This window comes from Manihot esculenta, chromosome 10 (genome assembly GCF_001659605.2).
Source record: "Manihot esculenta cultivar AM560-2 chromosome 10, M.esculenta_v8, whole genome shotgun sequence".
NCBI classification, from domain to species: domain Eukaryota; kingdom Viridiplantae; phylum Streptophyta; class Magnoliopsida; order Malpighiales; family Euphorbiaceae; genus Manihot; species Manihot esculenta.
This window is the reverse complement of record NC_035170.2, coordinates 25,608,836-25,664,075: the sequence shown is the minus strand read 5'-3', so window position 1 is coordinate 25,664,075 and position 55,240 is coordinate 25,608,836. Positions and strand designations below refer to the sequence as shown.

At 31.7% G+C, this 55,240-nt stretch overlaps 4 protein-coding genes across 7 annotated transcripts; 1 reads left to right on the top strand and 3 right to left on the bottom strand.

Annotated features, from left to right (window-relative positions):
* Nucleotides 1-19,706: 19,706 nt before the first annotated feature.
* LOC110624445 (protein NRT1/ PTR FAMILY 4.3) lies at nt 19,707-22,822 on the top strand. Its single transcript, XM_021769588.2, has 5 exons — nt 19,707-20,031; nt 20,417-20,634; nt 20,793-21,230; nt 21,526-21,659; nt 21,806-22,822. The coding sequence occupies exons 1-5, from the start codon at nt 19,881-19,883 to the stop codon at nt 22,698-22,700; spliced, it is 1,836 nt and encodes a 611-aa protein (XP_021625280.1). The 5' UTR covers nt 19,707-19,880; the 3' UTR covers nt 22,701-22,822.
* A 1,864-nt stretch (nt 22,823-24,686) lies between these two features.
* Nucleotides 24,687-30,075, bottom strand: LOC110624999 (survival of motor neuron-related-splicing factor 30). Of its 3 annotated transcripts, XM_043961277.1 has the most exons (9): nt 29,864-30,056; nt 29,106-29,174; nt 28,778-28,863; nt 28,342-28,605; nt 28,075-28,157; nt 27,895-27,970; nt 26,857-27,033; nt 26,333-26,461; nt 24,687-25,940 (listed from the first exon to the last, which is right to left on the bottom strand). In XM_043961277.1, exons 4-9 carry the CDS (start codon nt 28,453-28,455, stop codon nt 25,779-25,781), a joined length of 741 nt encoding a protein of 246 aa, XP_043817212.1. In that variant the 5' UTR covers nt 28,456-28,605; nt 28,778-28,863; nt 29,106-29,174; nt 29,864-30,056; the 3' UTR covers nt 24,687-25,778. The 3 variants fall into 3 exon arrangements, with proteins under 3 accessions (XP_043817212.1, XP_021626168.1, XP_021626169.1); XM_021770476.2 differs by lacking the exon at nt 28,778-28,863 and having other exon boundaries at nt 28,330-28,449; nt 29,864-30,075; XM_021770477.2 differs by lacking the exon at nt 28,778-28,863 and having other exon boundaries at nt 28,342-28,449; nt 29,864-30,075.
* A 1,044-nt stretch (nt 30,076-31,119) lies between these two features.
* LOC110625171 lies at nt 31,120-35,123 on the bottom strand. The gene is made up of 5 exons (XM_021770722.2): nt 34,676-35,123; nt 33,537-33,970; nt 32,420-32,515; nt 31,659-31,718; nt 31,120-31,563 (listed from the first exon to the last, which is right to left on the bottom strand). Exons 1-5 carry the CDS (start codon nt 34,779-34,781, stop codon nt 31,360-31,362), a joined length of 900 nt encoding a protein of 299 aa, XP_021626414.1. The 5' UTR covers nt 34,782-35,123; the 3' UTR covers nt 31,120-31,359.
* A 2,282-nt stretch (nt 35,124-37,405) lies between these two features.
* On the bottom strand, nt 37,406-49,466 carry LOC110624921 (CLP protease regulatory subunit CLPX2, mitochondrial). Of its 2 annotated transcripts, XM_021770381.2 has the most exons (15): nt 48,770-49,465; nt 48,299-48,360; nt 47,977-48,077; nt 47,757-47,836; nt 47,273-47,323; nt 46,701-46,775; nt 46,540-46,617; nt 40,654-40,716; nt 39,731-39,801; nt 39,552-39,651; nt 39,317-39,421; nt 38,946-39,008; nt 38,695-38,817; nt 38,166-38,324; nt 37,406-37,568 (listed from the first exon to the last, which is right to left on the bottom strand). In XM_021770381.2, exons 1-15 carry the CDS (start codon nt 49,355-49,357, stop codon nt 37,494-37,496), a joined length of 1,794 nt encoding a protein of 597 aa, XP_021626073.1. In that variant the 5' UTR covers nt 49,358-49,465; the 3' UTR covers nt 37,406-37,493. The 2 variants fall into 2 exon arrangements, with proteins under 2 accessions (XP_021626073.1, XP_021626074.1); XM_021770382.2 differs by lacking the exon at nt 37,406-37,568 and having other exon boundaries at nt 38,315-38,455; nt 48,770-49,466.
* Between the last annotated feature and the right edge of the window lie 5,774 nt (nt 49,467-55,240).

Sequence of the window (55,240 nt, the reverse complement as noted above, 5' to 3'; positions counted from 1 at the left end):
TTAATTTAATTAATTCTGATTGACAAATTATATGAGAATTGATCACAATTTAGAATTCAACCTTCCTTCTGCGTGTCCGCTAACCAATAAAAAATTAAACACCTTATCTAATCATATCAAATCAATATGTTAATCCTCTTTCTATCTTTCATAAATCAACAAGATCTTAGAGATTGCCAAGTGGATAATATGAGTGAAATGATTAAAATATTTTTATTTTTAATTAGTATCTATATTTTTGAAATATAATTATTTAATAACTATAATTTTAAATTAATATTTTTTAATCGATATAATTAATGAATAGGACTAATAATCAACAGTAAAAATTAATTTAAGTAAAAATTATAAATTGCTATTATTTATATTTAAATTATAATCTATATAAATCAATCGCAACTCTATATTTATTTTTGTTATCGATTTACTTTATAATAAATAAAAAATACTATTAAAATTATAATCTTATTAAATATAAAATAATTGATTTAGTATAATATTTTATTATATATAATTAAAAAAGTTAAATTTTTGAATAATAATTTTAAATTATTATCAAATTATTACTTAAATAGAACTTAAGGTAATAATTTCACTCCCATTGTTAAAATATTATCGTCTGAATTTTAAAATATAATAGTATTTTATTTAAATAATTAATTTTATTAAATTATATAGAAATAAATAGTGACTTTTTGTTAATAATTATAAAAAGCCAAAAGGGGAAGGAAAAAGGAAAAATGGGAAGGTGGGTTGGAAATAAAACCACCCAAAGGATGAAATGTTATTATAATAGTGATAGTATATAACCCTAAAGATGGAGATGGATTGGCCAACCACCCACCTCCCTTTTTGGCCTTTTGACCACCTCAATCCACAGTATAGAGTAAAGGGTTTCTGAATCTATTATCTAAGGTGCCTTGAATCAGACCAGTTAATATGGGTCCAAAAAATATTGGCTTAATATTTTTTGTCTTTTTTTTTAAAGAAAAGAAAAAAAGAAATTGGTAGTGGGTTAAAATTTATGTCCAAGTTCAAGCTACTTTTGACTTATAGGAAGTGTTGGCTTGGAATTGGTGTATTTTAAATCTTCAGTACATGAATGTACAGGATTAGCCACTAACCAAAGAGTAGTCGGCACAACACATGTCCATTGCCAGAAATTCTTTGGTTTTGGTCTTCTTTAAAAAAAATAATAAAATAAATTTTGGAAGTAATTAATTAATGAGACACCAATTTATGTGGGGTAAACTGTAATTTAGTCCCTCTGATTTAGTGAAATGCAACCTTTTGTCCCTCTGTTTTAAAAAATCTTCAATTTAGTCACTGTGATTTTTAAAAACTATGCCATTAGTCCCTCCCGTTAGATTTTCAGTTAAATCACCGTTAATTTTAGTTAAAAAGACTAAAATACCCATTATCTCTCCTTCCTCTTCTTCTTCTTCTCCTTCCCGATCTCCTTCTTCTTCTTCTTCTTCTTCTCCTTCCCGATCTTCTTCTTCTCTTTTTCGATCTCCTTCTTCTTCTTCTCTTTTCCGATCTTCTTCTTCTTCTTCTTCCCGATCTTCTTCTTCTTCTTCTTCTTCCCGATCTCCTTCTTCTTCTTCTTCTTCTTCTTCTTCTTCTTCTTCTTCTTCTTCTTCTTCTTCTTCTTCTTCTTCTTCTTCTTCCCGATCTTCTTCTTTTTCTTCCTCTTCTTCCCGATCTTCTTCTTCTTCTTCCTCTTCTTCTTCTTCTTCTTCTCCTTCCCGATCTCCTTCTTCTACTTCCCATCAGAAGAAAGAAAAGAAAAGAAAATGAAGAAATTATTGGGTTTGAAGCTTCAATTTCTGCCTAATTTGTTAGGAACTGATAATTTTGAATAAAGGATAAAAGAGAAAAAGGTTTAACATGTAATTAAAAAGGGCATGATATTTCACCATTTTGTCCTCTTGATTGTCCATTGGGATGCATTATCCAACTAACTGAAGGATTAGTGTTAAAGAAATCATACTCATGATCATCAATGCCCTTTTTACCTTTAGTTGTCTTAGCCGCCACCACAGGAGTCACTCGCAAGCTTTTCCCATTTCTACTTGAGATTTCTTGTTGGTTTTGTTTCTGCTATGAAATTCCTGATTAAGAAATGTAAATAATTTTGGACCTTTTCTTAATTTTTTTGAGTTCTAAAGGGGAAAAGCTTCCTTTTGCATCAACTTTTTTTAATGGGTTGTTCATCATTTTACCAATCCTCCATCATATCTCTTTAGCATTTGGAGTTTTAAATGCTCCTGCATGTGGCTTCAGAAGACTTCCTCCATAGTTTATGAGCATTAGGTGTTTAAATAAATACTACCTCCATTACAACTGCAAATGAGATGCAACAAAAAAATTCTTATGCAGGCACCCAATAGCTGGAAGCATAGATTATTCGACCCTTCCATCCCTGCAGCATCCAGTTGCTGTCTTGATCAATCACAAAATCCTTGTGGTACCATGCCTTCATCTTATCCCTACACTTTTCCATGACCTCCTAGTCCAACGGGAGTTGCTTAAACCCTGCCCTTGTAGTCTGAAACTGCCACTGCTTGAAGAAGAAGAGAAAGAGGAAGGAGAGAGAATGGGTATTTTAGTCTTTTTAACTAAAATTAACAGTGATTTAACTGAAAATCTAATGGGAGGGACTAATGACATAGTTTTTAAAAATTACAGTGACTAAATTGAAGGTTTTTTAAAACAGAGGGACGAAAGGTTGCATTTCACTAAATTAGAGGGACTAAATTACAGTTTACCCTTTATGTGGCGATGACGCCAAAGTAATTTTCAAGATTGACCTAGCCGGTAATAAATGGGCTAAATAATGTCAAATGGGAAAAGCATTTTTTAAAAAAAATAATTAATACCACTAAATTTTTTTTACATAAATTTATTGATACAATTTTTTTTAATATTTCAATCAAGCAATGAAATTAGATTTAAAAAAAAAAAATTTTTGGCATCCAAATTTTGTTTTGCAAGTGATTGGTTAGATAGAGATTATTGACAAGCATATGTCTTAGAATTGAACAATGGGATGTCAAATCTTAATGAACTTTCACAAATTAGACAAAAATAGCAATGTAATGTTTGAACATGCTCCTAATTTGCAAGGCCAAACATAACATGTATTTATCCTTTTTCAGCTTTTTTGCTGCTTCTAGTCATTGTCCATTTTCTTTCTCTTTAATTTCCTTCTGCGTCAAAAAAATAGGATAAAAAGATTTAGCCTCAATTGTCCACCACTTACAATTACACTTGTACTAAATTCTCAAATTAATTATATTTTTACTAAAATTATTCACGCGATACATCATTGTTATTCAAATTGTTTAGCCCTATTTAACTCGTTAATTAAGTCGTAAAATCGATAATTATAAAAACAAATTTGAGTTTACTACGAAATTTAGACAATTTGCCATTTTGTTTGAGAGTGTGGGATGCAATGTGCAATCCTTCTTTATTAAGTGCTTTATCACAGAAACTCAAATTGATTGGAAATTTTAATTTGCCACCATCAAGGAATCAAGTTTCATTTGAAAGTACATTGATTAAAATTAATTAATTTATATTTATATATAAGTCCTGAAATCTAGGGAAATGTGCATAAAAAATAATAGTGGATTATGTCATACCCAAAATTTAAGGGTTTGTATTAGGGATGAGGTCCATTAAAATTCATAATCAATCCCTATCATGCTTATTCACATTCTTCTAACCCACTAATGAGAAGGGGAAAAAAAACCCTCTTTCCTAATATTGGATGAAAGTTGGAATTTAGCCCTAATGAGTATGTGGTAGTCTTGGATTAGATAATGAAAATTAAAATTAAAATTAAAATTAATTTAATTAATTGTTTCTCCAAATTTTAAGATAAATAGGATTAATAATGGACCAACCTTTTTCTATAACGTTTATGGGATCCACTTAGGATTCAAATGAATTGTCTCCACTTTGTCCCCCGCTTTCACCTCAATTCCTCTTTCCTTGTACTTTTAAATCAAACCATAACTTAACAAACATTACCCCCCCTCTCTCTCTCTCTGTTTAGGTTGTCCTGCACTGCCACATTTGACTTTTCTTGCCGACCAACCTATCGCTTTCTGCCACGTGTTCAACAAGATTGACAGTGCCTTAATTGGTTTTTTTTTTCTCTCAAAAAATTTAAAAAAAAATGCTTAGCTTTTACAACGCTTAGCTTTTACAATCCAATGAGATGTTTTTTCTGGTCTGGTTACATTTTTATGTTCCTTTTTTGCTTCATACTCCACTTTCATTTTTTATTTATTTATTGAACGTTTAATATTACCATATTTCAAATTTAAAAAAAAAATAAAATGTTTTTTTTTTTTAATTTTAGGCTAAATCCTTGATTTAACCCAACAATTTAAATAAATATTCTTACTTTTGAGTGTAAATCAATAAATTTAATTTTAAAATTTAGATATTTTTTTATTCAAAATTTCAAGTAAAAAACATTAAATAGTTTGCAAAATCATTGCATCATCATTTTTTTTTTCATAACTTTTAAAACATGTTGGTGTGGGCTATAACATAATATCAAAACAAATATAATAACATTTCTCAAGAAATAAATAATTTTACAAAAATATATTAAAGAAACAAATCATGAACATATGTAAGATCTTTATAAATCAGGAGGGGAGAATCTTATATAACATTTGGATGAACTAAGTTTAATAGAAAAAAAAATTAGATAATATTATATAATTAAAAATTATTATTTAGTTTTTATAATATTAAAAAATTTACTAATTTGTTCATCGTTTTTTAAAAAATATATTAAAATATCTCTAACGTTTTAAAAATTTTACTAGTTAGTCTATCTGTGAATTTTAACCGTTAAGTACTGCAAAAAAATTTAAAATATCTCTGATACGGAGAGAGTAATTAATAAATTTTTTAAAATTATGAGAGATCAACTAATAATTTTTTTAAAATCATAAGAATAGTAAAATATTTAAAGAGAAAATTAACGAAAAGACTAATCAATAGACTAACTAATGAGTTTCTCCATATTATAAAAACTAAATAATAATTTTTTCTATATTAATTTAAATTATTTACGATCAACTTTATCATATTTATAAAGATATATAGATTATTTGAACTAATTTTTTATTGTCAAACTCTTAACACAATTTTGGCTAATAAAATTTAACTCATTAGTATATATCGAATTGGAATTCCAGTCATAATCAATTGTAGAAAAAAAAAATCTAATTGCTATTTTCAGTTAGGATTAGATAAATCTCAGTTGGAGTTATAATGTGCATGAATTTTTCTTTTTTATTTTGGCTGCTTCTTCTTTAGGCCAAATGGGCACATGCAATGTTGGCTATAAGATAAAAATTGAACTCCCTGCTTTTACAAATTTCATTATAATAGTAAAAACAATAATGATGGATGGAAAGATTCCAACTCCATAATTGTAAAAAGTATAAGGAAATCAATAATACCATCTACAAATGATGTAAAATGTTCTAATAACTTTTCATGTTATAGGGACAAATAGCAAAAACTAGACATCAGAAATGTCACTGTTTCCAAACTTTAATAAAAAGCCATCAAGTATGGAAGATTGGAGAAATGACATTGCTTCATTAGAGGTCTTAGACATTATTCTTCTCTTGTATCACATATTTGGATGTGGTCCATACTCTAAAGCAGCAAATGCTCCCTTGTTAGAGCTTTGTGCTCCTTGAAACTTTCTTCCAATATTAAGAAAATAATGTTGTTCTAATCAATTAACTAGATAATGAAATAAGATTATCTTTTCTCCAATATCTTTTGATGATCTGAGATCCAGAAAATAGGGTTTTACAATAGATTCAGTAAAACTGGAAAAAACTTAGACCTAGAGGAGAGTATTTCTTCTTTTATATGTTTTCTTTTGTTCGCTAATGACGTGTAACAGAATGTATGTCATTGGGCCACCTGTCCCTGTTACGTTGATATGGACGTACGAGGAAATCAGATCGCTGCCCCATGCGTAACGGCCCCTGATTCTCCCGGACGCGCGTACGGGTGGTCCCAAGTGAAGGATGAGTAGGTCTTCTTCCTGATTCTGGGCCGGACCGGATGATATGATATGGGCTGAACCCAGAGAGGATTTTATTCATCTGGCCCAAAGGGCTAAGCCGGCCTGATTGAGAAGATTGATGGGAGTCCGATCTCCAGACTGAGTGGACCGGACTTGATGCATGTGATGAGGCTTGAGGGCCTCTAGATGATGGGCTGGTGTCGTGGGCCTGGCCCCAAACCGGGGTGAGAAAATCCAGCGGTCATCATTTTTAAAAAAATTTTAAAAATTAACGAGACTGTTAACAGTATCAATAAATATTTGAATGAACGGTATAAAATTATTGATTTATTGGGGAGGGGGGACTAATGAAGGGATAAAATCATCTACCATAAAGAGATTGATGAAGAAGCCAATTGAAGCTTAAATTTGAGCATCATATTGAAACCAAATGTGTCTACTTTTGCCTAAGACCGACAAGCTTTTGAGATGGTTCCCTTGTCCCAATTTTCACCTACATTAAACTGCTCATAGATTAGGTCCTTAATAGTAATGTGCACTACTTAACATTTCTAATTTCATCATTCTTAATTCACTAAGTGCATTGCCACCCTCACCTACTCCCTCCTTTTCTCATTTTTGGCTACTTTCTTTTACATTGTGGTCGGTATGCCCTTCATCAGTGTAAAATATTAAAGATATTTTAAAATTTACCCATAATATATAATAGATAAAATTAATAAAAGGACTAATTAATAAATTTTTTAAAAAAATTAAATAATTAATTTTTTTATAATGTAAAGAGAATATATAATAATTTTATAATAAAAAATTATGTTGGAGGATATAAAAATTATTAAATCTCATATTTTTATATATACTTTGATTTGGGATTTGATAAGAATATATATCCATATAGATTTAAAGAAATAAAAAAAGAGAGAGAGAAAGAAGATGCATGCATATATAGGCAGAGTTACACATCAAAGAAATGGAGGCAGTTTCTTTGCAATGTCGTTTTGGTTATTCCACTACTGTATGTTTCCACATGCAAAGTCAACACACCGTGACGTATAAAGTCTCCGAATCCTTTTAGCTATGTATATACATTTCGAGTTAGTTGTAAAAAAAATTTATATTTTTAATTTTGTTGTAATTATATTATGTATTTTTTATTGATTAAAATTTAATTTTTTAAAATTACTTTAATTATAATATATTATTATTATTTATACTATTAAAAAAATAATGAATTAACGCTATATCATTAACATTATATCAATAAAATTTAGAATTAAACATAAAAAAAATTATGTATTATAATTTTATTCTGTATTTTTATTTTTTTGTCAATTAAATATTATTTTTTAAATATTTTATTAAATACATCTTATCATTACTTATACCATTATTTGTATAGTTAGAAATATGTAAAATTATCAAAATATTCTTTTTCATTCTTAAATATATTTAAAAATTAATATTATTATTATTCCATTTTTTTAATTTTTATTAATAATTTTATAATAATAAAACTAATTTATATTTAATTTTATTTTGACTAAAATTATTACCAATGAATTTTTAAATTTATCTAATATATTTACTATTTAACATTAAATTATTGTGAAGAAAATAATCTTATTAAATATATTAGTTATTAAGTATTAAAAAATAATTTAAAATAATATTTAATGTGATTTAATTTAAAAATATTTAAAATAATTTTTTAAGATATTCTTTTTAAAATTATTCTTTTTAACTATCAAGATAATACTAATTCATTATATTTTTTAAATTATATTAATATTTAGGGTGAATTTAAAAAATTAATAAAATAAATAATTATAAAAAAATTTCATACCTTTAAAATTTTAAATTATTATCAATTTTATCTAAAATTTGCTGATAAGAATATGACAATTTTATTAGTTTTTAATGATACAAATAAGAATATAATTTAAATAATTTTAAAAATTTATATTTTAATTAATAAAAAAAATATAAGGTGTAATTATAATAAAATTAAAAATACAGCCATTTTTTTCATTAACTCTACATTTAAAGCAAAATAGATAAACTTTAAAATATATTTTATTTTTAAATTAAATATAACTACTTCATTCTAAATTATTATTCCTTATTTGATTGAAGGTAATTCAGTTAGAAAATTTAAAATTTTTAAAAAGTGTAAAAATTATTTATGTTTAGTTGGTTTTTTTTTTTTTTGACTTTTTAAAAAATTAAGAATTTTTCTTGAGAAATAACTTATTTATTTTAATCTAGTTAAATTATTTTTTAAAAAGTAATTTTATATAAAATAACACATTTAAATTAAATAAGTATATATATAACTAAATGTAATTAATAAATTATTAAAAAAATAAATATAAAAAATAATGATGAAATTTATAAATTAAATTATAAAAAAAAATTTAACACTAAAATTAATTAGACCATTTAGAGACAAATTTTCATAATTATATTTCTATTTTCTTTTAATTTTTTAATATTAAAGTGAATATCTCGATATAAATAATGAATTTTAAACTTTCTTATATTAAATTATTTTTGTATTTTATATATATATATCTTTCCTATTAGTAGAAGCTCTTTTATTTTTCTAAAAAAAGTAACAAAAAATATATATATTTTTTTAAAAAAGCACAGACAAAAGGCAGTACCAAAAAAGATAACAGAAAGGCAAATTCTAAAAGTTAAAAACTTTATGGCATATCTTCAAAATTGTAATAAAAAAAAAGTTTGCTTTTTTTATAAAAGGAAAATAATAATTCTTAATTTGATTTTTAGATTTCCTTGTAAGAATAAACAATTTTCATTAAATAGAGGTAAATATTAATTTAATTTATAAAATAAGTAATAATTTAAATTATAAAACTATATATTGTTGCAATTTCACACAGAAAAAAAATCAATTGCTCATATAAATATATAATAATTATTTTGGTTTGAAAGATTTAATTATGTTAGAAAGAATATTTGAATTAGGTATTGAGAAGAAGGATGCTTAACTTGATACAAATCTACTATATTCAATTTTAATATTTTTCTATAAACACCAGTCATTAATTCGCTAATTATCATACTGCGTGCTCCCACTAAAGGAAAACTTACGACTTTATTCGGTAATGATGCGAGGGAAATTTATTATTTAATTTATATATATTATTATTAATAATAAATCATTGTCTTGATTTTAAAAGTTTATTAAAAATTTTTATTCTTTTAATATATTAATAAAATATTTCTTTCATATTTTTATGTTAAGAGTATATAAAAAATAAAAGAGAAAATTTTTAAACGCTTGATAACTCAATTTCTTCTTTCTAAATAATTCAACTTTTAAAAATATAATTTTTTTATTTCTCTCTTTCCTTTTTTTTTCTTGATAATCTAATTTTTAATTTTTTTCAATTTTTAATTTTTTAATATATTTTTAATCGTAAAAATAGAAAAAATAATTATTTTCTTTATATAGAAAAAAAATAATGATATTTTAATAAATTTTTAAAAATATAAAATTAAATTATTAATAATGATAATATTCAGAAATTAAATAGTAAATCTTTTATGATTTTAAATATAATATTAAGAGTTTTATTTTATTTAAAATATTAATATTTAAAAATTAAAATAGTGAATTATAAAAAATTAATTATTATAATATTTAACTAACCACCACTAAAACAACTAATAAATGCTAAAATAGTTAATATTGCTGAATATGATTTATAGCTTATGCTGAATTGCACTTAAAAATAAAAATATAATTAAGAATTTTTGTCGATAAATGATTGGTGATTTTATTATTGGTATTTAAAATGGTGGTCGCTAATTTATTTTAGTAATTAATTTTTTAATAATTTAATCGATAAATTTTATCTATAGTGAATAACAAAATAACATATATTTATTAATGTTATTAATGAAAACATTTATAAGTAAAATTATTGATATATTTCAAAAAATCGATATATTTCAAAAAAATCATAGCAAAAAGGCAGAATGTATTTCTTTTCTGTGTTTTACCCTTTGATCTTTTTTATGAAAAAATATTTTTTCCACTCAACATTATATTTATCTTAAATTTAGCCAATATCAACTTTTAAATTTGTGAATAATATAATCATTGTAAAGTAGAAGCAGTGGCATATCACCTGTCAACTTCCAATTATAGAATAATATAATTAATGTGACATGAAAGAGAATAAACATTACATTTCAATTATAAAGAATTTATAAAAATAATATTGAGAGATAAAATAACATTTTGTAATAAATTGAGGGCTTAATGGCTAAATGTACATAAAAATTATTGAAAAAATGTAAAATATTACAAAGGGCAAAAAGAAAAATTGAAATAATGCTTGAAAATTGATTATCATTAATTTTTCTAAAAAAGTAAATTTTCTGAAATCACATAAATTCTGCAAATTAAGAACACATATGGTAGTCGATTTATAAAGAATAATAATTTTACAGAATGAGTTGGATTAGTTAAAATTTATAAATAATATGTCTTAAATATAAGGGTAAAATAGTTATTTGATACAAATTGTATTCTTTTTTTTTTTTTAATGAGAGTTAAAGACTCGTTAAGTGTAATCACTAGATTTAAATCAAAACCATAACAATCTTGATAAGATTTTCCTTTGGTATATAAATCCATACATGCATCAATCCACAACGATAATATAAATTACATTCTTTTTCTTATTAGATAGACGCTAATTATAACGGTTAGATTCAAGTTAAAATCATAACGATTTTAATAAAATTTTGTAATGGTATTTAGATTAAAATCAAAATCATAATGATTTTAACAAAATTTTATAATAGTATTGTAACATCCTTTGAGTCCACTCCAGTGAATATTATCTGCTTTGGGTCAAGAGATTGTTACCATTTCTTCTCTCACGGTTTTGTTTCTGGGTCAAGGAATTGGTTACCCTTTCTTCTCAAAATGCGTCCACTAGGGTGTCTAGGGCATGCCCTTATAAGACCATGCCCATTCTAACCTCTTTTCGATGTGTGATACCTTTAATCCACCTACATAGGGTTCCTTCCCCCATACAGACCTGAGCGTCCTCGCTCAGCACACCATACTCATGAGGCTCTTATGGACCCTGATGCCTCTCATTCTTTTGTTTCTCCGAAAGCCGTAGAGAGTTTAGGTTTGATAGCTTCCAGGCTAGAGTGTCCTCTTTGGGTCAGTGGGCCCAAGTGTGATCCATCTGTAGCAGAGTCAGTCTGCCAGTTCAGTCCAGTCTTTGTTGAGGATAATTGCCTTCCAGCTGACTTTGTAGTTCTAGATTTGACCGATTTTGACGTCATTCTAGGGATGGATTGGCTCTCTACTCATGGTGCTACTTTGGACTGCAGAGACAAGGTAGTCAGGTTCAGAGAACAAGATGGATCAGGGGTCGTCTTTAGAGGAGACATGATAGGTATGCCTAGAGGTTTGATATCTGCCCTGCAGGCTCATAGGTTGCTTAGGAGGGGTTGTCAGGAGTTTCTTGTACATGTCATAGAGTTAAATGGTCAGGTTAGGAAACCAACTTCAGTTCCCGTAGTCAGGGAGTTTCTTGACGTTTTCTCAGACGAGCTACCAGGTTTACCACCTGCTAGGGAGATAGAGTTCGAAATTGAAGTAATGCCCAGAACCAGACCCATCTCTATCCCTCCCTATAGGATGGCACCTGCCGAGTTGAAGGAATTGAAAGAACAGTTGCAAGAATTGATAGATAAGGGTTTCATCCGACCTAGTACCTCACCCTGGGGTGCTCCAGTTTTGTTCGTAAGAAAGAAGGATGGATCTCTAAGACTTTGTATTGACTATAGGCAGTTGAACAAAGTCACTACCAAGAACAAGTATCCGTTATCCAGGATTGATGATCTGTTTGACCAGCTAGCAGGAGCTGGTTGTTTCTCTAAGATAGATTTGAGATCCAGGTATCATCAATTGAGAGTCAGAGAGAAAGACGTACCCAAGACAGCTTTCAGGACCAGAAATGGGCATTATGAGTTCCTAGTGATGCCGTTCGGGTTAACAAATGCCCCTGCAGCATTCATGGATCTCATGAACAGAGTTTTTAGCCAGTTTCTGGATCACTTTGTTATTGTTTTTATTGACAATATCTTGGTTTATTCCAGAAACACAGAGGAGCATGTCCATCATATGAGGATTGTGTTGCAGACCCTGAGAGAACACGACTTGTATGCCAAGTTCTCTAAATGTGAGTTCTGGTTGAGGAGTATCACTTTCTTGGGGCATGTGGTGTCAGAAAAGGGAATCGAGGTGGACCCCAAGAAAGTAGAAGCTGTAGCTAACTGGTCCAGACCCACTATAATGACAGAGATTAAAAGCTTTTTGGGTTTGGCAGGTTACTACAGGAGATTTGTCCAGGACTTCTCTAAAATTGCTGCTTCTATGACCAGATTGACCAAAAAGAATCAGAGGTTTGTTTGATCAGAATAGTGTGAAGAAAGTTTTGAAGAGCTAAAGAGAAGACTGACGTCAACACCAGTGTTAGCTCTGCCTACGAGTAATGAGGATTTCACAGTGTTTTGTGATGCATCCCGAGTGGGACTAGGTTGTGTGTTGATATAGAACGAGAGGGTAATTGCTTATGCTTCTAGACAGCTGAAGAAGCACGAGTTGAATTATCCCACACACGATCTAGAGATGACAGTTGTGATCTTTGCACTCAAGATGTGGAGGCATTACCTGTATGGGGTAAAATGTGAGATCTTTACAGATCATAAGAGCTTGCAATACATCTTGAGTCAGAAAGAGTTGAACCTGAGGCAAAGAAGATGGGTAAAACTGCTTAGTGATTATAATTGCAAGATCCAGTATCATTCGGGTAAGGCAAATATAGTAGCGGATGCTCTCAGCCAGAAATCACTTGGCAGTTTATCTCATATCTCAGTAGAGAGAAGACCGGTGATGAGGGAATTTTACAAGCTCATTAATGAGGGTTTACAGCTAGAGTTGTCTGGTACAAGTACACTAGTAGCTCAGATGAGAGTGACACCCGTGTTTCTAGAGCAAGTGGCACAGAAACAGCACGAGGACCCCGAGTTGATGAAAATAGCGAGAATTTTTCAGAAAGGCAAGAATGGTGAGTTTAGATTCAACAACAAAGGGATCCTCCGTTACGAAAACAGATTATGTGTACCAAATGACGTAAGTTTGAAGGGAGACATTATGAGAGAGGCTCATAATGCTAGGTACAATGTTCACCCTAGGGCCACCCAAATATATCAGGATCTGAAGAGAGTTTATTGGTGGCCAGCTATGAAGAGGGAAGTGGCGCAGTTTGTGTCCACTTGTGAAACATGTCAGAGGGTGAAGCTGGAACATCAGAAGCCAGCTGGAATGCTCAACCCACTACCGATTCCAGAGTGGAAATGGAAAAATGTGGCGATGAATTTCGTGGTGGGGTTACTAGCAACGTCCAAACAGACTAGACTGTATATGGGTAATAGTGGACAGATTGACCAAATCTGCTCACTTCATTCCTGTCAGGAGTGGTTACTCTGTGGACAAATTGGCGCAGTTATATGTGAAAGAGATTTTCAGGCTGCATGGGGCTCCAATTTCGATAGTGTCAGATAGGGGATCCTAGTTTACCTCCAAGTTTTGGCAGAGTTTGCAAAATGCTATGAGCACAAGGCTAAACTTTAGCACTGCCTTCCATCCACAGACTGATGGACAGTCAGAGAGGACCATCCAAACGATAGAAGATATGTTAAGAATGTGTGTGCTAGACTTTGGCAATTCTTGGAGGCAACATCTACCATTGGTGGAGTTTGCCCACAATAACAGTTACCATGCTAGCATAGGGATGGCTCATTATGAAGCTCTATGTGGGAGGAAGTGCAGGTCACCTGTCTGTTGGGAAGTAGGAGAAGGGGCTTTAGCAGCGCCAGAGTTAGTAGGGATCACCAGCAGGGTAGTGCCTATCATTAAAGAGAGGATCAGAACAGCGGTGAGCAGATAGAAGAGCTATGCAGACATCCACAGGAAGCATGTTGTGTTCCAGGAGAGGGATATGGTGTTGCTTAAGGTGTCTCCTATGAAGGGCGTGATTCATTTTGGAAAGAAAGATAAACTAGCTCTAAGGTATATTGGGCCTTTTGAAATCCCGCGAAGGATTGGGAATGTATCTTACAAGTTAGATTTACCTGCTTCTATGAAGAGGATCCATCTGGTTTTCCATGTTTCTATGTTACGAAAGTTCGTGTCAGATCCGGGCAAGGTTCTTAATGAATCTAATATAGAGATCCTAGGAGATCTCACCTATATTGAGCAGCTAGTGCGGATCATAGACACGCAAATCAGAAAGCTGAGGAACAAGGAAATCACGATGGTGAAAGTCCTTTGGAATCCCCATAACATGGAAGAGTGCACCTGGGAGACCCGGGAGTCCATACTCCAACAATACCCTTATCTCTTTTAAAGTAAGTGTTATATGCTTTCATGTGTGTTATTGATATTTATGCTTGCTTGTTTGCTGTGTTGAACATTCGAGGACGAATGTTCTTAAGGGGGGGAAGAATGTAATACCTGGCTAGACTCCAGCGTCAGAATTCCAATCTTTCGACGGAATCTTTGTTGGAATTCGGAATCTCGAAGTTGGAATCTCCTTAGGAAGGGTAAAATAAGGTTTTTATAAAATGAATTTGAAGATTTTAAGGTTTTAAGTTAAAAGAAAGGAAGAAAATAGTTTTGAAAGAAAATCCAAGTTCGGCCGCCGAACCTTCAAGTTCGGCCGCCGAAGGTGGTGCAGCTGTAACGACCCGGAAACCGGTACCCCTCGGTAACGGCCCGAACCATCACTGGCACTAGGATCCAGATCGGCTTAAGGCCGCCGGGACCCGTAGCAAGCCGACTACCCCTTCACAAGCTTCAAACCACCAAAACCTCTCTTTTCTCTCAAAACCTGCAAAACCTCTTGCAAACGAGCAACCCTCTGCATGAGCTGATTAAAAGCTTGCAGATGAGTCAAGGGAGACGTGGCCTAACCTCTGGTCATGATCTGGAGGTGAACACCTGGCCAAACCACGGACTGAAGAGCATGCACAACTAACCGACCACCTCAGCTTCGGCTGCCGAAACTGCATGCAAAACCATGCAACTTTCGGGGGCCGAACATAACCTTTGGGGGGCCGAACATTGGGCACTTTCGGCGGCCGAACTTCACCTTCGGGGGCCGAACATAACAGAAACTCCTTTGGCCAATTCTCCATGAAACTCAACTCGTTTTCTACGCTAAACCTTTAAAACACTTGCAAATATTTTAGAAATCTTTCTCTTACCCGTCCAAAGACCTCTGACATCCTCAAATGCCACCGGACGGTAGGAATTCCGATGTCTGAATCTAGCCGGGTATGACAGCAGCCGCGGGATCTCCTCTTTCGGCCCCCGAAGGTAGTTTATTCAGCCACCTATAAGAGGCCTTCAGCCCGAAAATGAGAGAGTTTTTCTCTCCATTTTCGGGCAGAGGTGAGTTCTTTCCATCCTTTGATATTTTTGTTGTTTTTCCTTCAAATCTTTCAAAAATTCATGAGTTTTCTCTTATTTTTGAAGATTTGAACTTGAATCTAAGTTTTTAAACCTTGGAGATCTCCGGAGATCGTTTTCCTCTCATTTCCAAGTTTGGTTTGCTGCTACCCTTAGATCTCCAAGAGGTGAGCCTAGATCTTTGCTATTTTTATGTTTTAAATAAGTTTTAAAGGGGGTTAAGGGCTGTTGATGCATGAAATGGATAGATCTAAAGTTTTAAGGTTTGAGTTGGGTTATTAATGAATGTTTGCTCTTATGAGTTTTTATTGTTGTTTGTTGGGGTTTAGGCTAGTTTTTATGCCCCTTATGCTTGATGAATGAGTATGCATGTTTTGAGAAGTTGGGTGTGAGTATTTGAGAGTTTTGGTGCCTGAATACATAGGGCAGAATCGGGTTGTGCCTTGCTGGAGAACTCAGGTTCGACCGTCGAACCTGCTGGTGAAGGCAGCCTTTTGGCCACCTAACCTACCCCCGAAAGCATGAACTTTCAGATCTGTGAAGGGGTTTCGGACGTCGAACCCGCCCCCCGAAAGTCCCTGACTTTCGGATCTGTGAAGGGCTTAGGCCACTGAACCTGCCCCCGAAATCCCTGATTTTCGGATCTATGAGAGACCTTCGGCCGCCAAAAGTCCCCTGTCCAGCTTTTTTTTGCTTGTTTCGTATGCATGCTTTGGTATGTTTTAGGGGATTTTGGAGAGTTATTCAGAGTCATGTAATAGTTATGTTTGGTCCCTCATTTGAGTCCATCTATGTAGGATCAGACTTGGGAGACCGTAGAGGCCTTTAGTGAATTAGCTGCGTCATTGTTAGGCGAGCGTCAGCCAGAGGTGAGTAGAACTGAACTATCTTTTCAAAGTAACTAAACTTTTAAGTATGTTCATGCATCACGAATGCCATGTATATGTATTAGGTTATTTTGCATTAGAATTCACAAATATGATATATTGCATAATTTATTGTTGATGTGTATGAATATTAAATGACCCACTAGCCCTCGAGATGATATGATATGATACAATACGGAAGTCCAGGTGAGGCCCATTCTATGCCCCTGGCAATATGTAAGGGAAAGTCCAAGTGAGGTCCATTCTACGCCCCTGACAATTTGGATATGTTATGTTATGTTTAAGCGAAAGTCCTGAGGAGCTCCGTCGACAGCCGGACACATTGGAATATGTAGAGGGTTACTGGTGATAAGTCCATCTTAATGTGAATTGTTTGTGTTGTGATGCATTTCATACGAGCATATGTTTATTAAACTATTTTTATTTTCTGCTCACTAGGCTCTTGTAGCTTATCCCTTGACCCTAACCCCAGGTTTTCAGGGTCAAAGATAACTCGGGAAGTCTGCATAGTAACTGGTATAGACAAATGTAATAGTATAGTGTGGACATGTAAATTTTTAATGGATTAGAATTGTGCTTGACCCTAGTTTTCTTTACCTTTGTAATCCTTATTAACATGATCATTATGTAAAAGTTTTAAGCATGTGTTATGTTGAACTAAGCTTGGGGCATGTGATGTTTACCATACCGGAGCATTTGATGAGGGCTCTAGTATGTGTTTTATGTTTTCAGTTTATGATACATGCATGGATCAAGTTTTAGTTCATGAAATGTTTAAGTTTTTGTTATAATGTATGATCATGTATGAGATTTTTATCAGGTACACAGAATGTATAGTAGGCTTACTACGGGCTCCGGCGACCTTAAGTCGATCTGAACTCTAGCGCCGGTAGCGGTCCGGTTTCCGGGTCGTTACAAGTATACAGGGGTGAGCATTCGATCGATTTGATTTAAAATCAAATTGAACTGAATAAATTAAAATTTTAATATTTATAAAAATCAAACTGAATCGATTCTAAACAGAAATCGGGCCAAATCGAACTGATTTGATTCGATTCGGTTTGATCGATTAGACTTTTTATTTTTCACAACTTATTTTTAATATTTTAAAATTTAATTGAAATATTTCAATCTTACTTATGGTTTAATCTCTATATTATCAAAAATAATATACTATTATCACTAATCAGTTTAATTTTTTCGATTTTCTTATTAAAATCGAACCGAATCAAAATAACTAAAATTTTTGAAATTAAAAATCGAATCGAACCGAATTTCTAAATTAATTCAATTCGATCAATTTTTTTATTTGAACCAGATATTACTCACCCTAATGATATATAAATTTATATACATATCTATCAACCACCACCGATAATATAATATACATTCTATTACTCAAAATGTGGAATAGTTATCGAATGCCATCACTTTACCAAGTACCAACTCAAACATTACCCATGTTTAGTTCAAAATATTTCATTTTCAAAAAAATATAATATTTTTCAGAAAACACATCACTAAAAATACTTTTTTATTTACATTAACTTTACAGAAATTAAATTTGTTTAAAAAATAATAATACTAACAATATAATAAAAATCATAACTATGTTAAGCTATTTTGCACTATAATTTTTCAAATTCATTGTGGGACTTATTAATTATTCATTGTTGTTCGAAATGAATGTTTTCAAATTTATAATTTTTTAATTGTTTCAAAGTGTTATAATTTGAATTAATCAAAATTAATTTTCTTTCCTCATATTTCAGAATATCCATTCATCAAAATAGATATACTTTTATTTCAAAATAAGAAAAACTACATAAAAAGTTTAAGATAAATTATTTTTTTTATAAGAAAATTGCACTATTCTAATCCTAAACGGCTTCTTTTACTTTCATGGTATGATCTCGAATCTCTTGAGTCATTTTCTTTTTATTAATCATTCTTATGGTGAGCATTTGATCGGTTCAGTTTAAAATCAAACTAAATCAAAAATTAAAATTTTGGTATTTATAAAAATCGAATCAAATCAATTTTAATAAAAAATTGAATCGAATTGATCTGATTCGATTCAATTTGATTCCATCTGATCGGTTTAGATTTTTAATAAATTTTTTATTCTTTGAACTTTATTAGTGTTTCAAAATTTAATTAAAATATTTTAATGATCTAATCTCTTTATATTATTGAAAATAATATATTATCATCACTAATCGATTCAGATTAATTTTTTTTGTTTTTTTATTAAAATTGAACTGAACGAAAATAACTGAAATTTTTAAAATTAAAAATTGAATTAAACTGAAATAAATAAAAAATTAAATCAAAATTTTAAATTAATTCGATTCCAATTATTTTTTCAGTTTGAAGTTTCCACCATTTTTGTTTATAGGTTTTATAGCCAAATAGCTGCGTCAATTCCTTAAAATGGAGGCATTCTTTCTTCTAAATTTTTAATAGTGTCAATGGTTTTCAATTTCGACTCAATTCATTATTCACTTAATTAATTTGTTTCAACTTATAGATATTATTAAAATTAAGATTAAATTTATATTGTATAATAATAAATTGATTTTTTTTTTTTAAAAAAAAAAGAGAAATCTCGGCTGACGGTTTACAAGTTCAAGAGCTAGGGCTTAGTCATGGAAACATGTACAAGGTAATGATATGATAACAAACATGAAACTCATGCACCCAAATTTGTGAGATTGTGGTCCTTTTTATTTGTGGTGACAATAAAATCCAAACAACTAATCTCACCAATCATATTTATTACCACATTAAAAAACAAAATTTATTTTTTTAATTTCTTTCAATATTAAATTCATTTGTGAAATTACAAAATGGGTTTTAATTATAACCAACAGAGAAAAGTTGATAGAATATAAGAAAAGAATGTGGACCACCACACAATTCCAAATACCCAAATGTCAACTCCATCCAATAAAATACAATCACAAATCACAAATGCTCCTATCAACTTTTTTTTTTTTCCAATTTCTATAAATTTATAATTATAATCTAAGTCAAAAATATTTTTTATTTTAAATTTTTTATTTTAATTAAATAATAAAAGTGTCGAATTACTCATTTAAATTTTTATGTTGAATAGTAATATGCATTTCTCTTTCTCTCTTTTGTTTTTCAACTCACAAGTGTTGTCCACAAAGTTGAAGGTGCGTGTGGGTTTGAGTACTTTCCAAGGCAGTTTCATTGCAAGAGAATTGCTTTGCTTTAGCCTCTCCCACCTTATAAATTCAGGACTACCCACTACCCTCAATTTCAGCATAGAGTAAGACAACAACTAGTTTGGCATTAATTTCTTTCCAAGATAAACAAAAAATCTCTGTTCTCATAGAGAGAGAGAAGAGGAGAAAGAATGGAAATGGAAGGCAGGAGGCACAGCAACAAAGGAGAGAGCAAGAGTAGTGTAGTTGTTGTTAATGATCAAGAATCTACAATTGATTGGAGAGGGAGACCCTCCAATCCTCACAAGCATGGTGGTATGAGAGCTGCAACATTTGTTCTTGGTACTTCTCTCTTTCTCTCTCATAAATATAAAAAAATACGTATTTATCTATCTATCTATCTATATATATATATAAAGCTGAACACGCACGAAGTATATGCATATGCAGTTTGGCTCGAGTACTGATCTTCTTGACATGATTTTCATGGATTTTTCTTTTTCAACTTTCATAAGTAGCTAGCCTTGAATTTTTCTTCTTGTTTTTCCTATTTCCTTTAAAATTTTGTGTTCGTATATTATACACAAGATGGATTTTGATGGTGAAAGCAACTGGAGTCAATATGTTTGAACTCTCTCTCTCTCTCTCTTTCTTTCTCATATGTTGTCTAGTTTTTTTAAGATTCAACTGATTGTTGAATTGAATATACATATTTTTTCTTTTGCAGGGCTTCAAGCATTTGAGATAATGGCAATAGCAGCTGTAGGGAACAATCTGATAACATATGTGATGAATGAGATGCACTTCTCTTTGTCAAAGTCTGCAAATATAGTGACAAACTTTGTTGGAACTGTCTTTATCTTAGCCCTCCTTGGTGGCTACCTCTCAGACTCTTATCTTGGTTGTTTCTGGACCATGCTCATCTTTGGCTTTGTGGAACTTTCTGTAAGACCACCTTTCTTTTTTATCCCACTTTTTGTCTCTCTAGCTAACCTCTCAATCCTTCAACAATTCTTGTTTTCTTCAAGAAAAAGAGACAAACTTTACATATTATTTGAAAATGTTTCTTACCCATATGATAATTTTCTATAAATTTACTGTAGGGTTTCATATTGCTATCAGTGCAAGCCCATCTTCCACAGTTAAAGCCACCTCAGTGCAACATTAATGAAGAACAGTACTGTGTTGAAGCAAAAGGCTTTAAGGCTTTGATCTTTTTTGTAGCACTATACTTAGTGGCACTTGGAAGTGGATGTGTTAAACCCAATATGATTGCTCATGGGGCTGACCAATTCAATCAAAATAACCAAAAGCAATCCAAGAATCTTTCCACCTACTTCAATGCTGCCTATTTTGCTTTCTCAATTGGTGAACTTATTGCCCTTACTGTTCTTGTGTGGGTCCAAACACATTCTGGCATGGATGTTGGCTTTGGAGTCTCTGCAGCTGCCATGGCCATGGGGCTCATCAGCTTGGTTTCTGGCACTTTATATTACAGGAATAAGCCCCCTCAAGGAAGCATCTTCACCCCCATTGCTCAAGTAATTTGTTTATCTTATTATTATTATTATTTTTTAATATTATTAAAAAATTAATTGACATGTGCATTAGGGACAAAAATTAATTAGCATATTAAATAAGTATATGGAATTTTGTTTTGCTTATCCTATCAGAGACAAAGCTAACATGTGAATTATTAATATAAAGGGTTGTCTTCTGACTCATTTGCCTGAAGGAGAATTTGACTAATACTATTTTCCTATACCCATAGCTTAATCATTCAGCTTTCTAATATTCTAATAAGATTCTCTTTATCTTTTGTTCAATTTTTATTAGGTTTTTGTGGCTGCCTTCTCAAAGAGAAAACAAATCTGTCCATCTAATCCAGACATGTTATATGGAAGCCAAAATAATAATATAGTTGGCATATCTTCTGACTCTGGCAGACTTGTTCACACTCAAAGATTGAGGTAATTCAAAATCTCAAATATTATATATTCGACCTGGAGTTTAAATTAAGCTCCAGACTTTTCGACGACGATTCCAGTATCAATAATCTATTATCATTTAACTTATTAATACTTGTTAATGACCGTAAAAACCAAATTTTTTTCAGGTTCTTGGATAAGGCCTGCATAAAAGTTCAAGATGGGACAAATACAATGGAGAGTCCATGGAGATTATGCACTGTAACACAAGTGGAGCAAGTGAAGATACTAATATCAGTTATTCCAATTTTTGCTTGCACTATTGTTTTCAATACTATTTTAGCACAGCTCCAAACATTTTCAGTCCAACAAGGGAGTTCAATGGATACCCATCTCACAGAATCATTCAAAATCCCACCAGCTTCTCTTCAAGCCATCCCTTACATTATCCTTATAATTGTAGTCCCTCTCTATGACACCTTCTTTGTCCCATTTGCAAGAAAATTCACTGGTCATGAATCTGGAATAACCCCTTTGCAAAGAATAGGTGCTGGGCTCTTTTTTGCTACTTTTTCAATGGTTGCTGCTGCAATCATGGAGAAGAAGAGAAGGGATGCAGCAGTAGAATCTGAACAAATATTATCAATCTTTTGGATCACTCCACAGTTCTTGATCTTTGGATTATCAGAAATGCTCACAGCAGTTGGTCTTGTTGAGTTCTTTTACAAGCAATCTTTAAAAGGGATGCAAGCATTTCTAACTGCAATCACTTATTGTTCATACTCATTTGGATTCTATTTGAGCTCCTTGTTGGTGTCTTTAGTGAACAAGATCACTTCATCAGGTTCTGAAAACAAAGGTTGGCTCAGTGAGAACAATCTCAACAAAGACAGGCTTGATCTTTTCTATTGGTTACTTGCTGTCCTTAGCTTTATCAACTTCATCAATTATCTAGTTTGTGCTAGATGGTATTCTTATAATCCATCTTTATCAAGCACACAGCATGAGACACATGGGGAAGACTACATCAACCACTATAGCTTCAATGCTTCAAAAAACATTGGAGATGAAAGTATACCTTAAAGAGAGAGAGAGAGAATTGATAGGAAAAATTTAATGCTTGCTTGAAATTATCTATATATAGACTTGTATTATAAGTAAAAGAATTATGAAAAATTATAAAATAATTTATCTATCCTTTCTCTAGAGTTTTTTTTTCGTATAATTACAGGTATTATATTGATCGCGTGCTTAAAGAGAGTACTTACTATATTCATAAAAATCAAACTCTCAATCTCATTAAAATATTTTCTTTATTACTTTAACAAAAATCATAAAAATTAAATTTAAAGTTATTATATTTGATCGTAAATATTTGTATGATTAAGCTTAGATAACTGAAATAAGAGTAATTTATACCAAAAAATGCAATTCATCCAAGAACAAATTGTATTATACCTTGAGAAGATTCATTGCATTCTCTTATTTGTTTCTCCTTTATGTAAATATAGGAATATGAATTCTCTGATCAATGGGAACCTCATCAATTTCCTTTGAAAGATATATATAAAAAGGAATATGATAGTGCATGGGTAGTGCTATGCTAGTTGAAGACAAATTTTTATGGAGCAATCTAACAAGTATAATGTGATGCATGTATGTGGAACTTGTAATCAGGCCTCTATCAATAGAGTCAAAAAAGCAAAAAGTTATCTCAGAAATAGAGAGGAAAAAGAATTATCAATGAGAAAAAAAAAATTTCTAATTGATCCCTATAGTATAGAAAAACTTATTAATATATCTATTAATTTTAAAAAATATATTAAAATATTTCTGAGGTTTTAGAAAGTTTACTGCTTAATTTTTTCATTAATTTTAGCCGCTGAGTCTTATTGAAAAGTTTATACTATATTTCAAACGAAGGGACTAATTAATAGATATTTTTTAAAAATTAAGTATTGTAAATATTTTATATCATTGAGGGACTAATTAATCAGTTTTTATGCAACACAAAATTATTAAAATTAATTAATAAATTATTTAAAATTTTATAGATACTTTAATATATTTTTTAAAATTAAAAAATCAATTAATAAATTTTTTCATACCAAACGATTTAATTAAGCAAATTTCCTAAAAGAAAAGGAAGTGGGGAGATGTTGTTTTCTTTAAAATTTAAAAAGATAAAAAGAAAAAGAAAAAAAAGAAAGAAAAATCTACAAAAAAGACAATACTCAAACATGTATTGATGTTGGAGGTAGAGAGAGTAGAAAGGGCCCTCCCTCACCTGCAAAAACCCTTCACTATCACTGTGTATCTAACACCACTGGCTGAATATTCATCGAGATGTGGGCTAAAGGACAAGCACATGCTTCCCTACTCTTTTTTTTTTTTTAAATGGTTGCCAAGGAAATGGAGTTCCATCCTTTTTGGTCATGAATAAGATAATGACTTGTTTTACCATAACAAGCATAGGATCCAAAAGAGAGAAGAAAGCATTGAAGAGATATATGTGAACTTCCTTCAACCAACCATGCTTAAATGCATATTTATTACTCTAAAATATATTCATGACTAATTTAACATTTAAATTTATAAAATTTATGACAATTAAACACGTGTTAATCATGTTATATATCACTTATATTTCGTTTAGTATTTATCGTACTTTAAATATTATTAATTATATTTTAAATTTTCAGTAATATTTTATGAAAATTTACAATATAATTATTAAAATTTAAAATACAATCAGTAATAACTAATGTTCTTTTTTTTAAAATTTTTTATGAGTTATAGATAACATGATTACTTTATATTTAATTAAAATAATTTTTATAAATTTAAGTATTTAATAAATTATAAATTTAATTTTAAATATTTAATTGATTAATACCAAATAATGCAAGAATGTAAGTGTTATGCATTCAGTCGATAAAAATTACAATATAGGAACAACAATCACTCGTGTTTTTTTTTATCTTTTTTTCATGTCTAATCCTTTGTCTGAGAATGGATTGAACCAACCAACATAAACCATATAAACATAATAATTTTGATCCTGAAAACCTGAAATGATGCTTTTTTTTTTTTTTTTCCTCCTTTCTTTCTTTCTTTCTTTTTTACCACAATGGCTTAAGGTGGACCCCAGAGGCCAAGATCCAGGTAAATTTAATTTTAATAAGGTCAACCACGCAACTGATTAAAAAAATAATAAGAAATGTGTGTGGAAAACATATAAAATTATATGTTTTTCTAAAGAAAAAATTACCATCTGATACCATAGTTTAGTGGAAATAATTACTTATCCTCTTTGTTTTCCAAAAACCCATTAAACTGTTAATCTTTTTAAACTATTAATTATTGAGTCTTTCTGCAAGATCTTTTTTACAGTAAATTACTTTTAGGTCCGAGTTATTTTAAAATTAACATATAAGCATCCCTTTACTCTAAATTTTAAGAGTCACTCAGTTTAATTTTTCATTAATTATTTTTTAAAACAATTAAAATACTATTAATATATAGTATTATTTAATCATCAAATTGTATCAAAATTAACACATTTTAAAATTTCTCAAAAATAAATAGTTTACTCTATATTTTAACTATATCAAACTTTAAAAAAAATTATTTTGACAAAGAGATCTTCAATTTAACAGAATTAAAATATGGGTTTGGACAACCTACTTGAGCTTAATTCCTTAGTTTTGACAGCTTCAAAACACACTTCAGAGTTCAGACCTCTAGCATGCAACCCAAGAGGAATCATCCTCTTCCCTCATATTCAGAACATTTCTGAGAACCTCACTTCAATTTCAACAAAAGCTAAGCTTTAGCTACAAGCACACCCCACAGTTTCTGCTTATAAACTAGTACACATGATGTTATATAAAGGAGTAAAAATTGTGTGTATATATATTATGTTTGGGGGAGAGAGAAAGAAGAGGGGGGGGGGGGGGGGGGTGTAGAAAGGAACTAATTCAGATATAACAGAGAAGTTGTACTATCCGAGCATCTGCATATGGCAATCTAGGTAACACGAATCCTCATAAAGGAATGCCATGCTAAAACCAGAGACCCAGCTACCGTGCCAGTTGACAGAAGGCATGGGTAATGAAGCAAGTTAAGTACGAACAAAGAAAATAATTGAAGCTCAAAAATCTAATCATCAGCCTCGACTGTTCCACCTTTGAGATGCAAGTGCTTTTCTCTTTTCTGGAACTCTGTCAAGCCCTTTCCACTTCCAGTCACACCGACCTTACCATTAGGATCATCAGGAGACTTAAAAATGCTCTCTCTCTTGCGCCCAGAGAAGAAACCGACCTGGAAACATAAAAATGTGGGTACATAACAAAATAATAATAATTAAAAATTTCAGCACCAACTCTTCTGATGTTTTTCTCTACACATTTCATATCTTTTCTAATGCAAAGGTCACAACTCCACGAAGTAGTATTCTAGAAGGAGATGAAGGCCAAGGTATGGAGAGTTTGTAATCGTCAATCACTTCGTTCCAGAAAAAAGTGGATTTCTGATTATGCCATAATTAATACTGTAAAAATAAACTAAATCCCTTCATGGTGAAACAAATGAGCAATCAATTTCTAATTACATGGCCTCATAATAATTCTATAAGCTTCCACCTGGCAATTGGGGGACAAGGAAAGCTAAAGGGCGAAACCTTCTATCCTTCAATTAGCTTTGCAGGTGTGTACCTTTTTAGTGCTGCCTTTAGCTGTTTGGAACTGCTGCCATGCATTCTGCCGCTTATTTTGTGTAACTTCAAGTTGCTCGAAGCGCATCTTTGACTTGAAAGCATGTATTTTCTTACGCTTGGCAGCTTTCTGTTGGTTAGTTAAGGTAATCATCACCATCACGCACGAAAATTAAGGAATATAAATCAATAGCTTAACAACATAATTCAAAATGATAATAGAAAAATAAAAATATCATATAAAGCAATTTATCAGCAAAATTTGTAGCATAAACCTAACAAATTTAAATAGAAAAGAATAAGTTTCTGGGTAAACAATTGTTGGATGGATAAAATACAAGACAGATGGATTTCTCTAGCAGCCAGAAATAATGTATCATTTTGAATCCGACTGTAAAAACAAATCCATTTAAGCTTTCCCAATTCCAGATAAACCACTAATGTAAATTTTATTGATATAAACATCAGCAACCCCAAAGTCAAAAAGAAATAATAATAACAGTAAGCACAATAAGCACTGCTTACCACATCCTCTGGGTCATCAACATTTATATGAAGCTTTGCTGGCAAACTCCGTGATTGGAAGTCAACAGAAGCAGCTTGTGCTATCTTCCTCTTGATAGCTTGCTTAGTAGCTTCAGCCACTCTTTCAGCTTCCAGTAAAGCATTGAATTCAATTGGTCTTACATTGGCAGGATCAACCTAGGATTAGCAACTGTTAGGACAGGCCATCCAGTGTTTGTTTCAGAATAAAATTTACCACAACTGTAATGAGTAGAAAGAAATAAACAAGCCAAAACAAATGAACAAGTTACATGCAACAGAGAGAAATCTATAAACAGTCTTGAATCTCGTGCAATAAAGAATCAAGTTGATCCCCTCTAGTTATGGAATGAGGGATGTCACTTTCTGAAAGAACCACTACAAGAATAGGTGCAAGGAGAAAGGTTTATACAGTGTGACAGCCATAATATTAATAGCTGTACTGGCCAATAACTTGATGTAGCAGCCATAATGCCGGCTTCACCATGATTCCCAAAACAATTTCTGAAATCCATAAAAAAATAGTTTACCAAAAACTCATCATTTAATGCCATTACATCACATAATGGCTGTTATTTAAACAAACATTTTTCCAGTCAAATATCTTATCATTCACAATGCTAATGGCCTCACAAGTCCTCATTGTAGACCAATAACGAAAATTCAGTACATGATTATCCAACGCTGAACTTCTTACAGTACAATCAAATAGACAGCGGTATTGAATCTCCAGTAATTAAAGGAATTTGATTTGAGAACCACCAATAAGTGAAGACTTTATGAAATGAAATATGGCTTCCAAAACAAGCACTCTTGGATTATGCTATGGTCACTGTTATTTTCAGCTATAGAATTTCTGCGAGCAATCTGTGCAAAAAGGCAATGATCAATTTACATATCCTACTTATGATGAAAGCCCAAGACAACACAATTCTATTGCCAGACTTAGCAATGATCCAGATAAATAGATGCAACTAGGACAAACACACCAATGATTTGAAACTGGGGTGACAAATATACCTCTTCCTTATTCCCCCATTCATCATAGGAAACATAATATCCATTTGGAGTAAGAGCCTCAATTGTTGCATCATACCTGAACATTTAACTAATCAAACACCACAAAGATAAAACAAGCTGATAAGAATGAAATAAAATAGACATGATCAACTTTTGAATCTATATGTTTATATCACATACCACTCCCCATCTTCACTCCATACAGCTTGAACTTTTGCACCAACAGGAAACCTCTCATGTTCACTAGAGATTCCAGTTGAATCCTGATTAGCAGAAAAAGGCATTGTATTAGCACCTAACATGTCATTATAAAATGTACAAGTATGTAAAATTTCATACATAACAGTTATACATTATAAACTTCCCACATGCATCTGGCCATGATACATACTTTCAAAACATACATAAATATAAAGCAAAATAAGTGTAATTTACACTTTTATTCACCCTAGGCTGGGGCAAAAGAGTGGATGCACTAGTTCCTGGCCCAATCTCTGATCCAGAAATCTCATTCTGCTTTGCAGTTGCAAGAAGTTCCTCCGTGAGAGCGATGACCTGCATCTTGACAATGTTAGCCTAGTATAATACAAAACAGAGCCTTTACATCATAAACTGCAATCTGCATTAAAACTCAAACTTAGAATCTCAGTGTGAACATCTCAAATCAGGTGAGGAACAGAGTCAGGCTGGCCATCACGATGCCTAGCACACCTGCAAATGAACCAAGATAAAGTGATGGGCATCTTGATGAAGTTTTAAGTTTTATAAACAGCTCCAAGTTTTTTTTTTCTTTCTTCTTTTTTAAAAGACAAAAAAAAAATTCTCCACACATTTCCTGTTTCTGGAGACATGGAATTTTAGTTAGCATAAAAACCACCCTCACCTTTTCAACCCTGAAATGAAAACAAATCTCCATGGAAGCCATTAGCACCTTATTAAAGTTGCATGTTTAAGCAACATGTTGAAGTCCTTCAAGAGATAGGAGGAAGAGAAAGAAAGATAACAGCATCAAAACCTAGACGCTGAAATAGTAACATCTATCCAACACCCAAATAGAAACACCTAATGTTTTGTGACCTGATGCCTAGAGAAGTTGACCATTTTCAGACGATAATTATTCAAACAGCATCTGTCGAAAATATACTCAAACAGAAAAAAATTTTCAACTAGGAATAAATAGCAGAAACCGAGTAAAAACAAGTAAGGATCACCTCATTAAGCTCCTTCTCCATGTCAGCATACTCGGAATTATCTGGATTATCAGCCAAAAGTTGTCTAACCTGATCCACAGGCATGATATGTCATTATACATAAAAGATACACTAGATAAAAGATAACTCTATATTTAGTCTATAGCAGATAGCAAATAGGCGAAAAAATACAAATTTTTATAAGAAAGTATGCAACACATTCATTTTAGACTGTAAAAGCGAAAACATAACTTGAAGAACACATTGTTCGAAAATTCATATTTGACACTATCAAATCCAATTCTTACTAGAACTCATACTAACGCTGAAGTCGTGAAGGGAGAAAAAAACACTAAACAAGAGTGTGTGACTAGCCAAATAAAGATATTAGAAAACGAATATGAAAAACCCAACTCAATCTTCATCCCACTTAATGGAGGGAGAGGACATAGTTGGATTAAATTGAACAATTGAAGTTCAAGGAGGAAAAAGAACCCTTAATTTGATATAGCTACTGAAGAAGTCGAAAACGGGGAAAATAAAAACTTCAAAAGAAAACAGAAAGGGATAATTTAAATGGGGAAAAACATAATTTAACGCGAAAAAATAAACCAAATCAAAATTCAACAATATAACCTCGAGAATAAGCCCAGCAAAAACAAACCCTAATTCGAGATACCCAATTGACACAATTCCCAGCACCAACACTAAAAATCAAAATTACCAAAAACAAAAAGGTAAATTATGAAGCTGTTCCAGAAAAATAGAGGGAGAAGTACCTTATGAAGCTGTTCTTTGTATGTGGAGAGATTGGAAGTGAGCTCCCCAATGCTTACTACTTCTCCTCCTCCTTGCATCATTTCTTTTTATGAAAGATCGGTTCTAAATTCCAAAAAGATAAATATGTGATAGATTTTATGATTTAGCGCAGTGATTTTAATTTGTAGAGTTTTTTAGTGAAGAACAACTACAAGACATTGATTGAGATGATAAAGAACGGAACAGAAGCAGCCCAAGACTTTATTCCAACAGAATCATCCGATTTCTTTTATGGTAATTTACGAAAACGTCCATAATATTGTTATTATTAACAAGTTTATCACTGTACTTTTATTAATTCATTAAAATTATTTAATTTTAATTTTTAAAATATTTTAATTTTTTTATCTATTTTTCAACGCATGTTAAATTTTAAATAAATAATGATTTAATCTCTAAATTTACTATTATTAATTTTTTTTATGCATCTAACAGTAAGAAATAAACATTCTCTACTAGAATGGTGTTATCTTCTTTAAATATTAATAATTAAATAGATAGTGGGGCAAAATCATTTAACATAATTATAATTTAGTAATATTTTAATGAATTTTCGAGAATACAAAAAACTTATTATTAATTATTACTCTTTCTTCTATGTTTTTCAATATTTCTGTGAATTATGTGATACTGTCAAAGTTTTTAACACTATATTTAAGAGTAGTGTAACGAAAAATTTTAAGATAAGGTTTATTATGATTTTTAAATTTTTATAACTTTTTATTATTTTTTAGGAAATAAAATACTTTTAAATATTTAAAATTTTAAAGAAAAAACATTATCCAAGTCTTCATCATCATATTATATTTTTTAAAAAACTTTCAAAGATTTTATTTTCAAAAACCTTACTCTCATAAATTTAAGATTTTCAAATTTTAAAAAAGTCCCAGTGAATGTAAACTCACTCTCTTTTTTTCTAATTTTATTTAAACTATAATTTATTGTTAAAAGAAATAAAACGACAAATATTTGCTAGAAATAATTAATGTCAGAATAAAAATTAAAGCTATCACTAATTTTTAAATTAAATTTAAGTGTATTCACCATCAATTTATTTTAAAAACTGCATCATATTTTAATTTCTAAAATTTAAAATTGGTTCGCCCATCTTCAATCATTATATTGCAGAACGCTTTAATTTCCCAACGTTTTGTGCTTTTTATGATGATAGTGAGGAAAATAACATAAATCTACCAATCGCAATAATAGAATTCAGAAGCAATGGAGAAGCAAGTAGAAAAGAGCTTAAATATCATTGGTGCTACATGCATCGAGAATTATTAAGGAATAATTCTAATGATACAAAAAAAACCTGAATTGGCCTCAAAAACAATCTTGCCAATTCATCACCTCACTGTATTCCATTTTCGGCTTTTGAACATTGAAATCTTTTCCAGAAGTTCCTCCTCAAAATTTAATCAAGGTAAGGTTAATTTCACATTGCAGGGGTAGCTTCCTAAGCTCTGCGAGGGTTGACATCATCATCATCCTCCATCGGCCCACTGAAACTCTCATATTCAAAGTCCTGGTCAAGATGCTCCATAGATTTCCCAAAAACAAATGACTTTGTCCCCATTGTAGTGAAAGGCATTAAACCAAAAGCTCGAGCTGTTTTGATCTCCCTTGCGACCTTTCTCTGCGCCTTAGCACTTATGCCAGTCTACAAAATGAACAATAAGAGTTCTATCAAATTTTTTTATCATTGATTCAATGAACTACGTCATTTGAATTTTGCAGTCCATTAATCCATATTACCTGGCTCCTCTTGATGATAATTCCAGCCTCTGTTATGAAATTTGCAAGGAAGCTAACGTTCTACAAGGAAAATTCCACCAACTTAAATATGCACCTAAATTTCAAGAATCACTAAGGATAGCCATAGATTAAATTTGTGTCAGAATCAGTTTCTTCAAAACATGATATACAACACATACAAATACTTACACTCACCGGTGGAAGTTGATGGCAGAATTTTGCAAAGGAAAATATTGAACCTAAAGGTGTTTTCTCACACAAGATCCCACAACTAATTCATTATTTCAAAATAGTTGTTCTACTAGGATACCTTTTTTTTTTGGTAGATCATTCTACTAGGATATCATGACTTGACCAAATTGATATGATGAATCTAGGAAAGATACAAACAAGGTGAACAGAACAATACCCGGAGAGAATAAAATATCACATTTAAAAATTTTTTAAAAAAATTGAACATTTAACTATATTAGAAAGATTTTAAGTAAGTTGAAAAATTGTACAATTTTATAGTCCCTCCACCGATTATAGATTGAAAAAGCAAGTCTGGCAACCTAACACCAATTACCCAACCACAACTGGTATTCCTACATCTAACCCTTATCAAGGGGAACAAAACCACTAATCCAAGTACTGATATATATTTGCAGTAAAATGTACAACGGAATTTCACATGATTTGACCAACTCATCATCAAGTTATCCTATTTGCAGATTGATAATTCCCTAAGAAAGGGAAAGATAATGTAATGATAAGCTCACCCTGAAGTCAGCTTGTGCCAGAACTTCCTCTGTTGTTACTTCAAACTCTCGTCTTCTGACAGCTTTACTTACCCCTGGCTTTCTAAGATCCAGATCCTACACAAAGCCATACAGTTGTTTAGGAAGCATGTGCGTGGTACGAAAAGTGTAATCAACAAAGAATTCCAGCAGCAAAGCATGAATACCAAAGAAAAGAGGACAACCCACATTGTTGAATGCAGACATCATGAGATGAAAAAGATTTTTCATTTTTTCCATTAAGAAATGTAGTCACAGAACTTCACATTATTAGATTACTTAATTCCAGACCAACTCTAGAAATTGCAATGAAGAAATTGCTTTTTAACGGCAAAGTAAACTATAAGTTGCTCAAATTGTGTTCAATAAAAGTCACATGCATTTGCACATGAAAACAGTCATACAAATAATTGGCAATAATGACATCCAACCAGCTAACAAGTTTAACAGAATCATTCCATCTGCTAATGAGCACAAGCAGGAGAAGGGGAGACTTAGAGAAATGATGGCAGTTATACAACCACAAAAAGATTCACCAGCAAATTCCATTACTTCCATGATCCAAGGAATTTTATCAATGAGAACAATGACATAGAAGTATGAATCATAAGCCATAAAAGATAATGGCATCGGCAACAGAAGACAGCTGGGAAGATTTAATGTTCAGATCTAATCTGTGCTTAAATGGTGCATTTTTTTCTTCTTTTCATAAAAGAAATCCTCCCAACGCCATTAGGTATCTGATATTTTTCAAATAGTTTTTATAGACAGAAAATACTAAATGGATAGCGGATGCGCCTATTATTTAATACATTCCTAAAACTTCAAAAAAAATATTCCAAATTTCATCACATAATTTCCCCACCTGATAGAGCTCTAGTTTAGCTCTAAATAGAGCTCTTCTAGTTTTTGGCTTTTTTTTTAGATTAAAGCTACAGATATCAAATTAATTTCTGCATAATATATTAGCAGAATGCACTGGACACATAAAGTGCCCCAAAGATAAAAAGGCTAGAGCTTTCAAAAACATAGAGGAACCAATACAACCAAACAGCAATTCCTTAAGTACAGATTCTGTGGCGACTACTATATTGCATACCTTAATGTCATAAGTAGACCCAATTGGAAATCTCATATCAGGTCTGTACTCATAGTCTTCCTCTTCCATTTCCTCAGGATCAACCTTATAATATGTGGCTGCTTTCTTTAACTTCTCATCCATTCCATCAGATAATGAGTCAAAACTCTCATCCATTTCATCATACTCATCCATATCATCAAAATCATCCATTCCCTCAGCATCACCCTTTCCATCATACTCTTCCTCTCCATCCAGGTCATTCCAAACCTCGGAACCATATCTTTTATCTGGTCCGGAATTAGTAAAGTTGCGGGCCTTTGAAAGTCTGTCAAGCTTCTGGAAAAAGGACTCAGATGCTGAGCTGCTCCCAGAAATGCCACCAAATATCCGCTGCTCAAAATCATCACGAGACTCAAAGGATTTAGGACTTTCTTTATCATCAATTAGATCACCTGTCCAAATGCCCAAAAAAGAAAAATACAACAATCAAGAACAGATGCATCTACCTGATTTAAGCTACACAGAAAAATGGAAAATAAGATTGAAGCATTGTTAACTACTTTAGAAAAGAATAAACATTATCTAATTTGCACTTAATATAAGGTATTAGCAAGAATCTCATGAGCACATCTTCCTTAAATGATTATATCACATGAAGAAATTGTAATTACAAGCACCCTGCACAGAATCAAGTCAAACTGCATAATTAGAATCCCTAGTTCATAGTCTTAAATAATCCCCATGATTGACCTAAAATAAAAATGTTTCAAATCAAAATCCAATTCTCTAGAAACTAAGAATAAAAACCCAAACCAATTTGGTAACGTTTCTAATTGCTTTCGAAGCAATTGCAATATATATATATATATATATGCCCCACACTAAAATGCCCAATATAATAAAAACAAAACCAATTCTCCTACCATCATCTCTATCACCCACACATTTGATTTTAGGTCAAGCACCAAATTCAAGATCCGATTCCTTTACTTAAGAAATTGTTATAAAACGTAGGAAGCGCAAGTCCAATTCTCTTATAAACCATTTCCACATTGTGAAGTAAGAATTCTATTTCCACTAGAATTAGTTTAAAATTAACAGCTCCAAAAGCAAGCAGAAAAGTAAAGAATCACCAAGAGATAGATAAATAGCTGAACCTGAAGTAGCAGTTGTAGAGAGAGGTTTAGCGAAATGGGGAGTTAAGCGTCGGACAGACGAGCGAATGCTAATGGATCGCAATGAAACGCCACCTATCCTTATCATTTCTTCTACCAGCAATCTTCGAGAAATTGCTTCAATTCTAACACTAGCTGTCTTCGCAGAATCTTAAAGGTCACAGGTGAAAAAGATGATGGTGATTCGAGTTTCGGGTTCTTCAATTTTCTGTCGCCCTTTTTTTTATTTGAGCTGCAATGAAGCTTACCAGAGCTTGACTAGCGGGCTAGGATGTCGTTGAGATGTCGTCGATGACGGGAGAGGCGTTCCCGGTACGAGTTCTCGGGGATTTGAGCTGCGACAAAGTAGGGTTTAACAAAAAGGAGGGAGAAGAGAAGAGTACACTCACCCGTCTACTCTTCAGTTCTTTTTTCACAAGGGACATCCAACGGTGTACGACAATAGACCTAAAAATGAAGGCCGAGATCATTTTCCATTTTTTCCCTTTTTTTCACCAAATTCAAAATCGATCTCATATAATAGAAAATTTTATAACTATATGTTAAATATTTATATCAAGTGATTTTTTTTTTCACTGCAATACTTTGCATTAAAGCCCTAAAATTGAGCAAGCCTATTCACGCTTTGTCACACTGATCCATTAAAATAAAACTGAAAAAACTTAAAATAATTCATTTAAACTCATTGTAATTCGATTTAAAAATTTAATTCAAATCTAAAAAAATTGAAAAACGATTTTAAAAGCTGTGCAACTGCCTAACGACATATTAATGGCATCAACAGTAATAACAATGATCTCATACGACATTAGAAAAAATAAAAAAATATATAACTCTCATCGTCAAAAACTACAGAAAAAAAAATTTTGAAAAAAAAAATTTTAAAAAAGAGAAAATTACTTTTTAGTCCCTAAAGTTTAACGTAATTAACACTTATGTCTCTCTATTTTGGCGACCCAACACTTAAATCCCTCACTTTCTCTTCCATCCAAATTCGTAGTCCTTCTGTCAATTTAAACCGTTTGATCAAAGAGTCAAAGGTGAGATGTGATAATTTTTTTCAAAAATACCATTCTTTCAATGTGAAATTCAAGAAGAAGAAGAAGAAAAAAGAAAAAAGAAAAAGAAGAAGTTGCAGAAAGGGTAAGAAGAAGAAGAAGAAGAAGAAGAAAAAGAAGAAGAAGAAGAGGGTTAATTTTGTCAATTCACGTGTCCCAAACGGCTATTTTGGACGAAAGGACTACGAATTTGGACGGAAAAGAAAGTGAGGGACTTAAGTGTTGGGTCGTCAAAATAGAAGGACAGAAGTGTTAATTTCGTTAAACCTCAGGGACTAAAAAGTAATTTTCCCAAAAAAATCAATCCAGCGAAAGTCAAAAAATTACCCTGCCACAAAGAGAGAGGAAGCCAACATCAATCCTCCACATCTCCCTTTCTCTCTTATCAAGTGAATTAAGTTTATAGTTGGCTTCTATTTTTTTAGTTTTCATTTTTTAAAATTTTAGTTTTTCACTTTTCTTTTTTTTTTCATATCTTTTTTATTAAATTTTTTAAAAAAATAAAAATTATGAAAAGTAAAAAATATTTTTATTAAAAAAATAAATAAATTTAAAAATTTAAGCATAAATTTTAATTAAAAAATTAAATTATAAAATTTGAAATTTATCTGAATAAGATAAGTGTCCACCAGCTTTTGGTAAACTAGGAGGCCCATTGAATTTTGACAATTTTTTTAAAATTAATGATATTAACATAATCTAAGTACTACTTTTTAAAATAAAAAATTATGTTTACGATGATTTTTTTTAATACTAATTAGCCCCCAAATTCTCTCCATACGTAATTTTTTACATAATTATTTTTTAAGAAATTGTTAAAACATTATTTTATTTAATAGTTCATAGAATAATAACTATTAAACATATTCAATTACAAGTGAAATGACATTATATCAAAAATAATTTTTTTGAGAGATTAAATTATTTTTTGCATAAAAAACTTTCTAAAATTAATTATATTCTATTAATTCATTAGAATGGCTAAAATAAAGTATTTAATGATTTAAGTTAATTTATAGATAAAATGGAAGGGAATTAACGAGGAAATATTCATTTGGAATAAGAAATATTATAAAATTTTAATTTAATTAATTTTTTTAATAATTTTTTTACAACAGAGAAATTCAATTTCTTTTTAATTTAAAAAGTTTTCATGTCAAAACAACTTGAAATTTTGTATAATTTTATAAAAATTTATTTAAATTTTTTTCTTATAAAATAAACCATATTAAAAAAAAATAATAACCTATTTAATATTAAAGTTAGAGAGTTAGAAAAAAACACAATATTGAGAAAAGAATTCAGAGAAGAAAAAATTATTTTATTATTTTAGTGTTCTTATTATTAAATTATATTAAAATTTTAATTTTTTGATATTTTTCAACTATATTCTAAAAAATCAGAAATTAAATAGATTCTGCATCAAATATGCTTTTTAATTCTATCAAATTTAAAATTTTCAAGATCGATTACTAGAATATAAAAAATAAACCTTATGTTTATGATTTATGATTCATAGCATATAGCATCATGTAAAATATTTCAATTTGATTTTTCCCTGAGCAAACACTTGCGCTGACTCCTTTGCTTCCCTTATGATTTCCCTTTGGAATTGACCAAACCGCAAGATCCACATCGGAAAATATGCAAGATATTGCAACAGAATAAGTGAAATTTTCCATATTATGTAAGGTATTCACGTAACGTTGAAATGATACTAATATACACAAATATGAAATAAGTTACAAGGACAGAGCTCTTGACTCAAACTCTACTTCACCCTCCGACAACTCATCCTGTGCAACCCCTCCATTATCCTGCAAAGCGAATGTTAATTACGTTAGCACCAGGGAAACAAAAAATCAAAACATTCATCCAATACATTTCCATAAGAAAAATGGGAAATCACAATGTCAAAAGTAGGCAATTCACGTTTGATGGTAGTATTTGCAACGAAAATATGGGGCCTTTTTCCAATAATCAAGGCCTGGTCACCCCCTTACCAGCCAAACCTGAAGAACTCTTGGGGCTATTAGATTAATTGTAAATGCTACTGAGAAATTAGTTTTATATTTAAAAAAAAAAAGGCATATTGATGATGCGATAATGGAATCTCATCTCAAATTTGTCATTCCCTTCAACTGCATTACCTTTTAGGATCTTTACCCGTGGGGTACGGAGGAAAGGAAGACCCTTATTGGATCAACAGTTTTCTTCAATTCACTACTAATATCTCTATAGTCTATAATTACATGTTTTGTTCACCATTAAAGGCCCATGATACAGGCCATTAACTGTGTTAACAATGCAGTAAATTGGCGACCAGCTATTTTGTTACAATTACACATGAAAATTTAACAATGATGATAATATAAAAATCCAAGTGGGGAAAGAGGGTTGCGTGTATTGCATACCATAGATTCTTTCAACTTTATTTCATGAAGCTTACACCCCAATGCACCATCCTCATGAAGAATTTTTGCTCCGCATCCAGGTGCATCTACTGATCCAACAGCTTCTTCATCAACCAAAACTGCACTAACACAATTGTTTCCTGTCTTCTTGTCCGGAATCTGAGCATCAGCAGAAAAACAAAAGGTGCCTCTTATGCATACTTAAAAACTTCTATTGAATCAGAATTAGCATCAAGTGTAACCTTAGCGTCATCCTAATGTCCCCCTTTTTCCCTTATTTAAACTTATTTCTGAAAAGAGGTAGATAAGCCAGTTTATTAAAATGTTAGGCCTCTCTAAGCAAACTCAATGCAATTACCAACATGCGACCATCCACAGCTTTATAATAAAAAGAGAAAAAAAAAAAAAAAAAAAAAAAGGTGGCACAAGAAATGTATGGTGCATTAAATCTTTCAGTGAAAAAAGCAAAGAGCAAAGGAGCTACAATATTTGCATGTTGACGATGAAACAGGGAAATAAATTAGCTAACCTCATACATAGCTTCTGTGAGAATATTTTCTAAGATAGCTCTCAAACCTCGGGCACCAGTGTTCTTTGCCATTGCTTTCTTTGCAATCAATCTCAATGCACCATCAGTGAAAAGTAGTTTGACCTGAAGGATTGTAGAGAACAAGCAACCACATGTAGGGCTTGTACATCAGCAATTCAGCATAAACCATTAGGCAAATATGGAGAAGCAAGCACAAAGGCTACCATGCATACCAAGGAATGAAAACTTACATTATTCATATTGAACATCTTTTTGTACTGTTTACCAAGAGCATTTTTTGGCTCCATTATGACCTACAGTACAAAAAATTTGCATCATATTTTGTCAATTTCCTTAAAGAAAACTCAAGTCATTAACTTGTTCAGATTGCAAATTCTTCCCTCCCCACACCCCGTTTTGCCTACAGCATGCTCAAAACATAAGAAAGTACAAATGGTTTTCCATGAAAAAGCAAACAAAATTAACTTCAAAGACAACTTAAATGCTACTTAATCTCCAGAGCTTAAGAGGAACCCGTTAATAGGCTATCAACAGGAAAAAAAAATCCAAAATATTCAAAAAACATAAATAATTAATAATGACTTCAAAGAGTTAAACACACTTGAACCAATTGATCCTCATTCAAGGCTGACAAGCTCACTAATACTGGGAAACGTCCAACAAATTCAGGAATCAGGCCATAAGCAACCAGGTCACCACTTTCTACCTGCCAGTCATACAGAAACTTGAGGCTTCCTAGAGGAATATATATCAAGTATATTCAACTATCTGAACAACTCAAGTGATATAGACTCATGGGAAAAAAAAAGCATTAGGTGTAGTTGGTTAGTTCTCACAGATTCCAACAATGATGACGTCACCACAGCATCAGTCATTCTACCAGTTCTCATGTTTGCACGAACTGGTGCTCCAAAACCAATGGAAGCATCTTGTCGCCTGGGAAAAGAGCGAACTTGAACATCTAGACCTAACCAATCTCCAGCAAGCAAATTCTATGAACGCAATAAGGAATTACCTTTCTGAAATAGTTTTCTCCAAATCAACAAATGCCCCACCACATATGAAAAGGATATCTTTTGTGTCTATCTGTAACCATCAGATCAAAGTTACAAGATAAACAAAGATACAATTTAAACATCTATTCACAAAAGGGGGAAAAAGAAAAAGAAAAAAGAAAAATAAAGAATGAATGAATAGCTGAAAAACAAAGAAAAATTTGTTAGTTTTTTTTTTATGGGTATTTCTTAGGCATTGCTGTTCATGAAAAGGCATGAAGAAAATCCTTCCCATTTCCCATCGGTCTCAGGCATTAACAAATAAGAGAAAGAGCAATAGTCACGGTACTTTCAATCCTTTAGATAGGAAGAAAGGGAGTGACGCACTTTTAGATAAGTCAAGCGCACAGTATAAATGAAAACTAGTCTACTCATCTCTTTTTTGTGAAGCAACTGCTGACACATAATTCATCCTTGCATCTTGGTAGGAAGAATAATCTCACTATCTATCCCTTACATATTATTTATATTTGGAGAAGAGGAAAAGGAACAAGGCAAAAAATTTCTGTTTCCATCATTTGGTTTATTAGTGAAGAATGAAGGCAAGTATGATTAGAGGTTCGAACTAACACATCACTTCTGGCACCAAACTATAATCACAGAACAATCACACACCACATAAAGCCACGTGGAAAAAGCACATGCGTGTGGTATAGAAGCTATTGTTCTCTAAGTGAAATATTGACCAAGGGCAGATGTCAAACAAATTTTTGAATTTCAATATACTATCTATTACTGAAAATTAAAAAAGTAATATGTAACTTTCACATTTTATATAGATTATTTTATTTATTTTGCAGAATCAGCACTTTTGGCAGGAAAAAACTAACAGAATATTTTAGCTGCATGAGTGAGGACTGCAATACATTTTGGTCCAGCATACCTGAATTCCATCACCGTGATGATGCTTCCGATGTCCTTTATCAGGAAAAGGAACATTTACTACCTGAGGAAGGGAAATATTCAATTATACAATACCATCTGAAAATGGTAAATTTCTTTTTTTTTCTTTTGGAAGAAACCATCTGAAAGAGATACTTAATGCTTCAAATTATCCAGATCAATCAACTATCATCGCATATGAATATGCTAAAATAGCTAATCACAATGCCACTTTCTTCACAAATTTCAACACACAGATTACGAGCAAGTGGAATCACCATACACAATAATAGACATGCAGAAACAATAAAGCAAAATCACTCACCAATTTTAAAAATAATTCTAATATTCAAATTTTCATTCCTGCCATATTGTAGAGATCCCATTGTCAACCGAAAAATAATGCAAAAAAAGGGCTGACTAACAAAACCCAAGCGATCTGAACAAATTCACAAAAATAATGAGGCAATCATTACCTCATTAAACCTAAAAAGTTACATTTTGAATGAAGTTAGCAAACAATTTAAAGGAAACTATGTTTATAAGACATTAACTAAACAACCAAATTTTCAACATAGCCAATTTTTTTATTCTTCAGATGAAGCAAATACACCTAAGAACTCACGGCAAACTTAGTCACTGACAGCAGCCTACTCAATAATGCAGAATTTAGGAGCTTATTTAAAGCAGCCAGCCATTAGCCAAATGATGTCACATTACCACCACATTGGTAAGACCACAAATGTCTTCACAACTCCCAGATTTTAAAGCACTACAAGGGGAAGCAACTTCAAGAAAGCATGTAGTTTATAATTACTAAAAGCTCAAGAACACAAAAATACACTCTTCAAGCAGAATGCCTATAAAGATGAGTCTCATAAATAACAAAGAGGACTAATTACAACTTGGGGGAAAAATGATACTTCTTCCCAAGTATGGATGGCAAGCGGGTGGGTTTTCACGGGTACCCGATCCGCCCAAATCCTATTAGGACGGATTTGGGTTTTTACAAAATGGATTTGGGCGGATTCGGATTTGAAAAATTTTACCCGTCTCGGATTCGGCTAGGGATCGGAGTTAGGTGATCGGATACCCGTTACCCGAACCCGATTAGCTATACTAACAAAACTAACCCTAATCCCTAATTTTTTTTTCATTTTACTTCATAAACTTCGCTCTCTCCGTCGGCGCCTCTCTCCCCCGCTTCCCTTCCCATAATTTCCAATCGACTCTCTCCCCCACTTCACTGCCGGCAGCCCAATCGGCACTGGCGACGTCTCCTTTCTCTCCCCAACAACGATAAATCTTCTCCCTCCCCAGTTAGCGATATCTCCATTTTCCCCATCCCTTGAGTACTACCTTCAAGGAATTCCTCTCGCGTCCCTGTATTGATAAGAGCGCATTCTCATACTCCCACACCGGTTACGTGCAGCGGTAATTCCCAATAAGCAAGAGCAACTGCGTCTGATTGAAGAGCTCCAAGGCAAACAACGGATATTCTAACAAGACCGGGTAATCATTCAGCTATAGGAACAGTAATCCCAGAAGCGAAAGTGGACACAGGAGCGTTCTGTAGCTAGCTCTGGGTCGGTCAGCTGTAAACTCTTTTGAGGGAAAAGCAAATCCTTTATTTCGTTTTTCCGTCTATTTGTCAGTTCCGGTATCTCAGTTCCAGTACCAACTTTCGGTTTAAATCCCAATTTGGATGAGCAGAGTTACGCTCGATTTCGATTCATACTGATAAATAGGTGAATAGTTGATAGCAGATGGGTAAAGCTAAAGGCAGAGCTTGGATTGGATTTTCCAGTTTGGTTTGAAATCCGTTAGAAAAGTTGTACCTTTGACAAGCCCCAACGCCTCTTTCCAATTGATGCTTCCAGAGACAACCCTTGCCTCTCCCCAATCGGCGTCGGCGACATCTCCTTTGACTGGAACTCTCTTCAGGCTTGCAATCAAATTTTTTGATAATCAAAATCTTTTATATGCACGTTGTTAAATAATTTTTAGTTGCTATTAAAGATTTTTAGAATTTATGGACTATTAATCTGATTATTTGGATACTGTTAAAAAATCTGATTATTTGCTATTTGATTACTGTAACACTGTTGATTTTTAAAATTTATGAACTATTAATCTGATTTGTGAACTAAAAGTTGCTATTAAAGATTTTTAGAATTTATGGACTATTAATCTGATTATCTGCTATTTGGTCACTGATTAATATGATAATCAAGATTTTTTTAGTTGCTGTTAAAATATATTAATACTATAAGATTCCATGCTTAATTTACCAGAATGATATTTGATGTAGTGAAGAGATTACAAATCCTAAGTACCCTCTATGTAATCCACCTGGTTCGTGTCATTGAGCATTTCTCCAATGTTTCTATTGTTGGGTTCTGCATATCTTGCTGATAGTTTTTTGTGAAAATTATTGCAAGTTCTCAGACTTGATTTACAATCTATGTTTTAACTATTGGTAGTCTATTTGTGAGTTAAATTATTGATATTATCATTCTCTGTGATGAGTATGGGTGTGTTGACTTAGGTATCTTTGAGCAAATCTTTAGAATTAACTAGGTGAACTGGAGTAGTTATTTTAGTTTGTGGTTATGTATTGACTTAAATAAATTTATTTGTTGATTAAGTTACTATATGTTATTTGTTCTTGTGGTTATGTATTGTTTGCTAATACATGTTATTGTTCTTCATATTTAGGATATTTAAAATGTCAACATTTAATAGTTCCGAAACTGTAGCGAGTTGTAAAGCTGCTACTGTTTCTCAACCTTCTTCAACCACTCAGCCCTCTCAACCTTCTTCAACCACTCAGCCCGCTAATAGTTCCACCCATTCTCAATTAGAGCCATCGACACCAATCAATCCCTCTCATTCATTGCCAACCAATACAAATCCAACTATTAGTGTTCCTCCGATTAGTAATTTGGGAAAAAAAAGGAAGTTGACATCAACTGTTTGGGATCATTTTGAAAAAGCCCATCATAGTGGGGATGATTGGGCAATTTGTAATCATTGTAAGGCAAGCCTCAAAGCTAATAGCAAAAATGGGACTAAGTCTTTCCACAATCCTATAGAAAAATGTGCAAAGAAAGGCAATCAAGACATAGTCAAATGTCTAGAGAAGCAAAAGCAAATTTCTATGGATATAAGAAGTGATGGAAAAGTGCATTTTGGAAACTTTACATTTGATCAAGAAAAATCAAGGAGTTAGCATGTGCCATTATATTACATGAGTATCCACTTTTCATTACTGAACATGTGGGATTTAGAAAGTTTGTTGCCCGCCTTCAACCACTCTTCAAAATGGCTTCTCGAAATACCATTAAGAAAGATATTTTGGATATCTACGATCTTGAGTTTAATAAATTATACAAATCTTTGGAGAAACTCAAGAGTCGAATAGCAATCACTACTGATATGTGGACATCAAATCAAAAGAAAGGCTACATGTCTATCACAGCACATTATATTGATGACTCTTGGGTGCTACAAAATCGGATTTTGCGGTAAATTTCTTATCTCTCTATCTTTGTTATTATGAAGATTTGTTTTCAATAAGATTTAACTTGATATTTTATTAATTTTTTTCTTATTTTTATTATGTAGATTTGTGTATGTCCCAACACCTCATACTAAGGAGGAGCTTGCCAAATATCTAACGGAGGCTTTTAGCAAGTGGAATATAGAGACCAAAATTTCTACAATCACTGTAGACAATTGCTCTACTAATGATGGTATGGTTTCTATTGTGATTGATAAATTGTTTGGTGATCTTTGATGTGATGGGGCTGTATTGCATATGAGGTGTTGTGCACATATTTTAAATCTTGTTGTTAAGGATGGGTTAGCCACTATTGAGAGTTCACTTTCAAGGATTAGGGATAGTGTAGTATTTTGGGTAGCTTCTCCTCAACGAGTAGAAAAATTTGAAGAAATGGCTAGACAATTGAAGATTACTTGTACAAAAAAGTTGAGTTTAGATTGTAAAACAAGATGGAACTTAACATATCATATGCTTCAAACTGCAATTGAGTACAAAGACGTTTTTCCTAGATTGAAAATTAGGGAAACGAGTTACAAGGATGTGCCTACTTATGATGATTGGGAAATGACAAAAAGAGTTGCAGAAAAATTAGAAACTTTTCATAGCATCACTGAAATATTTTCTGGGAGAAAATATCCAACTTCTAATTGTTTTTTCATTTCCATTTGCCAATTGCGAAATTCAATAGTGGAATGGATGAGTTCTGATGACGATGTTATAAAGTCAATGTCTGCCAGAATGTTTGAAAATTTTGAAAAATATTGGAGTGTGGTTCACATTGTTTTGGCTGTTGCTGTCATATTGGATCCACGGTATAAGATAAAAGTGGTGGAATACTATTTTCCAATGATTTATGGTGATGATGCATCGAATGAGATTGAACAAGTTAAAGTTACTTGTTACAACTTAATAATTACCAATCTCGAGCTTTCAAACCAAAATCTCAAAGTTCATCTTCAGTTCCACCTATTTCAATTTCAAAAAATCAAGGTTCTTTGAAGAAAGACTTTAGTAATCTAGTTGCATTTCTTAACTCTTCTTCCACTAGTGTTCATGTGAAATCTGAATTAGATCATTATCTTGAAAAGCCTATTTTACCATGGATGCAAGAATTTGATATTCTTAATTGGTGGAAGACAAATGGGATAAAATATCCTACATTACAAATGATTGCTAGAGATTTTTTGGTTGTACCTGTGTCTTCAGATGCATCTGAGTCTGCTTTTAGTACTGGAGGTAGAGTTGTTAGTATTCATAGAAGTAGACTCCATGAAGATACTTTGGAAGCATTGATGTGCACACAAAATTGGTTATGGTCAGAAATTGAAGGTAATTACAACAATAAACTCTTATTTTTATTTTATTTTATTTCAATGTAAAGCTGATAAATGTTAATAATTTTTTCTATATTACTATGTAGCTGGTTGTTCAAATGAGAGTATATCTTGTTTATGGGATGCTGAGGATGATGTAAATTAAATCATGCATTTCACAATTTTAATATGTAAGTTTGATTTTTATTCCATTATTTTTTATAATAATGTGTATTATTTTGCAACTGTGATATTCTAATTTTTCTGTATTTATTTTTTTGAAGGTTTTCAAGCACAATTTGATATTGGAGATTGAAATAGCCAATTGAATATATTTTATATTCAATCAATGTAGTTTAATGAACTTTTGGAACATTTCATTTGTTCAAAATTTTATGTTGGATAGATAATTGATTAATGGTTGTGTTATGATGAATTTGTAATATATTTATTTTGTTTTAATATATCTAAATTTCCTAATTCAGGTTTGTTATTTGGGTTATAATATCCAAATCTTTAAATTTTTTGTCATTGAATTGAAGTAAAAAAATCGGGTTCGGGTTCGGGTATTGTGCGGGTATTGTTAAACGGATTTGGGACGGGTACGGGTATTAAAATTAAAATACTAAACGGGTTTGGGACGGGTTCGGGAATTCTACATATAATCGGATTCGGATTTGGGTACTCTCAATTTCGCGGGTATCCTACCCGTTGCCATCCCTATTCCCAAGTTTACATGTTCTATAAAATAGTAAGGAAAAAAATCAATTAAAGGAAACTGGTTGTACAAACAGATATGTTGCTCAGACTCGGGTACAAGTGCCAGAAATGGCTAAATGAGGACTAATTACATATTGGTGGGGAAAAGGCTACTTCTTCCCAAGTTTACTTGTTCTGTGAAATACTAAGAAAAAGAAAATCAATTAAAGGAAAACAGTTGTGCAAAAACAGTATACTAAAGTTCAAACAGTATACTAACAAGTCAAATTTGTAATTCTCAGTTACTCACAGTTCCTTCCAGCATTTTTAGTAATGCCTGTTGAACACCCTCTCCAGATACATCTCTGCCAATATTGGAACTCTCTGCCTGGGGAAAAAAATTAAAGCAATTATTACAAATCAAGCATCTCAAAATAAAGGCAAAATCCGTATGCTAACAAATCACAAGACCTTTTTAGTTATTTTATCAACTTCGTCAATGTAGACAATTCCTCTCTGTGCTGATTCCACATTGAATTCAGATGCCTAATAGGCCAACAAAAGAGAGACATAAAGTATGTTACACAAGTCAGAAGAGAGGTCCAAGGCCGTAGCAGAATGTTCTTATAATACATGTCACAAGCCAAAAAATAATATAGAAAATGATCAGTTCAAATGATTCCCTTCTCAAAAACACATTGCATACCCAGTCAAATCATTCACAGGCCAATATCACATCATTATCTTCAATGTTCCAAAAGTTATTTTCTCAAAGATTGACGACTTAAATTTAAATAAAAAAATAGAAAGAAATAATCAAAAGGGAAGGGAAAAATAAAATAAAAAGATTCAGGCTAGCCCCCAGCCTTCTTCTATTAGATAATAGAATTGAGGAAAGATATGGGATTGGACGACCAAAGATGCTCGCAGTTAGCAAAAAGTTGTCAAATTGTAAACATCAGATGTGTCTCTTTGTAAGAATAAGAAAATTAAAGTCAAGTTACATACAGATACACAGGAGAGAAAATTTTAAAACAAATTACCCCAAGTAGCTTGTACAAAATTGACTCCACATCTTCCCCAACATAACCTGCCTGGAGAAAGAAAGAGGAAAAAGGACCATCAGTGAAGTTTAGCTAAACAAATAGATGATAGTGCTCTTAGGAACAACATCAACATTCTTTTAAGATAAACCATAATGTAGATCCACATAATGAAAATGACGACACCATAAATCCAAAATATAAAAAGGAAAAGCAACTTTGACCAACGTTAATTTCCAACAGATGAATTATTGAAAATCTTCAAATTCAATTAGGATTCTCGAATTCTTAGTTTCTTACAAACATGAGCACTGACTGGGGAATACCCAGGGGCAGAGATGAGATAGGACTAGAACTGTTGTAATTAGGATGACATCATCAACTAATAGCAGCCCTTGAAATAATGGTATTTGAACAAACATAACCAAGAAATGACCTTGAAATCTAATGCTAAGTTTTAGAAACAAGTGAAAATTTTACTTGCCTGTGTTAGTGTTGTTGCATCGGCAATTACAAATGGTACATTCACAATGCGAGCTAGTGATTTTGCAAGTAGTGTCTTCCCTATCCTTATGGTCAAGGTAAAATTAAATGAATCAGACACAAATCCTTGCAAGCAGCACATCCACACTGCTATCATGACAACAGGAATTGTTCACACAGCATGCAATAACCAAATCAAGTAATAAAAGTATTCATCATACCTGAGCCAGTGGGGCCCATCAATAACACATTGCTCTTTTCTAACTCGACGAACTCATTGTCATCATTTTGGATATCATTAAAACCCATGTGCGCTCCTGACCTAGTAACAGATGAAGATGTCAAGTCACATGAAGAGCAGCATCAACTAGACAATGCCTAATTTTAAGAACCACCTGAGTATCAATGCTTAATAAGACAGTGCAATGTTAATCAATCTACTGACGTTAGTACTAACAATTAATCAAACAAAGTTTGAGATTGCTGTTGTAGAGATTTCAGCAAAAAGCATTGCCTCAAATGGCACGGGTATAGGTGTCTTACTCTTTCTGCCGGGAAGAATGATATATCCGTTTGTAGTGATTGTAGACTGCCACAGAAAGCACCTGTTACATTAAAAAGAGGCAGTAATACAAACCCAAAAAACAAAGAGGTGCTTATAAGCTTGCCGCACAAAATTATATTGAACGTCATTACTATATCCTTTTTACTATTTTGGTTGCACTAAAATAAATTTTGTCTTACCATCCTCTGATCCTCTTATCTCCTCCCTCACCATCCAGTAATCAAAACACACGTGTATTCATTTGCATAATCAACCCAGTTAATGTGTTATTGTGAGACAAACAATTGAGCAATGCATTAAAAATTTCTTAATAGATAATGCAATTCAACAAAACTAAGGTATTAACTATACATCGTTTGATACTATCAAAAAACTTTCTTTTCTCTTAATTGAACAAATACATTACACCAAATTTGACCTTAATTCAATTGGCAATGTAAAAACCAAACCTTTTTAGCTTTATCCTGTCCAATAACAAACTCATCAAGCCCTTTACATATCTCTTTAGGCGTTGGCAATTCTTTCTCTAACCTCATATCATCAGAAACCTCCTCTACCTTTCCATTTGTATCACAATCTTTATCAGCAATCCCTACGGAATCCTTACAACTACTGTTACCACTACTACTGTTGTTAAAACCCTTAACCCTACCAAGCTCAATGAAGCTACCCTGCAAAGGCTCCAACTTAAACGGCCTGAAATAGAAAGCCGTTTTGCAATTAGGGCAAAAGTTAACCGCTTGATAAATACCAGCTTCTCTGCCGGTGATTGACAGCGGGCGGTTAGAGAAGAGTATCGACATTTGAGAGGAGCATCGAGGGCAGTTAACATTAGCCCTAATGTGGTCGTAGTCGGTGGGGGTTCCGTCGCTTACATGGCGAACAAAACAAAACCCGACATTTACTGATTTTCTCGAGGGTGAAGAAAAGGGAAGTCTCGGACCGGTGAGGATTAAGGGAGTGAAAATTTTGGTAGTGAATTGTTTGGTTGTGGCGTAGAAGAGTGCAGGCTTGGCGCGTTTGAGAAGTGAAAGCATGTTTTCTAGTTTCCGTCTTCTGGTTGCGGCAAATCGTATGGTTGCCGGGAATCGGAAACCGCTGAGCGGTGAAGGTGAGTGAGGATGAGCAACTGAAGAAATGAATGTGGACGTAGCTGAATACAATAAATGGGCCTGATGTTTTCCAAATTCGGCCCACTAAAAGCCCACAGGCTCAATTTCTACAAATTTATTTTTAAACTTGAAATCCACATCTCACTCTTAACGCTTATAAAAAAACTAATAATTAAAAAATAGAATTTTTTTATTATTATGAAACAGCTTTTCATATACAAGTAATATTTCTCATAAATGGGTAAATATTTTAATAAATATAGTTAAATTGAGTAAATAAAAGTAATTAATTTTCCAAACTAATAGAACATTTAGGCTCTGAAAAATAACTTATATTTATAAAATATATTTCATAAGAAATATTTTTTAAAAAAATATTTTATATAGAAAATATTTTTTAATAAAATAACTTATTTTTCGTTTATTAATAAACTTTAAAATGACTCAATATGATTTATTAATAAATTTTTTAAAAATTTTAAAAATATTTTGGTGTTTTTTTAAATTAAAAAATTAATTAATAAGTTGTTTATATCGTTATAAATTAAATAGTAAATATTTAAGAGTTAAAATTAATAAAAAGATTAATTAATAATTTTTTAAAATTTTATTAATGATTTAATATATTTTTTAAATTAATGACTAAACAATGATTTCTTTTTAATTTAATGTGTTATTGTAGCAAATTTAATTAAATTGATCCAAACATTGCCTTTAATATGGTTTACATTTCAAAAAGTCCATAACTCCAAATGGGTAGATAACTATCGCCTACAAACCACCACCGAGAAAAGGAGCCGCTTTTAAATGTTGTTGTCCATTTTGAAAGGGACGTGATGGAAACTATTTAGAATATAAATTTTCTATTGTAAACGAATCCAGTTATTTGAGCGTCTGTTTTATGGATGGAACTTATTTAATTTTTAAATAAATTGAGTTCGAGTTTAATTTTTCACTCGTTATTTAAAAAAAATTAAATTTAAATTTAATAATATTCGATTCGTTACGTTTATAAACTAATTCGTTATATGATATTATTAATATATTTGTTAAATAAATTTATAACCAGACTCGTTATTTTATTAATAAAGTAATTAAAAAAACTCATAAATAAGTTTATATATCATTAAAAAATTAAAACAAAACAATTATAAAATTATAAAATATAAACTATTATAAATATTTAAAAATTAAATTATTAAAAATTACAAATAATTAATATAAATTATTATAATAAATATTCTTTAATATTATTATTATCTAAATAATATTATATTATAAATTGAGTTGTTAAATTAAATACTTTTTAAATTAAAGTATTGTTATAAAAAATTTTTATATAATTATCGATAACGAAGCACATAATAAATGTTAATAATTATAGAAATATATTAATAATAATTAATTAGATAAATAATGTGTATTATATTTATAAAATGTTTTATAATTATAGTTTAATTTTACATGATATATATATATTTATAAGAAGAAATATTAAAATATAAATAAATAATATAAAATACAAAACTAAATTAATATTTGTGTGTAAACCTCCAATAAATTATTTTAAGATATTAATATTATTAAATGATTAAAATAAAAATAATTATAAAATATAAAATAATATAAATAATTGAAAATCACAATTTTAAAAATGATAAATAATTAGTATAAACTATTGTAATAAATACTCATTAATATCATTATTTAAGTAGTATTAGTGAAATTAAATACTTTTTAAATTAAAGTATAATTATAAAAAAAATTAAATTAAATATTACTATAAATATCTAATATATTTATTTACGTAGATTCTATTAACTAAATTTCATAATTTTAATTAAAATTATATAATTTTAAATAAAATCTTATAATTATATAAAAAATTATTTTTATAATCCATTAATCAAATTATGTAATTATGTTAAAACTACATCTTTCATTGAAACTATGTAGTTTTGATTACGTAATTTTAGTATATTACTAATGATGACCTAGCAAATTGCATATTTGCCTAATTCATATTTCTCCCAAATTACACTGCAGTAGCCATCGATCATTGTCCATCATTGACATCGTATTTCAATCAGAGAGACTCGTCGACTGTTTGAAATCACGCCAACGCCACCGCGCATCATGCGCCTGTGAGTAGTCACACCACTGCATTTCATGCTCATGAGCCGCCGCACGCTGCACCTCTATATCGATCGCTCGTTTGCAGCCCACCTCTGATTCGCGCGGTTGTGAGCCGCGGCCGCTGCACACTACACCTCTACATCAATTGGCGACCGCTCGTTTGCAAGCCCACCTCTGCATCGCACGATTGGGAGCTGATGTACCACTACACCTTGTGCTCATGAGCCGCCGCACGCATCACCTCTACATTAACCGACGACCTCTAGTCTGTAGCCCACTTTTGTATCATGCAATTATGAGCCATCACCGGCCCGCTGCATATCCGCATCTCTGCATCGACTGCTCGTTTCCCATCCCAATCTCGCTCCTCTTTAGTTCAACACTCAGCAGCTCAACGATATATTTTTTTTAAATCTAAAGAAAATACTTTCGGATAGAATTTTGATTGATAGAGTTTTTGATTGGTATTGTTGAAAGTATTATGAATTTATGATTGTAGTTAGATTGATATTATTGGAAGCATTATAAATTTTTTATTAGTATTGTTAAAAGTATTATAAATTTTTTATTGGTATTATTGAAAGCCTTATGAATTTTTTATCAGTAAGTTTGAAATTTGGAAATATTATGAATTTTTATTGGTAGGCATACTTTGTTAATATTTTTTATTGGTATTATTGAAAGCCTTATGAATACATGATTAATAACATGTGTACTTATATATGCAATAAAATTAACATCTATGAAATGTAAATTCAAATTAAAATGGAATTTTTTAAATTCAAGCTCGAATTTGAGATAGAAAATTTTAAATGGATTTCAGAATCGAATTTTTCGAGTTCAAACTCAAACTTTATTAATTAACTTTTTAATTGAATTTTTTGAGTTCAAATTCGAATTAAATTCGTTATTAAACTAAATGAATTTTTCGTGAATCGAGTTTGAACCGATCTCGATTATAATATTTAGTTTTCGAGCCGAATTTAAACCAAATATTAGAATCGGTTTAATTTATAATTTTTTAATAAATGAGTCTAAATTTTACGAAATTCGATTGGACTCGATTTGATTATACTATTGTTTTCAGTAACAAAATATATGTGAATAATCATTTTTACATAAATTAAAATAATCCATTAGTATCATTAATAAATAAACTTTATATTTTATTTCTTAACATACCATCCATTTATGAAACAAATAAATTATTAAATTATTTATGAAACTAATAAATTTTATTTTTAATACATATTAAATATAAATATTTTTAGAAGTTAATAAATAAATTATATGCATATTTAAATTACTTGTTGTAAGGGAGGGTCTTAGCATCTTAGCTTGTTGGCATGAATTTTCTCACACCTGCAATAGTGTTGAGTACTCTCCTAAACACGGAGACAACTTTTGCAACCCTAAACCTAGTCGATAGTTAAGAGGAAGATGAAGTTTTTCTTCCTGAGTCTGTGGTGGATAGAAAGTAGACAATCTTCAATGAATTTAGCTTATTTTGGAGTTTTCATCTATTGTCAAACATATGGCAACCTGATAGGAGAATTTACATAAAGGAAATAGAGCCATGACATCGACTATTTTAATTCTTTCATGAAATTAATCTGAAGTGTGTTTTGCACGACAACTCTTGGACATTTAACAATGCTCTTTTGATGTTGATAATTTACATGAAGGAATTTCAACCATAGGAAATTTTTATATTCAATATGATGTTTTGGATTTAGAGTTATACCCATGTTAGCTATTGTAATGAAGTGGTAGGAACTCTATCAGAAACTTTACAATTATGTTTGTCGCTTATGATTCTTCTATTATAATAAAGAATGGTGGAATCATATAAGGATGAGAGTTACGGTGGTAGCCCAAGTTTTAGATTATTTCAAAATCATCTGTCCTTCATTAGTTACTGTTTAGCGTTTACAACGAGGCTGAATAAAACCAGATATTCCTCTTGGCTTTATTAAATAGTCGAGGAAAGCCAAATGTTGAAAAGTGACATTATTTTAAAACATAGCAATTTTGGAAGCATTTTTAAATAGATTAAGATATTCGTAATGATATAATACAATAGTTTAAGTCTAGTATTTGAAGATAGGACCACGTATTAAGAATCGAATAAAATGTTACTCAGTCTCACTTATAGAAAAGAAAATCCAGACGTAATAGGTCTCACCTCTCCATCAGAAACTCATACTCTCCATCAAAAACTCGTCCTCTCAATTGTAAGGCGAGACTCCACGAATAAATTACTATTAAAGAACACAATTCAATAGATCTCCATTACACTTATAATTGCGAGATATTTTATCTATTAGTGGATATTAGTAAGATTTCAGGGGATACAATAACTAACTCAATTTTCTTTAGTATAAATGCTAATATCACAAAATTCAAGGAACTCTTTTCTAATACAATTACTCTTGAATTCAAAATATCTCATTACACTCATTCTTTTTTTTATTTTATTGATTTGAATATCGAAATCGTCAATTATATTTTCTTTTTTTCAAACACAATTTTATTTCAATCACATCTTAAATTAAGACCTTTCAGAAATAAAAATCCTTTAAATAATGTAATGATCTAAATACATATTTATCTGGTCTTATGGAATTTCCTATGACAGGATACCCGTTCACGTGGGAGCATAGCAGAAACAGTGGTAGTTGGGTGGAATCTAAGTTGGATCGTGTTCTTACTAATGCTCAATGGCGTGCCAGGTTCTCTAATTCTTCAGCTGAAGTGATGGGTTTCTCTACATCTGACCATCTGCCTATCCTGCTTGTAGTTAAATGCTTTGTGGAACAGCGTCATGCTCACCGGTTTCGTTTTGAGAATACGTGGCTACGTGAGACCGGTTGCCAGAATCTTATTTTTGATATTTGGCAGTCTTCTTCTAACATGGATGCTGCGGGTAAGCTTGAGGCTTGTCGTTCTGCTCTCAAATCTTGGGGTATAAATCTTCGTCTTAAGCACAAAGTGGAGATGGATGAGTGCCTTGCTATCATGTCCCGTTTACGTGGCTCTCGCCTACAGGAACATATAACTGAGTTTTTACGAGCTAAAGCCCGCTTCTTTCACCTCCTAAATCTCCGTGAGATCTTCTGGAAGCAGCGGGCCAAGCAATTTTGGCTTAAGGAGGGTGATGCTAATACTCGTTTTTTCCACCAGTCTGCCAGTGCTCGAAAAAGGAAAAACACGATTGTCAAACTGCTGGATGATTCAAATGTATGGCGGGACAGGAATTCGGGGTTGGAGGGTGTGATGACTGATTACTTTATGACTCTTTTTACTTCCCACAGTTGTAATTCTGAACATGTTTTGCAGTGTGTCCAGACGTTGGTATCACAGGATCATAATGCTTCTCTCTTACCGCCATACAGTTGTGATGAGGTAAGGTCTGCAGCCTTTTCCATGAAAATTGATAAATCCCCTGGGCTAGATGGTTTCAATCCTGGTTTTTTCCAGCAGTATTGGGGTATTATAGGAGATGATGTATCTAGTTTTTGCATTGAGTGTCTGCATTCCGGGTCTATTCCTCTGAAGTTGAATGAGACGGCTTTAGTTTTGATTCCAAAGAAGTTTATGCCTGAGCGAATGAGCGACTTGCGTCCTATAGCCCTCTGCAATGTGGTTTATAAGATCATCACTAAGATGATA

Bases quoted from the DNA above. Each gene is read 5' to 3' on its own strand.
- LOC110624999 (XM_021770476.2), bottom strand. From the start codon at position 29,944: ATGATGCAAGGAGGAGGAGAAGTAGTAAGCATTGGGGAGCTCACTTCC. The intron at 27,971-28,074 runs GTATGTGATATA...TTAAATGTTCAG, and splicing joins TGGAGTGAAGATGGGGAGTG to GTATGATGCAACAATTGAGG. The intron at 25,941-26,332 runs GTACACACCTGC...TTATGTTTCCAG, and splicing joins CTAAAGGCAGCACTAAAAAG to GTCGGTTTCTTCTCTGGGCG.
- LOC110624921 (XM_021770381.2), bottom strand. From the start codon at position 49,357: ATGCTTTCACTTCTCAAACGCGCCAAGCCTGCACTCTTCTACGCCACA. The intron at 48,078-48,298 runs GTAAGACACCTA...ATCTGTTACTAG, and splicing joins CATTCTTCCCGGCAGAAAGA to GTCAGGAGCGCACATGGGTT. The intron at 38,325-38,694 runs GTTAGCTAATTT...GCTGATGCTCAG, and splicing joins TCACAGAAGCTATGTATGAG to ATTCCGGACAAGAAGACAGG.
- LOC110625171 (XM_021770722.2), bottom strand. From the start codon at position 34,781: ATGATAAGGATAGGTGGCGTTTCATTGCGATCCATTAGCATTCGCTCG. The intron at 31,719-32,419 runs GTGAGCTTATCA...TTTTCCTTGTAG, and splicing joins TGGCACAAGCTGACTTCAGG to AACGTTAGCTTCCTTGCAAA. The intron at 31,564-31,658 runs GTAATATGGATT...TTCATTTTGTAG, and splicing joins TTATCATCAAGAGGAGCCAG to ACTGGCATAAGTGCTAAGGC.
- LOC110624445 (XM_021769588.2), top strand. From the start codon at position 19,881: ATGGAAATGGAAGGCAGGAGGCACAGCAACAAAGGAGAGAGCAAGAGT. The intron at 20,032-20,416 runs GTACTTCTCTCT...TTTCTTTTGCAG, and splicing joins AGCTGCAACATTTGTTCTTG to GGCTTCAAGCATTTGAGATA. The intron at 20,635-20,792 runs GTAAGACCACCT...AATTTACTGTAG, and splicing joins TTGGCTTTGTGGAACTTTCT to GGTTTCATATTGCTATCAGT.